This window comes from Pezoporus flaviventris, unplaced genomic scaffold (genome assembly GCF_033815535.1).
Source record: "Pezoporus flaviventris isolate CSIRO_AGI_PZ_B2104156 unplaced genomic scaffold, CSIRO_AGI_Pfla_v1 ptg000083l, whole genome shotgun sequence".
Classification (NCBI taxonomy): Eukaryota; Metazoa; Chordata; class Aves; order Psittaciformes; family Psittacidae; genus Pezoporus; species Pezoporus flaviventris.
Genome location: NW_026892631.1, coordinates 14,079,904 through 14,149,614, shown reverse-complemented (window position 1 = coordinate 14,149,614; position 69,711 = coordinate 14,079,904). Strand labels below are relative to the sequence as shown.

The 69,711-nt window shown below is 45.6% G+C and overlaps 3 protein-coding genes across 10 annotated transcripts; all 3 read left to right on the top strand.

The window, feature by feature from the left end:
• Positions 1-11,344: 11,344 nt before the first annotated feature.
• RCOR3 (REST corepressor 3) lies at positions 11,345-34,990 on the top strand. 8 transcript variants are annotated; one of them, XM_061475390.1, is made up of 12 exons: positions 11,347-11,628; positions 12,132-12,188; positions 17,521-17,598; positions 19,067-19,119; positions 20,953-21,114; positions 21,457-21,581; positions 22,955-23,051; positions 25,585-25,803; positions 27,427-27,504; positions 28,298-28,355; positions 33,672-33,913; positions 34,345-34,990. In XM_061475390.1, exons 1-12 carry the CDS (start codon positions 11,484-11,486, stop codon positions 34,687-34,689), a joined length of 1,659 nt encoding a protein of 552 aa, XP_061331374.1. In that variant the 5' UTR covers positions 11,347-11,483; the 3' UTR covers positions 34,690-34,990. The 8 variants fall into 8 exon arrangements, with proteins under 8 accessions (XP_061331381.1, XP_061331382.1, XP_061331374.1 ...); XM_061475391.1 differs by having other exon boundaries at positions 11,348-11,628; positions 22,955-23,033; XM_061475394.1 differs by lacking the exon at positions 11,347-11,628 and adding an exon at positions 11,763-11,789.
• Positions 34,991-39,996: 5,006 nt separating this feature from the next.
• Positions 39,997-59,469, top strand: TRAF5 (TNF receptor associated factor 5). The gene is made up of 13 exons (XM_061475595.1): positions 39,997-40,084; positions 49,694-50,093; positions 50,251-50,389; positions 50,730-51,077; positions 52,234-52,291; positions 53,524-53,625; positions 54,165-54,329; positions 54,849-54,926; positions 55,313-55,387; positions 55,553-55,645; positions 56,598-56,726; positions 57,244-57,412; positions 58,656-59,469. The coding sequence occupies exons 4-13, from the start codon at positions 50,863-50,865 to the stop codon at positions 59,231-59,233; spliced, it is 1,662 nt and encodes a 553-aa protein (XP_061331579.1). The 5' UTR covers positions 39,997-40,084; positions 49,694-50,093; positions 50,251-50,389; positions 50,730-50,862; the 3' UTR covers positions 59,234-59,469.
• A 3,389-nt stretch (positions 59,470-62,858) lies between these two features.
• On the top strand, positions 62,859-69,320 carry LOC133280425 (uncharacterized). Its single transcript, XM_061475125.1, has 7 exons — positions 62,859-63,010; positions 63,380-63,451; positions 63,685-63,816; positions 66,060-66,112; positions 66,693-66,776; positions 67,012-67,104; positions 68,761-69,320. Exons 2-7 carry the CDS (start codon positions 63,382-63,384, stop codon positions 68,809-68,811), a joined length of 483 nt encoding a protein of 160 aa, XP_061331109.1. The 5' UTR covers positions 62,859-63,010; positions 63,380-63,381; the 3' UTR covers positions 68,812-69,320.
• Positions 69,321-69,711: the final 391 nt, after the last annotated feature.

Sequence of the window (69,711 nt, the reverse complement as noted above, 5' to 3'; positions counted from 1 at the left end):
CAGGGCAGCTTCCAGTGTCTGAAGGGGGCTACAAGGATGCTGGAGAGGGACTCTTCATCAGGGACTGCAGTGACAGGACAAGGGGTAATGGGTTCAAACTGAAACAGGGGAAGTTTAGACTGGATCTAAGGAAGAAGTTCTTTACTGTAAGGGTGGCGAGGCACTGGAATGGGTTGCCCAAGGAAGTTGTGAATGCTCCATCCCTGGCAGTGTTCAGGGCCAGGTTGGACAGAGCCTTGGGTGGCATGGTTTAGTGTGAGGTGTCCCTGCCCATGGCAGGGGGGTTGGAACTTGGTGATCTTAAGGTCCTTTCCAACCCTAACGATTCTGTGATTCTATGAAATTAAAATACACTAGTTGGCAGGAGAACAAATTACAGACAGTAATGCACAAGTTACTCTGCCCATGCAGACAAAAGGCAAAATACAAGGAAACTCTGAATTCAAACTAAAATGAAAAACAATTTTGTATTTTTTACATTGGAATCAATACAGCAGTTACTATTCTACAAATTCTTACACCCCAAAGTCTGCAGACAAAAGCCCCCATTCTAAGCACACACACATGTGAATACTTAGTTGTTTGTTATTAACAGCATTTTTTCTCTTAGGGAGAAAGCAATGAGAAACAAAAGTCAGTCCTGAAATCTGATCTGAGACTTCACCAAGTGCACACACGTCCATCAAAAGGAATGGAAATATGGAAAAATAACTAAAAAATCCTATGCTCCTAAATGGAGAGGGGAGAGAAGATCTCAAAACTGATAGGAGAGTACACAGCCAGTCTTTTATTTATGCATCTAACATTTGGAGTGTGAGCTAACAGGGAAGAACTGTTTCTTCTTCCAGCAGCTCAAAAGGGCATGGAGAAACTCTCCCTCTTTGAACAGCACGTCCACCCTCACTCATTTCAACCTGAGGTAGCGTGCTGTCCTTCCAGGTTTAGAGACAACATAAAACACAACACATCCCCCCGGCCCCCCCCCCCCAGACTGTGATTAGGGCACCAGCTGCTACCACCATGCTCCTCACTGCAGGTGCCCCTACCTAAGCCTCTTGGCTCAACCCTGCCCTGCCCTGTCTGTGGTCTCTCCCAGTCTTGGAGCAGAGGCAGTGACCCACTACAGGGCTATTACTCAGAGGAGGAAACTATCCAGAACGTCTGGTTCCAGGTCTGGCAGGGGTTTTGTTAGCATTTTTATGGTGTCCTTCAGCTGGCTTCGGTCTGCCTCTGTCTGGGTCAGTGCAAACCAAGGCAAAATGAAACAACTCAGCACAACTTGCCTGAATTTTAGAACACAGGGGCCCCACTAAGAAATTGTAATGCCTATTTTTATTTGCATGCCCTGCCCACAGTAAGCCTGGAAACCCATTGTTCAGGGCGACAGCTTTCTGTTAAGCAGCAAGAAGCATGGCAGGCTGGGTTACTGCACTGTTAGTGACTGCAGACTGTGGTCCAGTAGTGCCCAATTTAACAATACCAAAAAGGCATTTTTAATCCTACATTTTCATAACATCCTATACAAAGAATAAACCCAAACCCTTGTTATTTTAGGCCCACTTCAGAAAAACAACAAACATGCCTTGTTAAGCTACGAGGTCTTCCATCTCTTTTTTCCCTTACTTTGACCCTAAAACATCCCTTTTCAACCACTGCCCTTGATCTAAACTATGCGATTAGCTTTCTCAGCAAACCTTGAGTTCCACTACCCAACAGCTTCCAAGAAGGTACTGATATAAAGAAGAATTCCTAAATAATAAGGAGCCAGACTCCCCAGATATAATATATAGCCTAAACTCTGTAGTTAAATTTTAAAAAGCAGAGCAATCTTCTAAACTTCATTGCTTGTTCCCTGGACAGCAGCCTCCTACCTGTCAGGCTGACAGTGGTAAAGGCACTGCTACTGCCTCCTTTACAGTAGCCTCCTTCAAGAAACACACCTCAGAAAGCAGTCAGTGTAAAACTACTTAACTCTGTAAGTAAGTTTCTTGCACAGGACTTGTATGTCAAAGCTTCTGGCTTACAAGCGCTCAGAATTCCTGTTTTGGAGTCATGTGTTTTATCAGGTTCTCTTACCCCTTAACTTTACTGACCGAATCTGTTCCTTGTAATATTTTGATTTTAGAAGGTTTGTCAACAGAGAGAAAACACACACCCCCCCCCCCAAAATAACCCCTACAACAGGAAGAGGAAAGAAAGAGAGAAAAAGGAAAAGAGAAAAAGAATGTAAAACCAAATTCTTCTCACTTCATTGCAAAGTTTCACCAAGCCTCACATCTGATCGCTTATTTCCCACTTACTGATCTTCCTGTTCCCCAGTTCACTTGCAGCATTTGCTTTCCATGCAGACAGAACTCCGAGTTCCTTGCCAGTGGGTGGGGCACACAGAAGTAGCCAAACAACTCAGAAGGCCAAGTCTGGAAAGAAACCTAAGCAACCAACCAAAAAGAGCCCTCTTTCTAACTAGCTTAGCAGCACCATTTTTATCAAATTTAAACGTAGTGATCCCCAGTTCTCCCATTCTAACTAATCTCTTGCTGTTATCTCCTGCAGCTGCACTAAGAAAAATTCCTAATTTTCTAAGCTTGATCATATCTTAATAGCATTTTTCCAGGGGCTTTATCAGCACTGGCCTCATATTTCTCCTGAAGTCTGACAGGCTATTGATTTCTGTATACCTGTTGTGGTTTGGGGTTTTTTAATACCTTTCCTAATTTTGGTTAAGTTTTTTACAATATATTCAGCTCAGGCACTGCCGGGTACAGTGTTCAGAAGGAGCTCACATTTTACAGATGTTCGGTCATGAATACAGATGCTCTACGAAATTCAAAGCGTTTAAACAAATAAAACAGGATTCCTTCCTGTGCTTCCATGGATGGTTAAGAAGCAAAGACTGCCACCACTTAATTGAACAAAACCTTCTTGTGTAAGGTGACACAGTGCAGTGAAATACCAGGTCATTCTTTAGAAAAGATGCAGTGCAATATTCAAACCTATCTCCAGCTACCTAAGCAAAACACAGTGCATGGCACAACGGAAGGTGAAGTTAGGGAATCTGGGGTAGGAGACACGCTTGTCAAGAGGTGAACGTTTGTACACGAGACACCCACAGAAGCACCATCTATCAAAGATAGCTTTAGCAGCTCTGCAGTGGCTGCAGGGCTCAGAGTGCAGCTCTGAAACCTGGGCCACCATCTCTTTGGCTTTTTAGAACAGCACATGTCTAACACAAACCGACCTCACACCAGGCTCCCAGGCTGTAACACACCTCAGGTTTTAATTGGGAAGACCCTTAAACCAGGGGTAAAAGCCCCCTTCAGTAAAAGGGATGTCATTTAGATGGAAGGTAGTGAACTGCATGAGCAAGTAAAAACTTCACCTCCAGCGTAAGTGTATTTAAAACGTTGGTTGAGAGTGAATCTGAAGTGGGTATTTTCTAAAAACCAATGATAGCGAGGTCCTAATGGTACCCGGCATTTTCACCCTGAAGTCGCGTAGGCATGACCTTTTATTTTTGCTCTTGGTTTAACAAACACTCAGGCAGAAGTGCTGTGAACTGCCAGATCTTCCCAAGGAGAATGTTCCTGGTGTAGCCTGACCCTTTAAGTACTCATCCATACCCTCAAATACAAGACTGGGGAATCCAGTTTTACGTTTACGTGGTTTTGTCTGCCTCAGACAGGAGAAGAGAGAATCATCATTCCCAAAAGCATTCTAAAATACAACCTGAAAAGCCAGACACAGCCATATTGATTTGCTTCTTGCAGAGTTGGGATGGGTTTCTTTTAACAGAATACACTTGAGAACCATGCGTACTCCTAGAAAAATCCAGTGAAATGGTTATTACAATCACAGTTTCCATGTGGGAAAATAAATCGGACACATTTCAGAAGAATTAATGAACAATTGTATCTTTATTGCTTGCAGAACCATCTTACAGGCATGCTCAAAATGGAACCTCCTGCTGATCCTTCCTAAACTGCATACTTCAACTGTGGATCATTACATCAGCCAAGCAAGGAAAAGACAGGGTACTTGAACAGCACAATAATATTTTGGTATGTACACAGTCCAGCCACACTGACCTCCAGAATCCAGCACAGCTCCAGAACACTGGGATTTCTAAGAAACACTATATACTTTTCTATAGATATTGTCAGATGGAATACAAAGTCTTTCAATACCTCAGGAAGCTTCCTTTAATCCTACACAGCCAGCGTTATTTTCCACTTCCTCCTGCCCCTTGCCCTTAAACCACAAGAAGCCAGGTAGAATAAGCTATGGAGAACAAAACGTAGCAGAAGGTGCCAGGATGCTGTAGCATAGAATGCTCTTACAGTCCAAGGCCCAAGACATGCAGCAAAACAAGCTGCCACGGCTGGTTACTACAGCACTCTTTATACTTCTTTCCCACATGCAAGGATGCGTTAAATGAGGTTCTGAACGCTAATACATTTGGTTCTTCCAAATCCCTCAAGACTACTCCTACGATGACAGTATGTCTTAATGCATAGGCAGTACAGAGTTACAGTAATTTTATGGACTTGGTTCACATTAACACATTACTGCTGTTTCCCTTATTCTCCCTTTTTTTTTTTCCCCCTACTGTTGGTTACATACGCTGACTGAATCCTCATTAAACAGTAAGCTGTTTGGGGCAAGGTTATCCCTTTTTCAGGATTAAGCACACCACATAGTAACATACAAGAGCGTATGGGGGTTTTATTATTTTTATTATTATTATTCTGGAACGTGTTACAGGACATTCTTCTCAAGGAGGTGAGTGGTATTAACTGCAAGGAGAAAATCTCGCACGGCATGTTCCTTTGGTAATGTTGTTTTACAGGAGGAAAAGGAGGAGTCAAAAAATAGGAGGGAGCAGAAACATCATTAACTCACAGCAAACGGTCACCTCTTCAGGGACAACAGCAACAGACAACCTGAGAGAAAGAATAAAGCTCAGGTTTAGCACATATTTCACTAAGTGTGTGAAATCAAAGCACTTGCTTTGCGTTTAAAAAACCAACAACAACCAAACCAACCCGCAAAAAAATCCAGATGCCACGCAGGAGAAGCAAAACTACATTTCCTGGGGGAGTCCACCAGCTTTAAGTATTCGTTAGGCGAGATCCAGTATCCACTGAGCAGTCCCATGGAAAGTAGTTTAGGTAAGCGTATGTGAAAGCGAGACAGGAGAAAGTCAAAGCACGCTAACTTACCAAAACTACAATGCCGTGTTTCTTTCTGTGGGAAACAACTGGCCTAGAAACCAAATTCTTTGTAAAGAGATGCTGCCATTTCAGCCACCTACATGAGCCATTCATGCACAGACTGAGACTCTTCACTGACAATACTGAATGCCATGTTCTGATTCACAAACTGAAAGCTGTTACCAACTTTTTCTTTGAAGAAGGTATGGAAAATAGGAGAAGTTCAGGTTAGTTACGAGGCAGAAGTTCTTCCCTGTGAGGGTGCTGAGGTGCTGGCACAGGGTGCCCAGAGAAGCTGTGGCTGTCCCATCCCCAACAGTGTTCAAGGCCAGGCTGGATGGGGCTTGGAGCAACCTTCTCTAGTCGAAGGTGTCCCTGCCCATGGCAGGGGGTTAGAACTGGATGATCTTAGGGGCCTTTCCAACCCAAGCCAGTCTGGGATCTTATGATTCTATGTTTGTAAAACTGGCTTTCTGAAATGATCTGTTGTCCTAAGTTGCCTCTGTAACATAAGGATAAACCAGCTAAACTCAGGCTTTTCCTACAGTGTGTCACCATAACCCTCTTTACCTTCTGGAAATGTTACTGCTCACCAGATGCTTAGGTTAACTCCAGAGAAATGAAATCATGAGACCGAAAGGGCTGTCCCTCCTGTCAACAAAAAGAGAATATATCTGGAAAAGCTGTCATTTTTCTTTTAAAATAAATAAATAAATAAATAAATATCATCATACAGCATCAGTGGAACTCTCTGCTATAGAAAGTCACTGAAACAAGAATCTACACATACGTAAAGGTGGAGCAGATGTTTTCATACCACATCTAGGGGGACAGAAATTGTATTTTTCTTTTCCAAAGATACCAGGCTTTACTCTTCGAAGTTTCAAATAAATCTTTAGCAGACTAAAACCAGGCTTCTTGCCAAGAGAGAATGGAGATTATGGCACCTGCCCCCAGATGAGTTCCTCTGGAGCCTTTGTTGCTCGTAACCGTCAGGATCAAAGTGCTGGCCAAGATGGATGTTAGTGCTAACCCATCATGCTAATTCCTGGATAAGCCTTCCTGCACTGCAACAAGCCATCTGAAAGTACTATTTTTAACAGATTGCCAAGTCCTCCCATTCCCAGCTTCACTCAACGTACTGACCACCAACGCTATACAACACAGCCTAAGGCGCAGATTGTGGTAGAGGTTTCAGAAGAGCATGATTTGATCAGGTGGTGGCAGGTATTTAGCTATAGAAAAGGGTTTACAACTGTTGAAGTCCTTTGACTTCTCAAAGAAACTGCTATGTGATCTTCTCCGTTTCCCAAGAATAAGTTACTGCCTCTGCTTACACAGTCTGTTCTCCATGATGCTAACTAAAGGGCAAAGAACTCTGTCCAGATGCCTCTCGAAGCCTGTAACTGCAAGACAGCACAACAAAAATAAAGCAAACCAATAAAAAAATCTCCGCTGGGGGATATGACCAGCAGCACCTCAGTGAATGTTTTACTGTTGCATTTAATTGACCAGTTATAGAACAAGTATTTACTGGTTTCTGCCTTAATAAAACAGTTAAGACCAGAGTTCAGAAACACTGAAGTAAGTGCCCAGCTTGAGACCGATTCTAGGTATGCTTTTCTTCATGTGTTTTTGAAAACAAAGAGCATGCTTTTCTTTAAGAAACATTCATACCAAGGGAGATTACAAGTCTTCACATTAAAGCGCAAGTTTCTAGGCTGGATATTTCCAAAAGGGTTCATGGTCATCCCATTTTCTCTGTGTTTCACACAACACATATTATAGATTTGCGATTTTCCTGAAGAAGCCTCACAAATTTGACCTGTTTCTAGGCAGATATAAAAAGACACAGATTTTAAATGGTATAAAGTGACTTTCCTAAGCCAGGGAATTGTCAAATGTCCTTTCCCAAAAAACTGAAAGCATAAAGCTGTCCGCATGAGCTTTGTGATGGCCACGCATGTGATCTGCTGTACTTCTCATCCCAGAAATTTCACAGGTGAGATGGACATAACATACAAGAGAGACACTGAAGTACTGGAGCATGTTCAGAGAAGGGCAACGGAGCTGGCGAAGGGCCTGGAGCACAAGTGTGATGGGGAACGGGTAAGGGACCTGGGGGGGGGGGGGGGGGGTGTCTGAAGAAAAGGCTCGGGGGACCTTACAGCTCTCTACAACTGCCTGACAGGAGGATGGAGTGAGGTGGGGCCGGTCTCTGCTTCCAAGTAACAAGGGATGGGACAAGAGGAAGCAGCCTCAAGCTGTGCCAGGGCAGGTTTAGACCGGAGAGGAGGACCAACTCCTTCCCCAGAGGGTGCTCAGGCATTGGAATAGGCTGTCCAGAGCAGTGCTGGAGTCACCATCTCCGGAGGTATTGAAAAGATGTGCAGTGTAGATGTGGCACTTTGGGATGTGGTTTAGTGGTGGACTTTGCAGTGTTAGGTTCACGGTTAGACTCAATGACCTTCAATGTCTTTTCCAGTCTAAATGATTCTAAAGTAATACAGGCATGCGACACCATCTAGTGTTTTAAGAAGTTATTTTGTTCTGAATAAACAGTCTTTGCTTTCCCATAGCTCACCACTCAACAGTGAAAGCTATCGTTACCCCTCACTGCAAGGTAATACTAATGAACTGCAGGAGTCCACAGTTTAAAAGCCTGATTTTAAGTAATGAATTCCAAGCACCCCAAACCTGCATGGAGCAACCTCAGAAACCACGTGGGTCTGAAGCTCAGTTAAGTCATGGATAGTGAGAGCTTCTATTTCTAATAAAGCCCGTTAAAATGAAGAAGCAACTGCTCCACCTCCTTCGTTTGCAACCTCTCCATTCCTAAATTCCCTTGCTCTCTGTTGCAATTCACTTTGTTCTCCAGCAGTCCCTCCCATTCTGCCCAAACACCACCTTTCCCCCTGAAACTATGACTTTGGGAAGTAAGTTTCAAGAAGAAACGTACAAGGTCCAAGAATGACAAACTGTCAGGCTCATCAAAAGAATCCCCAGGCTGGCCAGAGTCATAACTTCTAAATGCACTGGTTACATTAGTGTCCTCCACGGTTTATGTTTAGAAAGAAAAATTTAGAATAAGGACATACATGGTAGTGTTAGTCTAAGCTAATTCCTATATATAGTTTCTACAACAAATGTAGGACCAATCTCACAAACAGGTCTGCTCTAGCACCCAGATCATAGAATCGTAGAATAGTTAGGGTTGGAAAGGACCTTAAGATCATCAAGTTCCAACCCCATGCCATGGGCAGGGACACCTCACACTAAACCATTATCACCCAAGGCCTCGTCCTCGATACTGAATGTGACAGAGCAACTATGGAGAGGGGGGGAAAGGGAAGAAAAAAACTCTAATTAAAACAAAAAAAAAAAAAAGAAAAAGAAAGGAGGACTTCTGTACAAGAGAGGGCATGTTCAAAGCAACCCCCCTTTAATACCGCATGGGCAAAAAGCCTCACAACAGGCACTGAAGTTGCTTGACTTAGTGAACCTATGCTCTTTTAATGTAACCTCTGAAATGCAGTTTTAACAATATCCATGTGAATAATAGAAACAAAGAAGGGCGAGCTCTTGAGACAACTTCCCTCCCAACCATACTGACAAGGACTCTCTCTTCCCCTCAGGTGATTACCTTCACAATCTCTTGTAACAACCTGGCACTCCCGAAAGCTGTAATAGCTTATTAAAATGTTCAGTGGCTTTATCACTTAAGAACTGACAGATATACGCGGGCATAATGCTGCACCTATACCCAAACATCCTTAGAAAATAAAGCTAAAAAGCCTCAAAACCTCAGTTTTGAGGGGAACCAAAATAATGAAGGCCAGTTTCCCGCACAGTATTGATTTTGCATCTAAAAAAACACTGGCTGAAGATTTTCCTGTGGTTCTGGCATTTGTGAGCATTCTCTTATGTGAATTCTTCAGTGTACATTAAAACATGAGATCCTATTACAGCTTTTTTCCCCTCAGTTGTTGAGACATTTTCAGGTACTAAGCCACTTGAGCTGCTACCTTCTAACTCATCTTTCATTCCAACCCTTGGAGAGAATGGACAGCAAGCATACAGGCGCCAGAGCTTGTTTTCTCCCATTTCTGACAGCTGCCAGAAGCTGTCACAAAAACCAGTTCTTCAAAGACCACAGTATTCCCAGAGCAGGGAGAATCTTGGCAGTATTTTTCCACTGCATTCTAGGAAGCACACCTAAACCAGAGGTTTTTCAGAAGTATAGAATTTGACTGCATCCATGGCAGGGCGTTGGAACTGGATGATACTAAGGTCCTTTCCAACTGAAACCATTCTGTGATTTCAAGACAACTATCAAACAACAGCACCCTGCAAACATGGCAAAGTACAACACGTTACAATCCTACTGTAAAGCACTATGGACGCTTCGTAGCCAGCAGTAGTCACTTTTCCTTAATGTCACTGTACCAATGTAGTTAGCCCTCTTCAATCAACCAAACAACCTGGTGCAGGCAGCTGCCAGGCCAAAGTCTGGAAATAACGACTGAGATGTGACAAAGTATAATGGATTGTGCCAGACAGTCTTAGTTGGCACATGAGACTTCACAATATATAGTAACGGGAACTTTAATGGCTAACTTTGTACTTCTTTCATACATCAGGAAATAAGACTGCCAAGTTATCACTGCATCATGAAAAAAAAACCCTTCAACACATATTTAAAGTATAGCCATGACATTAAATGTACGTGCACAGAAACACGACAGATTATCGAGAGCGGTCCTGAGGAGGAGGACTTGATGGTGTTGGCTGATGAGAAGCTCCCCATGACCCAGCTTCAGCATGTGCTGGGTGCACCACCAGTGTGAGCAGCAGGTCAAAAGAGAGGATTTTCCCCTTGCACTGAGCTCTTGAATCAAGTCCAGAGGAGGCCATGGAGATGCTGCAAGGGCTGGAGCAGCTCTGCTCTGGAGCCAGGCTGAGAGAGCTGGGCTGGGTCAGCCTGGAGAAGAGAAGGCTCCTGAAGGGGAGACCTCAGAGCAGCTCCAGTGCCTAAAGCGGCTCCAGGAAACCTGGAGAAGGGCTGTGGATAAGGGCCTGTAGGGCCAGGCCAAGGGGAATGGCTTTAACCTGCCAGAGGGGAGACTGAGATGAGCTTTTAGGCAGAAGCTCTTCCCTGGGAGGGTGCTGAGGCGCTGGCACAGGGTGCCCAGAGAAGCTGTGGCTGCCCCATCCCTGGCAGTGCTCAAGGCCAGGTTGGACACAGGGGCTTGGAGTGAGCTGCTCCAGTGGAAGGTGTCCCTGCCTATAACAGGGGGATGATCTTAGGATCCTTTCCAACCCAAACCATCCCATGATTCTATGGTTAATGTATTTCCAGATTAAGTAACAAGGATATTTCCATAGTCTGGAGACAGTCCCAGCAGGTGTTTTTTTCTTTTTCCTCTTATACTCGAATATTGACATGAACCAGATGGTGACACCGAGCACTTGGTTACACACTGGAGTCACATTAAAGAAATAAAAAGTAAAAAAATTTTGCATATTTAGGGAGAAAAACCAGCACCGTTTCACACACGCACACACTTTACAGCACCTGGAACTACCTGCTCTGCGGCCTTCTTCTGGTGCCGGCCTCCCGGGCCCCTTAACCCCCTCAGCCTTACTTGACCCTGGCCTGAAGCGCTCCCAAAAGCCGTAGGGCCCAAGGTGGCAGCCGCGCTCTCTCGCATCACCTTTCACAGCCGGGGCCTCGCTCCGCCCCAAGGTGCCCGCTCCCCCCCGGCCACCCCAGCCCCTCTCGGACGCTGCCCCACAGCCGGGTGCCCCCCGCCGCTCCCTCACAACCACCTCGGTGCGGGCCCAGCACCTCCCGGCCGGACCACACCGCCCCTTCCCGCCGGAATCCCTGCGCCGCCCAGAGAATAGTCCCCGTCCTCCGCTGCCGCTCCCGTCCGCCGGGGAACCGGGCATCGCGGCGGTCAGGCCCCGGTGTCGGCGGGGAGAGAACGCCCTCCACCCGGCGAGCAGAATCCTTCCGCCGCGCCGCCAGGGCTCCGCCGGTATCCCCGCCTCCTCGGCTAGATCCGGCCGGGCCGGCGCGGAGGGATTCCCGGGGGCTGCGCAGCGTCGGGGGAGGGAGGGGGGAGGTGGGGGGGGGGGGTGCGAGGGGGGGAGGAGGCGCCGGCGCCGCGGTGGCCCGAGGGGGGGGCGGGGAGGGGGCAACATGGCGGCTCCGTATTAACTTCCCCCCCTCGGCAGCCCGCGCTGCCGCCGCTCTCCCCCGCCCCCCCCATGCCGGGCATGATGGAAAAGGGAGCGGAGCTCTTGGGGGGCAGGAGCCTGGCAGCCCCCAACGGCACCAAGAGCAGCAGCCCCTCCAACGGGCACTACTCGGAGCCGGAGAGCGGCGGCGGTGGTGACAGTGGCGACGAGCACGGTGCGAGCCTGGGGCCGCCCCGACAGCGGGGGAAGGAGGGGGGTGACGGGAGGGGCGCCGTGCCGCGCCGTGCCGTGCCGTGCCGCGCTGCCTCCCCCTGCCCGGTGCCGGCACTGCCGCCGCCGCGCGTCTGTGCTGCGGCGGGACGGGCCGCGGGGGAGGTGAGGGGAGGGGAGGGAAGGGGGGGAGCAAGAGGGGGGTGCGCGGGAGCGCGCAGCGCGGCCCCGCGGTGCTTAACGATGGGGAGTGTCTCCCGGGAGCCGCCGCCGTCTCCATTGTTCCGCTGAAATAACTCCCCCTTCCGCCTCCGGCCCCCTCCCCGCCGGTCGTCGGGGCTTCATCAGCGGCGGCGGCGGCGGGCGGGGCGGCGGCGGCGGCTGGGGGGAGGTGGCTTATTCCGCACGGCCGCGGCGGGGGCTCCCGGGCGGCGCGTCCCCAGCCTGCCCGGGCACAGGCACGGCGCTAATTTCTCTTCCCCCCCCTCCCCTTCCTTTGCGTTGCAGATGTAGGCATGAGGGTCGGAGCGGAATACCAGGCGCGCATTCCTGACTTCGAGCCCGGTAAATGGCTTCTCGGCTGTACCCTGACATCTTGCCGCCGCCGTTCCCGAGCCGGGAGGGATGGGGGTCGGTGCTGGGGAGGGCTCGGCTCGGCGCTCTCCCGGCGGCGGCCGCCGCGGGGCTGTGTTTATGCTGCTTTGCAGCCTTTGTGTTGGCGATCCGGTGCCGGCGGCGGGGCAGCGGCTGGCTCCCGGGAGCGAGGGCACCGCGGTGGGAGTATTCCCGCTCGGCTGATGGCGAATTCCCCTTCGCTGTCGGGCGCGTTGTGTTGTGTCCGGCGGGAGGCGGCGGAGCAGAAAAAGGTTGGATGCTTTTTATTCCCCCCCCCCCGCTTCTTAAGCCATAGGGCATGTCCTGTGTTAACCAGGTGACTTAAGGATATTCGCCGTGGGGAGATGGATGTTTTCGGGCAGGGGTGGGAAGTGATGCGCCTGCCGGAAGCGGAGCAGACCTGGCTGCGTGCTGGAGGCGCTGGGTGGAAGATGCGCTGGGTGGGAAACTCCTGCCCCTGGTCCTGCGTGCCGTAGTAGCCCCGCTCACCCCGCTGCTGCAGGCTGAGCCGCTCTCCTCCGCCTTCCTTCCCCCCCCTCCCCAGCCCCGCCCCGAGGAATACTGGGCACGTTCGCATTAGCCTAGTCCTCGGTCTTAAGCGAGTTGATGGCTAGAATGCTGCCTTGCGTTACTACCGCGAGCAGTGAGACCGTAGGAGCGTTGATCGGTTCTGCTGTAGTGGCCAGATGAAGCCTATCTACTTTCCTGTTCTCCAAACAGGCTCCATTGGTGTCAGATGATTTCCTACCGGAAGAGGATTGGGCCAGAGCTTCTCACATAGTGCCTCCTAAAGCTGGAGCGAGCCCCTCTTCATGGGCGCAAGTCCCCACAGGCCAAAGAAAAGGCCGGGGGAAAGAAAGGGGGAGGGTGGGATTAAATGGATGCGTGATCTTGGCATAAGGGAATGCCTCTTCCCCGAGAAAGGAGCGCGTAGTCGAGGTCTCTTTGTTAATAAGACTAACCGTTTGCACCCTTTATTTTTACGTTGCCTACATAAAAATAAACATAAATAAAAATTACCCTTTCTAATGCGTAACCCAGGCTTGTTTTTCCTACAGGCTGCTTAAATTCGAAAAACACAGTGTTTGTTTTTCTTTCGATTAAAAGAGCTCTTCACCCCTTTTAGGACAACTGAGGATCTGTGGTTTCAGTTTTGTGAACTGTATCTGCAATAGCATCATTGCATTTGTACCCACAGAAGTAATTTTATACTCTTTTATAACCAGATGGTTTAGCGCTCCTAAGTGCCCCGGGGGGGGGGTGAAATTCAACTGATGCTCCTTTCCCTAATAACTGCAATTAATACATACTGCTTTATCACTTTCCTTAAGGATGGAAATCTTTCTTTAAGAAGTCATGTGTAAGAAGCATAATGTACAGTAGTGTTGTTCTTAGTGTGCGTTTTGATTACTAGGGCAAGAAGGTGGTAACTTTTTTTTTTGGAACACCCAAGTATTATGGGGAAAAAAAGAACTAAGTCCATAAAGGGCAGAAGTACTGTACATATTTACTGTCTTAGCAGAGTGGTTATCTGAGAGCTCATGCTTTCCCCTTTTTTGTTATGAGTCTTGATGTGTCGTATCTTAGAGGTGGAAGTGATGCTGGGCTATAAGAGGTGTTCTCTTATCATAGGTATACTTGGATTACTTTTGTCCAGGGGGAGCAAATATTGTAACAAACACTCCGTTGTACTCCCAGGTTTGCATATATGGGCATAGGCACTATCTTTAACTAATTTAAGTGCTGTTTCTTCTCGCAGTTGCTTTAATGCCTGTTTTGAGAGAGTTTAACACAGGTTACAAAGTCAGCTGTGTATTACACACACAGAGTACTAAAACGGGTAGAATGACTACCCATCCTTTGGCCTCGCTTAGCCTGTGTTGAAAAATATTCATAAGCAGTGCATTGAGGAACAAAATGTTCGTGATTGAAGTTGTGATGGTAGTAGACTTTTTTTAACCTGAGTTCATGTATAAAATAAGATATATTTAACTTTTTAAAGAAAAAAGTGTGTCAGTTGTAAGGGAAGTAGCATTCTAACTGTCACCAGATACTACTGCAATGAGAGAAATTTTCTTACTGCAGAAAGCAGTTTTAATCAAAATCCGAAATTTCCTTGGTTTATTCACTCGGTAAATTAGGTATCGCCTGCACTCCAGGTTCCTATCTCCCTGCTCGTTTTCCTGTAGTACTTCATATTCTGGAGGTGAAACTGTTTCTGCCTGTACTTTCCGGCCCACCTATAGGTGCAGCAGGATGTTACAAAGCTGATATCTTTGTTATGGGCTGTTTGCGTTCTCTTGGGAAGCGTAGTGGAGAGTGCCATCACTGCAGAAGGACCATTCTGCGTGTGAAATAACTGCTGGAGAAGCTTTACTCTGCTCAGATTTGGACTTCCCGAAAGCTGTACTATGAATTTTGTTTGCTAAATACAGAAATACTTATTTCCCATCTGCCCCCTTCTCAGGGGTGAGCAGGGGCTGTCAAGAAGAACGCTCTGTAACTTTCAAGGTCACTTACGGAGTCCATTTCTGGGTACATCCTTGTAACTTTTCTCCCTCTAGTCTTCCTATATGAAAACAGGCTTCCTTAAATTGAAGTTATTAAATGGTGAGGTGAAGTACGTCATTTCTTCCACTTACTCCATGCAGTCTGACCTCACATTCCCTGATTATCTTTTTTATTTACTTATTTTTAAGATTTCCAGCCCTTTATTGTAGAAATTGAGTTCTTCCTTCCATTAGTTCCTGTGTTTGTGTTCATACTCGCAAAGCTTAGTCTTAAGCAGGGGATGATACTCTCTGTGCTGGCAAAGATGACGATACTTTCTACACCCGAGTCGTGTACAGAACAGCAGCATCCATGTGTACGTAACTTCTAAGGTTAAGCTGAAATTTAACAAGTGTCAGTTTCCTGCTACAGTTTCCCTATTCTGTACAGTTCATTCAAGTACAGAAACCTCTTCTGAGGTGGGTTGAATGTGGGGTTTGGGCCAAGGGAGGCTTGTCAGATTTGAGATGTAGCTTGCAGTCCTTCTCTTCCTTACTGGCTTACAATTCTACTCTTCTAACGTGCTTTGGTTAACATGTTGCCTGGTATTTTCAGCCGCTGTCCATAATAAGAATGGAATTTGCAGATGTAGATCATGCTGCCCTTGAGCTGAAACACAGCCTTTTTGCAGGGGGAGTACTGCTGACTTGAATACTTGGGGTACAAAGGACGAGAAGCAGTTCTTGTAAAGATAGATCATAGTCCTGCATGTGGAGATGGAGGGATCCCTGGGCTGTAGCTATGGACGTGCAGTGTTGACAGGATGCCTTCCTTTGAGCTCCCTGTGTGCAGCCCGTTGTCCTCTGTCATTCTTGCTTTCCTTTTGGCAGTGTGAAGATGCCCCCAGCATGGAAACAGTTGTCTGATCGTACTGGAGAAACAGCAATGCTTCAAAAAGGGGTGTCCTGGTGGGAGCTGTTTGTTAGTCATGTGAGACCGGCACCTGAGTAGGGGAGTCACATATGCCACTGCATATGTGATCTTCTGCAGGCACAAATGACAGGACCCTGAAACTCAAGGTTTTCATCTCATAATATCAGTGATATCTGCTTGTTCGCAGGTGTCTGTCCAGGATTTGGAAATAACTGAGGGTGTACTCAAGTTTAGCTGCTTCTTGCTCACAACCTGAAATTCTGATGCATTCTGTAGTGGTCCTGTGCTCATTTCTTAGTTAGAGTGGGGTACAGGGTAGCAGTCATTTACTTCTGATAAAAGCTGAATGATGAGAAATGTGAATGTGACATGTTTGCGTTATTCTTCATGAAGTATTACATTTCTAGTAAGTCCAGTTGGCATGCCTGTTTTGTTCTAAAGGAGAATGTTATAATAAGGAATTGGTTCTTACCCACCAAAACCCTTCGAGTTCAGTACTGCTTATGCCTTGACACTGGTGCTTTATGACTGTGTCCATTCTTAACTTACTACGGAGTTTAAGGTGCATTTAGATTATTTGTTGTAAGTGTCTCCTTTTGGAAGACACGACTTCTTTGAGTTTAATTACCTGGTTTTCAAGTTCACGGTCATAATGGATCTAAAGATTGCAAGGATGATAGCAAATACAGAAGAAGGCTGCCAGACTAAAGAGGGAAGAACAACAAAACACAGTACCTGATTAGGAAGCACTAAGTTCTCTTTTCCAAGGCACTGATTTGTTTTGTTCTGTTTCCTTCAACAAGATATAGAACCTAAATATAAAGTGTGGCAGCATAAAATGGCATGAAAAGTTATTTGTTTCACCAAGGAAAAAAACAAACCTGTCCTTCTCCAAGAAGGATACAAGAAAAAATTCCTCTGAGGGCGACTCCTCAAGGAATTCATATTGACACGAGCGTAAATGGTCCAATTGTTGAGCAATATCTTAGCAAGATAAACCGTTAAACAAATAGATTGTAAGCAGCTTGATGCAGTAGCATATGTTTGTGAAGCAGTAACAAAAATTACTTGGTGCTGGTCCCATATTGGGGAGTTTCCTTTTTTTTTCAGTATGTGTGGGTTTTTTTTAAATCAAAGGCAATGATGTAGTGCTTTGTATGAGGTTGCATCAGTATTGCTCCCTTCTCCTGATAGGTTAGGTAACTTGGACTGCTTTGCTTGCTACATTCAGGTGGAGGTGGAGAGCAAACAAAACAAGGTGACCACCCAGCCACCCACTTTGGTTGGCTGTGAATGTAAGAAGTGCATAGCTATGAAAATCAAAACTAGGGACAGATTCGCAGTTACTTTGTGCGTAGTTGTTAGGATCTTTCCTTGTTGAAAGATCGGGGATGGTGACTGTATTCTACCCTCTTACCTTTTTTGTCATCATTGAGCTTTCATTGTTGGGGGGTATTTGTTTTAAGGCAGCCTAACTTGACACAGTAGATCTTGATGCTCTATGATAGCGACAGATGTGCTGATAAAAATCTTCACTTCTGGAGGACTATTCCAGCACAAGTACCTGCACATTTTGCAGCCAGCCAGCTTTAGCAATGCACTATAATGCTCCCGTTGTGGTAAGCGTGATCCTGTCTAATAACCAGTTATAACTGAACCTTGTAAGAGTAGTGTTCAAATTCAGCTATTCACGAAATTCAGTGTCTTGAGGAAATAATGCGGCATTTTTAATGCCCTCTCTCCTCCCCCAGTAGCTAGGCTGGACTTCTTAATGTGGTTGACTTGTATTTACTGTCCTGTGAATAGTTGCTCTCAAGATCATATTTATAAATACTGAGACTTCCTTGTTTTCTTACAGGTGCCACAAAATATACTGATAAAGATAATGGAGGGATGCTTGTATGGTCTCCGTATCATAATATTCCAGATGCCAAGTGTAAGTCCTTCCCTGCTTAGGAGTTTGGATGCTCAGTTGTGACTAAATAATTGTTTCTGGTGTGCCTGTTCATTCTGGATTTTTACACACAGTGAAACTGCAAATAGTAAATTAAGCACAAAGCTTCTCTTCTATTTTTTGTTTAGAGAACTCCACGGAAAGGAAAGATCACCTTCTCTTGTTTTATAGTTAAGTCTTTGTTTCAAATCAAAGCCTGTGTTGATCTATCATCAGTGCCTGTAAAACCTTTAGTTATTAGTAAAAGAATAAAACATCTAAACATGCTCTAAATTGCCAGAAGAATTTGCAGTGGAAAAATCCAGAAAAGATGTGTTGAGGCCTCATTTAGGGGGGAGCTGTTATTGCTGTCTTATCAGGAAAAACTGAGCATTTTCTCCCTTCTGAAGTGATGGGACTCATCTGACTAAATGTGAACACTTACCTGTTTAATCTAGTTTAAACCTGCCTCCTGTGCTAGAATTTCCCATATGTAATATAGGGGAATAAACCTTGAGGATGCAGTCGTGCAAACCTGATCCTCAAGGACAGTTTCTGTCTGTTACCAGTAGTTGGTAGTTGAAGGAACGTACCTTCTACTGAAGAACAATTGGGAATAAAATACTCTACACCTCTGGTCAGTAAACACTTTAAACTGCAAAAGGAGTTGTGGCAAGGACGTCTCTGATCTGTTTGAATATTGAGGATATCATTATTTCCCTTTCTCAGTCGTGCTTCCTTTCAGCTACGTTCAGTTGCCCCTTAACTGGGAACTGTAGAAGGTGGAGAGTGTTTCTTTACAAATACAAGTTACCCACTGAAGATCAAAACTAGCAGGACTTGACTGCAAAGTGAGGGCAGGAGCCCGACACAAAGCTGGCTTTACTGTGGCCAAAGATCACTTTAAAAAATGGTACTGATGAATTTTGATGACCTGATTATTCAGTCTTAGTAGTCTCTATTGAAAACTGACTTTGTCCCATGGTTAAAATGAATGTTGCTCAGTGAAATCTATGAAATACCAAGGATATGCATGATCATTGATCTCAGATCTCTTTACATTAATTTTTAACGTGTTTGGGAATACGAACAGTAGAAGTAGTTCAATTTAAAACTCAGCCAGGTGTCTGTGTTCTTTGGAGTGAGTTCCAGGAAGACATAGCCTTTCAATAACTAGCTGGTCTCGGATTTAAATACATGATGAGCCTGTGTGGCTTTGTTGTGATAAAAATGTGAAAGAAAGTAGCTTTTTCACTGAGAATTGGCCTGTGTAAAAAGTCGGTATTAAATTAAAAGCGGTGGGTTTATTATTTTAAAGCTGTGAATATATGTAAGGGTTTGGGGGATCTGGGCCTATACAGTGTATTAAAGCATGGGAAGACCATTTTCCCGTGATAGATGGCTAATTCTGTGTCACCTTATAGCAGAACTGAAAGTACTAAAGAATAATTCTGACATTGCTTTGTTACAGTGGATGAATATATAGCAATAGCAAAGGAGAAACATGGATACAATGTGGAACAGGTAAGTGCCATGAAATGAGAGTGCTCTTTTAAAGGGTTCTTTTTAATGTAAAAGAATAACACAACTCTTTTCTTTTTACTCTTTTCCCCTTGGTTACCATTAATTAACGCTGTTTCTCTTCAGGCACGGCAGCAAACACTGCAGTTAAATGGATCTGCATACAGTTGGGGTCTGGAGTCTCTGCAAAAGATTGAGCTCTTTGTTTTCATGACATGCTCAGCTTGTAGTGTGCACTTTTGAAAAGGTTTGGTATGTTTCTTGATACACTGGGCATGTCATGCAATTGTGTGTGTATATTTAGTTAAAGAATTCCCTAGGAAAGCAGCTTACGAATTTCATGTTTAATATTAGAATTCAAATACGGTGCCGTTTTTAACCATTAAGTGTGGTAAGGACACCATTGGGAAGGTTTCTTGAGAGAGAGACAAAGCAACTTGGAGTGTTTTTTCAGAGGCAGGAAAAGAGAAATTCCAAGGATTGAGAAGAAGAAACAAGTTCACTTTGGGTTTTTTTTTCTAATAACCTTTAGTCACCATCCTGTCAAAAGTACAGGATAAAACTTTGCTGCTCTGCACTTAGTGCTCTTGTCAGTTTCTTCATAAGCTAACCAGTTTATGTAAAGGTGATACTACATATAATAAAGAAAATATTTGGTGTACCAATGGAAATAAGTGGTACAGTGAAGTTTTGGATGATGGAGGCTCATAATAGCAATGACTTGCTAGCCAACTGCTATCTGAAGGAGAAGCTGCCAGTATTGCCGTGTCCAGAATGCCTGCAGTTTGGTGATGTTTGTTTCTGGTCTGGCTTTTATTAGAGGAGAGAGGGAACTGAGGGATCTCAAACGAAGTCTGTGAAAAGGACCAATTTCCAAAATAACCTGCGGTACAGAATCTTTGAAACTGTTCACAGTGGAATAAAAGTTATCTTTGCAAGAGGTTGGCTGTCACTTGCCATTGTCACAGGAAAAGAGGTTTGCCATGTCCAGGTTATTAGGAGACGTGAAGCCAGGGGTTTAGAGAGCTGATGAACAAGTGGTCATCACGTCTGCGCTGTATCATAGATAGAACCATAGGCTGGTTTGGCTTGGAAGGGACCTTAAAGCTCAACCAGTTCCGACCCCCTGCCGTGGGCAGGGGCACCTTCCACTAGAGCAGGTTGAAACTGAAGTGTGGTTGAAACCTGAATGGATTACATTTCCAGGTGTGAGGCTTGGCTTCCAATCTGTCATTGATTCTCTGGCAGAAAGTCTAATCAGCTGTAAGGATATAAAGAAATTAAATTACATGAGAAAGTGCATTTAGATTTCCATTCCTTACTAGGTGCACGTGACATGGGAATGGCCGTGCTGTTGTTTGTGCATCGGAGAGCTGTAGAAAGAGCACTCTCACTTTGACCTTTCAGACTTGCATTTTGGATGATCCTCTGGCTGCTGCAAAGTATTTTTGTTTTCTCTTTCGAATGGGCTGGTAATAAAGGCCTGAAGACCTGTAAGGAGCTGTGTAGGTGATACCTACTTGTAAAGGAAGAAAGCAGGTCAGATTTGAGCCTGTCAGCCTAGTTCGTGCTGGCTCAGAATTACTGCTGCCATGCCAACCTTAAATTGCCTGGCTTTCGTACCTTTAATGAAGTACAGATGTGCCCACTCTTCATATTGTCTCCAAAGAGAGTTCTGTAACCTATAGCGCATAGTCAGATGAAGTTGTAAATACGTTTTGAGAAGGGGTTCCGGCAGTCAGGTTTTGCTTTAAATAAATAAATTGCCTTTTTTCAACTTGTCTCAGCATTTGAGAAAGTTGACTAAATCCAAAAAGGGGCTGTTTCTTTTCAAAGGCTCTCGGCATGCTGTTCTGGCATAAACACAATATTGAGAAGTCCCTTGCGGATCTGCCCAACTTCACTCCTTTCCCCGATGAATGGACAGTTGAAGATAAAGTCCTGTTTGAGCAAGCATTTAGCTTCCATGGAAAGAGCTTTCACAGGATCCAGCAAATGGTAAAGTAATACTTTAATCGGAAGCATTAAACAGTTCAGAAGGCCTAAGAACTGAGGCTCCTGTTGGGTTAAGTCTCATGATTTCTGTGTGAAAGCTTCAGGAACAACGGTGAATGTAAGATTTAAGTTAATTTCATCGTGTCCCTTGGACCTATAGTTTTTTCCCTCTAATACAACCTCTTCTTCCTTTCTCCGTTACAAATATACCAAATACATCCCTCCTTTCCATCTCATCCGTGCATTTAAGATATTTGGGTAAAGGTGGTTATAAAGAGAGCAGAATTACAATCTTGGGGTGTGATTTCATTGTAACACATATTAATGTATAATGAATTCTTCTAGCTTCCAGACAAGACTATTGCAAGCCTTGTAAAATACTACTATTCTTGGAAAAAAACGCGCTCTAGGACAAGTTTGATGGATCGACAGGCTCGGAAATTGGCTAATAGGAATAATCAAGGTGACAGGTAAGTTTTAGGCTCTTAAGTAGCTAACTAGAGTAGGGACATCAGGGTAATTTCCATCCACTGTGTTTCAGCGTGAACCATATTTTCAGGTCTGAGCATCAGTTAGCACGGGGTTTGGTACCCGTGCTTTACGAGCTATATCACTCCAGTTGTTGGAGTTGGTTGTAACAGACTGAAGGGCTTTAATGGATAACAGTAAAAAAACAAGGGTTTAAAAAAAGTCTGGGAATGTGGTTTACAAATAATGCTTCATTCGAGAAGTCTAACCCTCTGTTTTGGGGGGGGGGGGGGGGATTTTCTGTGTTCTTTTTGCACTAGAATGGAGTTAAAACTGAAAGATCAACCACTATAAAGAGCTGTAGCAATTAGAATGCCCAAATACTGATTTCTAACAAAGCTTTACATAAAGTCTTATTTTAGGAGGCGTAGAACCACCATCAGTCAAAGGGAATTAGAGCTGAAAATGGTTTTAAATTGTCTTGAATAGAAGGAAATGACGTTTCCCCTAGTTACTATGAAATTGAAATTATACTGCACTTATAATACTGGAGTATTAGCTTACTTTTCTCTTTTTAAAGAGATTTTATAGGTTGAATGTGTAAGTAACATGATCAAGTTCACGTTGGAAAGTATGCTTTTACATCTTCAGAAAACTGTCTACCTAGAGCAAAAGTGCCTTATTCACTTATGTTATTAGAAAGAACTCCTGAAATCTAAAATCAGTATGCTTACTTGTGACCCTGCAGCTGAACAATCACAGAAGAAAATCAGTTTGCTTCTGATAGAGCATTTTTTGATCTATTTTTCAATAACTGGCCAATTTTCTGGTGTTCTTACATTCATTTATTCAGAAATCGTATTGTGTGAATCACCTGATTGGACTTGACTAAACTAACTGTTATCTTTTCAACCTTTCTGATTTAATTCAATAGATTTCATTCCCAGTTACTAGATCTTGAGCACTTTGGTGACAAGCAGTCCTGTGTTTTCCCATCTTACGTTGTCCCCTTTTGCTCTGCACAGGCTAATGTGGCAAATGAAAGGTTATCTGCAGCCTTGGTATAGTTGACCACGTAAGCGTTTGTGCTGGCGCAAGTGGTTGTATTGAAAAAAGGTGACACCAAAATATTCTGGCAGAGCAGTACCACCTCTGTTTAAAGTCATTTTGAAACTAGAGTTTGGGATTGCTTGTTCAGCATCGTAATTACTAGAATTTAATAGAGGAAATATGTTTGTAACAGTTCTCTCTTGAAAACTACAAGTAACTTTGGGGTGCGGTATACTTGGAGACTTCTGGCTTACTCTGATACATGTTTATATTTGGCCTTAAAAAACAGATAAAATGACCAGCTTCTTATAATATCTCTCCTCAGTGATGATGATGTAGAAGAAGCTCATCCAATGGATGGAAACGATAGTGATTATGATCCCAAAAAAGAAGCCAAAAAGGAGGTAACAGATAGCTTAACGGTGAATGTCAGTTTGTTTGTTTTCTGTCAATGTGATACCACGGAGAGCCTGACTTGTAGTGAAGAGGTTTAGCTTGTAGCCTGCTGGAATCACAGGGGTTTTAGGGGATCAGCATCTTGACAACTTCTGATAGGTGAAACAACATTCCCCCTCCCTCTGTCCTGTTAATGTGCTGACAGTTTTACTAGTTAGGAATTATTGAAATCTAAATGGGGGGTTTTTGCCTTTCAAAATTAAATGATGTTTTTCCAAGAATAACCTTTTCTGTTCCTTCAAAGCCACAGTGAGGTGGTGCTTTTCAACTAATATGTGCCTTCACTGGAATGCTTTCTACTAAGAAATTTAGAGACAACCATTAACGAGCACTTACTGTTAGCTTTACGGCCAAGTGCTACGTTTGGGGTATGTTCAGGTTTTGTTCTGGGGGGGGGGGTGTCTTTTGTTAAATCCTCTTTATGAATAAGACTGTAAAACATCTGAGTGTGTAAATGGTCATTTCCTTTATTAACTTAATGAGCTTGTGATTTTCCTGCAATGGAACAGTTCATGCCTCTTGAGAATGTGGGAGGAGAGTAGTAGTGCAAACCCTCAACATTCCCATGAAGTGGTACCTATGATTATTAATAAAACTTTGCAGTTCTATCAGAAATGATGCTGAGTAAGAGACTGAGAGGTTTAGATTCAGTTCTCAGCTTTGCAGTGACCTTCAGTGTATTGCTTTATCTCATGCCTCAAGAAAGGCCAATTACAGTTACTCCTTTCTGTAAGCAGAGCTTTTTAAGTTTTTTAGCATGCCAGGATATTGCTTTGAAATGGCACAAGGCCTAATAATGAACCTTTTTACATTTCAGTCCACTGTTGTAACAATGTGCTTGCAATCTGTTGATCTGAGTTGCTGCGTAAGCCGCTTCTAAATAAGGGCTGTTTTGTTCCATTTACTTTCCTTGCTTATCGTTAGAATTGCTACGTGCGGTCCAGAATGAAAGTAGTTTCTTGATAGATTTCTAGGAACAGAACTGCACTTTCTGATGAGCTGTTTGGATCTGTGTAAGATAATTCTGTGATCTAATATTTGCGGTAGGATCTGTGTGCTTTCAGTTTCTTAGCGCTGTATAAACTAGGTGGGTTACTTGAATGTGCAGAGCGATGGGAACTTTGCTGCCAGAAAAGACTAAACCAAGCCAAACGCTCTAGTGTGGCAAGACAAAAGCTTGGGAGAACATTGTCATCTTAAATCCAGATTGAGCAGACAGGATCTGCAGTTTCATACTGAAAGAGCAACCCTGACCCAAAACCCAAATGGCATAAATGGTCCAGAAGCGAACTTAACCTTGGGATTTTTAGATGTCAGAGGTGTAATGCTCTGTGTCAACTTGACAAAGAAGAGCAAGTATCTTAAGTGCAAATATCTTAAATGGCCTCTACGAAGTCCCTGGACTGGATTAAGATGTTACATTAGCTGGGAAGAGAATGTGGCAGAAGGTCAAGCATAGTAGAGCAAAAATTACTGTTTGCTGATCCATACTAATAGTAGAGAACATTAATAGTGGCTGCTGCAATTTGTTTTCTCTTCGTGGTGATCAGATAACCACCTCCTCTTAACTTGCATGGATGCCAGCGAGGAGGAGCAGTAGGGAGCTGCTTGAAGTAGCAAAAAGCCTGAATCCCATCTCTGTTCTGGTACTGAGCATTACTTTTCCTGCAAGGGTTTTCCAATTCAAAGCAATTTTTGCTTCTGTAGACCTGCTTTCTAGGAATCTTAAATGGTTGCTCTATGGGAGTCACATACATGCAGACTAGCTGTTGTGCAGCAATGCCTATTGAAAACAAAGCTGAACTTTTTAGGCGTCCAAACGTGTCAAACCAGCAGTTACAAAGCCTTCGTCTCCTCTTTGCTATCCCTTTCCACTTCAGAAAGCAAACAAGAAACGCTTAAGTTTGCTAAGTTGCATAGATTTTTATAATAACTGCCAAAGTACATCCATCCTTTCTGTGCCAGACCTCCAATCCCCTCCCAAAGCAAACAGCACTATCACTTACCATAGAGTGCTTACAGCAGGGAAAAGTGTCATCTTGCATTCTTGCCCTTCGTGGTTGACTCCGAGTCTTCTTTCTTCTCCCTTGATCTTCCCCTGAACTCTTCATATCTGATCAGAAATAAATGTGTAAATTCACTGATTAGTTTGTTTGAACATGTAATATATATGTATGTATTCTTCTGCTTCTATAAGGAGGTTCTCAATTTTTGCCCTCTTCACAGTATTCAGGCTGTGTTTTCTATGCCATTTATTGTGTTATCAGCCATGTTTAGAAAGCTTTGAAAACCGGCCTTTCTAAGACTTAATGCAGGCTTATCCAGCAAATGCTCCATCAGCTCATCTGCAAGTCTTAGCATGGATACTACGTACAGAGGAGGATGTTAGCTTAGGTTATCTTTGTCATAAATACGACATTAAAATGCTGTGTGATACTTTATTGAAGTTGTTTACAAGATACTGTTATTCTTTAATGATTTATTTCTTGTAAATTAAAGGGCAATAATGAGCAGCCTGTTCAGACCAGCAAAATAGGTCTGGGTAGAAGAGAGTATCAGAGCTTGCAGCATCGCCACCATTCTCAGCGTTCCAAATGCCGTCCACCAAAAGGCATGTACCTGACCCAGGAAGATGTGATAGCTGTTTCCTGTAGCCCCAATGCAGCCAACACAATTCTTAGACAGCTGGATATGGAACTAATCTCATTAAAGCGACAGGTACCATGGGTTATTGGTCTTGTTTTGTTTTCATCTCAGATTGTTCTGATTGTAATGATTTTGAAGATTATCTGTGAAGATTCTGAAACTTCTTTAATGTGAGTCTTCCCAACTTTGTTATCACCAGAAATGCTGGACGCTACCCGACTAGCTGTTTGTTGGTTATGGTTTTTATGTTACTAACATGGAAAAGGACGACTTCCTTTTCAAAAGAAGGAAAAAGAGGGGGGGTACGGCATGAAAACAATATTACAGGGTTGGGGACAGGAGAAAACTAAAGTCGCGTTTGATGTGATTTATGTTAACTTTGTTAAAAGGATTTGTGTAACAAGGGAGAATAAGACCAAGGTATCAGAGGAAGTTACATTTATTATGCTTAAAATTGTAGCTGTTTCTCTGGATGGCCTTCCCCACATACCATGGGGAGGGTGGGAGCGGGGAGGAGATCATGGACGTAGTTATTTCTTTTGTTTGAGCTTTCTAACTCTTAACCAAATTCAGAACAGCTTTGCAGTCCTCACCTTTTAAGAGGACAACTGCCTGCCTCCTTTGCACGAAGAAATGAACTTTGGCACTTTAAGTTGAAACGCAGAATGTGTTCAGCTTCTCAGGGTACTGCAGTATGTGCACGCTTGCTTTCTAGGAGTGATGGGGCTACAAAGTCAAGGCTTATCTCCTGGAATTTCTGCCTCCTTATAGATCGCTAAGAGCTGCCATGTTGCAAAACCATGGAGTGAATAAAGGCTTTCCTGGGGTTTTTTGCTCCCTTGTACTCTTTTACAGGAGAAATATGCTTCTTTCTGTCACAGCAGGACTCGGGGGCTCAATAGCATAGGTGGGTTTCGCTTTTTAGCCTAAGTGTAGGTGAGTTAGAGCCTTGAGGTTCTGTTTCTCTTTTTTTTTTCCTTGCAGTGATCTCAGAGGTGCAGCCTTTGGAATCTCCCACTGAGTTGCCTGCTTTTGTGTCCATACTTAAGAACACTTGTAATAGCTGTGCACCATAGTATGCAAACTTATTTTCTTACCTATGTTACTTGATACGTATCATATACCTATATGAATGATTTGGAAACTCTCTCCTTTTTATAGCCCAAGTTATTTTATGTCAGTACTTCAGATCATTTCACCCTGAAAGGAAATCGTGTTGATCTAGGGTCAATAAAAAGCAGTCTTGTGAGAAGGAACCAACTGGAAACATCTTGTAAACCTTTCTTCCCCTCCCCTTAAGTGCTTTTTTGGAGAAGGAAGAAGTTCCTGTATGCAGGACATCTCACTTGGGTTCCCAAGAAGCACATTTTGTGTCTCGAATACTCTGCATTCTTCTTCAAGAACACACACGCATGGTTATCAAAACTTGCTTGTTCTGTCCTCCTTGGAGTACTCCTGCAGACAAACTGTTCTTTTGAAAGACTGCCTTAAATATTTTTCTCTCCATAGTAAACTGTGCTGTATTTTTTGAAGTTGATTTTTTTTTTTTAACCACTTAAAAGTAGTGAAGCCTTAAACCATAATATTTCTCTTTCTAACTTAGGAGGTACACTTGTGGCAATCCTAGTGAAGATATATGTGTAAAGTGACCAACTTTCTTTGTGGAGCTGATTAACTTTGTTGTTTTTGACCAAGGTTCAAAATGCTAAGCAAGTAAACAGTGCACTTAAACAGAAAATGGAAGGCGGGATTGAAGAATTCAAACCTCCTGAGGTAAATCACAATAAACCCTAGACCTTGTGGCCTTGCACTTGCATTGCTAGGAAGCTGCAGGAATGTGTTTTGCTGCAGCACAGCGTTTGCATTTCAGCAGCAGCTTAAACAGGATCTATTGAATTACATGCAGGGGTGAGTCTGGCTTCTTTACAAGGAATTAGTGGTAGGCTTTTCTTATGCAACTGGCTGAATAAAGAACCAGAAGAAAATGGAATGCCATGTGTATTCAGGAGAACAGGGAGCTAACATTGAGCCCTGATGTATGGGTTGCGTTGGGTTTTTTTCCTGATTAAAAGTAGATTATGTAGATTGCTAGCAGTAAATTCTATGTTCTGTGTGACTGTACATATATTTGGGCATCTGAAGTGAATGACTTACTACTACTGAACTTCTCTTTTTGCTTGTTTTAAAGGCTTGGCTATGAACCATAACATGAATGCAAAACGCTCCAGACACCAAGTCCTAATAGTTTAGAGAAATGCAACTATAAATTCGGATTCTGTCTGCATAAAGATCATTAGCTTGTGCATTAAGTTATGATGTAGCTGATACTAGGAACTGCAGTAAAACAGAGGAAGGACTCTTGGTGTAGTTCTAAGCTTAAATCATTAAATGCTCCTTCCTCTCTCTTCGCGAAAGCAGTCTTAAACCATAAATTTATGGTTTCAACCACGAGATTTTTACCTATGTTGCAAAGTGTAGTGCAAGCAAAACACATTCTGATGCTCAGATGTTATGCAGCTGTTGAAACGTTTTAATGACCTTTCTGCCATTTTTCTAATTTCAATAGTCTAATCAGAAAATCAATGCCCGTTGGACCACAGAAGAGCAGCTTCTTGCAGTACAAGGTATGTTAACAGCAGTAGTGGTTTGAAATCTGATGCAAAGGATTTGAAGAGGTACTCGGGCTTACGCTGGTATTTCCCTCTAATGAAAAGCTGAACTTTATCTGGTCTTACACGTCAGTCACTGGGAGAACAGCAACATTAGGGAGAATACTTAGGGCATTCATTCAAGCAACACGACGCGAGTCTTTCAGTTACCCATATGAAATCTTGAATAGAAAAGCTAAGCTGAGTTTAACAACTGTGGTAATACCAAAAACGTCCCTTCAATCATCTTCTAAATCACCTTACATTAATTGCTCTAAAGCGGAAGGCTGAAGTAATAGTTCAAGTAATAGAACTTGAAGCAGACACTTAAGACATCTCTCTGTATTCTTAAAGCAGAAAAAAAGCAAACGTAAAACTGCTTTACAGCTTAATTTTCTCTGTTCATGAGGGAATAAAGAAGCACATAACGTACCCAGTGGAGGCCTTTTAAGAGTCTGGAGCTGGATATGGATACTTGGCTAACAGTTGTACTGGAGAAAAAAATGTTTCCTAGTAGGCTACTGAAACCACTAATTTGCAGTTATTTCATTTGTGTGAAGGAAAACTGACTCTTGCCTTGCTTTAACATGCTCTGCCTAACATGCAAGGGGGATATCTGGAGAGCTTAACGCTGTCTTCCAAGGCACTACACATTGACTCCTATGGATCATCTTTTTTAAGATCATATAATGAGCTCAGTTATACACATCTGCTTGCTTTCTCTGTATTTTATGCCTTTCAAATGGAAAGGCTGAATTTTAGTATAAAACCTTTGGCTGGATCAGGATATCAGTGTAAAGTTGTCAGGTGTACCGTAACTGGTAGTTATTAGCTGGATGACCGAACCTCAAGTTAGGTTAGTTTTGAGCTGCAAATGGAAATGCTGTGTCTGAAGCCAGTGTGCTTCAGACACAGCATGTTGGAGGCAATGCTCTCAACATGCATGCCTCAAACTGGGATTTGCATCTCCAAACCGTTTTCTGTCCTAAGTTCATCCTCTCAGTACTGCCAAAAAGCTGTTGGTTGTTTTTCCTTTTGTCCCCCAGTGCAGCTGAAGGAGATGCCTGGTTTTAATGTGATAGTCTAGGAAGTAGAATGTTTGCTGGAGAAGTGGGAAAAGTCCAGGTTCATTGTGCCTGCCTTAGCATGGAAGGATTGAAACCATCTTGCATTTTCGTAGTTTAGTTATTGGAGCTCTCACTAAACGTCCCTTTGAGAAGTGATAAGAGCGCATTTAGCCTTTGTTAAGCTACAGCACTACGCGACCCACAAGGCAGATTATAAAGCTGGCGCATGGACAGAAGAGAATGAGGGTTGGTGAGGACTACTTGGAGAGGAGTTTTAGTGGTCTGGTCTCTTTAGGGAGTGTTTTGTGTTCTATAGAGGTAGTCAGCCTCAGTCCTTAAGGCTGGGGTGATCAGGCCTTCAGGAGAAACCTGCTTTCATTGAATTTACGTGTGCTTGTGTGTATTGCTTTCTTTTTAGTCCCCTTCCTTTGCCAGTGTATAAAATGGAGATGGGCAAGAACCTTAACACCAGGAGCAAAGTATTCAAAGTATTCCCACCCTTACCTACTGCCTGGTAATAGTCTCCTTCCTGGAGTGGCAGTGCTGTAGGTATTAACCTCCTGTCCCTTGGGCTAAGGACTCTGATCTCTTACTTCAGAATAGATGCTTGAGCTAGCAGACTCTTCTGCATGAAGGAGCCACATTGCCTTTTGCCCTGCCTGTTTTCAGGAGCAAGTAGCCATGGGTGCTGTACTAAAAGCTACAGTGATGCGCGTTAGGCTTGAACTTGGAGGTTTACTTGAGCATTGGGACATTCAGTTTGTACATTCAAAACAGATTTATTTCATCAAAGTATTGATACATTTTGGCGTGTGCTTTTAATAATTGTACAGAAATCATAAGTATTAAGCAGGTAGGTGGCATTTCTGTGATTTGTTCACTTGAAGCCAAGCGTGGAAATCATAGCAATGATTTGCAGTAATACAGTTTTGGTACTGTTTTTCCTGAATGTGAAATAACTCCTGTCATCTATGGGCTGATCTCAGGAGATTGGCAGTAACCAAAGAGGAGGGAATGGAAAAACCCCCCTTAAAATAGAGCTGAGTGTCTAATCTTAAAAGCAGTGTGGCTGCCTGCAGTTGGGTTGTGGACTCAGACTTACGATGTCTGAGCTGATCTCCTGCAGTATAATTTATCAGTCCCTGGTCAACTTTGCCCTAATAGTTATTGAATGTAACGGGCCAGTTCATCACTTGAGGTTTTCTTCAGTTACAAACTTAATTCACATACAGAAATGTGTAAGCACAGTCTTTTCAAAGTAAGACCTCAGCCATATGAAAATTGCAATTGGAAAAATGTTTTAAGACTCAATGAAAACAACTGAATTTAAACTGAAGAGCATTGCAGAGGAAAACAGTTGGGACAACCAGGATCTAATTCTAACTGGTACAGGAGTTGCCAGGAGCACAGTAATCCCATCACAGTGAAACTGCATCTCTCGTAACCCAGAGGCTGCCTGTTTCTGCCTTGTTGCAGTGCAGTATTGTATTGCTTTGGACCCAGGCTGAGGCTTTCTGTGCCTCTCAGTGTTTGCTGTGCTGCACAACATTAAGAAGCGTAGACAGCTTGGATATGTGAGTTTCTCCAAGGTAGGCACACAAGATGAAGCACTGGAATAGCGAGCGTGCACGTGATCAGCTACACCTTATGCACCTGGGTGAAGCTCTGAAGAGCTTGAATTATTCCCATGGTTAGGGCTACTTTCCAGTGAGCTGGGAGAAAGACATTCATACATGTGAAGCAAGGCTATACAGTTGTCTTGTTTTGAGCTTCACTTTCAGCAACCTAATAAAATTATTCTTGTGGATAACAGATTAAGCACCTTAGAAGTACCTCTGCATGGTGCTTAGCACACAATTTATATAAGGATATTTAAGTAACGTGCACCCGTTTGAAAGGGATGATGGCTTGGCATCAACTCTTACACATATGCCAGCACCTTATGCATCAGACTTTCATAAACATGTATGGAACTTTCTCTGTTCCTGATGCAGCTTAAAAGGATTTTGCTCCATCATTGTGGTGGTGTAGTCACTGATGATGCTAGAGCAGTACTAAATAGTGCTTGAAAAAGAATCCAAAGTGAGCAGTGCTGTGTGTAGCTAAACCAAGGAAATGTTATTTTCTTTAGCTATTTCTCATAGTTGGGCTCTCAGTGAAGGCAGTGAAGACAGGATACACTGTTGGGAATAGGCTTCGAGACCTTGTTTTTGACAACTTTAGTTGAAGTTAGCAAACAGGCTCAGTCGTTTTACAGTTTAGGGGGAAGGAAGAAGTATAGACAGCATAGTAACAAAGTGCTGAAAACACCTAAAATCTGAAGGAGGTTTCAAACAAAACTATTTTGTTTTGCTGGGTGCTTTGTTCACTTGGTAACTTGTACAGGATGTTAGATACCTCGCAGTGGCAATTTACTGAGCAAGTTAGTAAGGGTGGTAATGGTATGAAGAATATTCAAACACTGGAGGGAGTGCTCTGTGGGCGCTCACAGCTTTTGAGGAGTATAGCTCATACCTTGTACAACTGATAAAGCACAGAGCCAAATCCCTGTCTGCTTTGTCCAGATGCGTGCCCTCCCACATGGCTCTGCTAGGTCCCTTTGTTTTCTTTCCAAGGTTCTTGCAGTCAGGATGGTTGGATTCTTTTGTATGCCCCAGAAAAGATCTTACATGTAGCTGGGCTCTGGGCAGCTGAAACAGCAGCTTCAGCTACAGGAATTGTTCCCATCCTGGAGCTCAACTTTTCCCTTAAATTGCAGTGAGTGTACATTACCACATGAGAAGTGCCCGTTAATGAAGAAAGTAGCAAAGAGCAGAAGCAGCACAATGAAGTTGGAAAGGAACATGGCTTTCAGATTCCACGCAACTCTCACTTTCTGAATCCTTTGCTTCACTTTCTGAAGTGAGGCATGAAATCAGGCATGAATTTCTTTTCCTGTAATGAGGCAGAGTGCCCATCCTCTGGGCGCTGTAATATGAATGAGCTTAGTTATCAAGAGCTTTCACAGAACAAGTCAAGTTGTCACTCATGCATAGCTGAGAGCAGAAAATGAGGCTTCTGTTTACTCAATCTGGGATTTCCTTTATTGGTCCCCAAATTTCTGGATGCTTGTGATTAAAATTATACTTTGTGCAGCTAAAAGCTGTGTTCTGGGATGGTGCAGAGTTTGAGGGCTTTTTTCTTAAGCAGGAAGAGGAGGATCTAGATACATACCCTAAATACAACTGAGTAAATCAGTAAACTTTGTCACAATTCCAACTTTAGGGTAAAAACAGTGGAATATGGTACTTGAGGGGGGGTTGTGTGTTACGGGCAAATGTAGTTTTAGAACTTTGTATGTTGTGATTTTTTTTCTTGTGAACAAAAGTGACCTACTGATGTCAATATGGAAATGAAGTAAGAATGATGTAAAGATCTTTGTCCTGGAGGCTTGTGCTGGGCTGTCTTATAAATACACATCAATAGCTTATATATTTACTTATATTCCCCAAGGTGGTTGTCCCAAAACCCCCGGGTCTTCTCCCAGCTCAGATGGTGAATGAAAGCTTTACAGAGCCTTTGCCAGGTGAATGCTTGCCAGTTGCTCTTCGTAGCCTCAGCAGAGCATGTCACAAGTTGGGGAATGAGCAGTATATCGTGACTTACGGAACTGTGCCCCCTGTGCTTGCTCCAGTAGCTGCTGCCCTCTAGCACTCCTGCTGCACAGACTGTGGGCAAAGAAACATCTGTGTGCAGCTGGCATTGAGGGAACCTGTAAAAGCTGTTGGTATTTGTCCCTTGACGTTTCTAGTGTTACACCCCGTACACAGCAATGCTGCTGTGTTACAACCCCGTACACAGACTGTACGTGCTCAGTCACCCTCCCTCTCCATCTTGAACTTGCCTTGGGCTTCTGCCCTCACTGCAAGCATACCGAAGGATATACTTTGTTTGTCAGAGGCCAGATCTCTGTGGTTTCAGGTTGGGAGGCTTGGTGAGTAAGCCAGGATCCTTGAGTAGAGTGGGTAATAATGTTTTAATAAAGCTCTTGATTTATATGTTCATAGCTGTGTGCAATTAAAACTTACTTTGTTTTTATGGAAATTGAGGCCTTCTCCTAATTGAGAAGTCCTCCTAATTAGCGAGTCCTTGGTTTGCAGGTCCCATAGGTTCTCTCTATAAATACATCACACGTAGCTGTGTCTGACTGATCCTTCACAGCTATGTTATTTACTTTGCCTTCCAGGTGTCCGAAAATATGGTAAAGATTTTCAAGCTATTGCAGATGTAATTGGCAACAAGACTGTTGGCCAAGTGAAGAACTTCTTTGTAAACTACAGGCGTCGGTTTAACTTAGAGGAGGTATTGCAGGAATGGGAAGCGGAACAAGGAACCCTGGCTTCTAATGGTGATGCTTCTGCTTTAGGGGAGGACACAAAAAATACTTCTAATGTGCCATCAGGAAAGAGCACTGATGAAGAAGATGAGGTGTGTTTTGTGTACCAGAAATAAGTAAGCATGGGTTGAGGAACAGCATTTATTTTAGTGATATAATGTAAGGTTAACTGGTGTGGAGTGGCAAACCGCATTCTAAAGAATGATGATGAGCTTGCATAGAACTTCAGCCAATGTCGTTAACCAGCTGGGAGCAGGACTGCACCTTGCATAGTGACGATCACGTTACTGTTTTACTGTTAAAATACACTTCTTGTTCTAGAAGAAGACTCTTGCTTCGTAAATATTTTTAGTTCTGCTGTCTATAATGTTTTGGTTGGTGATTTCTTTTCAGTAACTTCTCAGTTTTTTGGTTTTGTTTCTTTTAAATGCTGTTTCCTGTGTAGTGGACAGTGGCAGCCCAACTGCATCGCGTTCTGGCCGGGATGGCAGTTCACGTAGTCTTGTCTTTGTCCTTTGTGCAGGCACAAAGCACTCCGGCCACTCAGTGTTTAGGCCCTTCACCTCCAGCGCAGGCATCTGCTCCAGCACCTACCGCTCCCATGGCAACTTTAAATCAGCCTCCCCCGTTACTTCGTCCGGCGCTTCCTGCTGCTCCTGCCCTCCACCGGCAGCCTCCGCCGCTCCAACAGCAGGCACGGTTCATCCAGCCCAGGCCGACCCTAAACCAGCCTCCCCCTCCGCTCATCCGCCCAGCTAACTCCATGCCTCCTCGTCTAAACCCACGGCCCGTGTTAAGCACGGTTAGCGGCCAGCAGCCACCCTCGCTTATTGGAATTCAGACAGAATCTCAGTCCACTCTGCACTGAAGAAATAAAGCAGAATTCTGCTAACTCCTACATTTGGAAAATCGGATCAGTGTACTTTTTCTTTTCTTTGGTTTTTTCCTGTTTCCAAACAATGAAGGGGAGAAAAGAGCAAGCCTTCACAGCTACCTGACCAGTCCTACAGAGGAGCAAGCTAATACCTACACGGGAATGAGCACCCGTATAAAAGTATTTTTATGTCAGACTTGTACAGCAGAACAATGCCTCCAATACAGCCCTCCTCTCTATGAATACCTGTTGAAGGAAGCTGACTTCTTCAGTGAATAAATGTTCAACACACCAAGATTTTGTTTAACTGATTTTTACGCTATTTATTTTATTACAGGTCTTTGTAGTCGAGCATCTAACTACAGGAAAGTAGCCTGGCAAATCTAGGGATAGATAATCTTGTAGGAGACTTAAATGTAGCTTTGGGGGGTTTGTTTGTGTGTGTGTGTGTGTGTGTGTGTGTGTGTGTGAATTTCTTGGTTTCGTTTTTTTTTACCTTTTAGTGCAAAAACAAGAACGGCCTTAGGTTCTGAAGTTTTGGCCCTGTTTAGATAACAGTAGAAGCATTTTGCGCACCTGGATAACGTAGATGTTTCTTCTCTTTGTGCTTTTCCCAGAACACTTTTCCTTGTTTAAAAAAGGTACTGTCTTGTTAAACACTCCTCTGAAAGAGTATTCTGAAGCCTCAGTGAGCTATTGTACCAAACTTGCTAAACCTCACACGTGTTCTACTCATGGAAGTTAACCGAAAGCAGGAATCCAGGTTCCTGCTGCAGCATCTCCTGTGGGCTGGGGTGGAGAGAGAGGCAGCAGCTTCCACCACCCAGGGGGGTGACAGGAGAGGAGCCATATAACAAGAACCATTAATTTAATTTATTCCACTAATTCTGCTAATTTAAGTACAGTAGAGTTTAACTCATCCGAGAATGGCTGCCTGTGGTTCGTGTATGCTAGATCATTGCTGCCTGCCGAAGCATTCATGAGGGAAGCAGGGAGGCTGGTGGTGGTAGCTGAATATTGCGGCGGCAGCTACCTGCTGCCAGCCCACTCTCGCTGTTAAATCATGCTCTGATTTCTGCTGCTTCTGGCAGAGCTGATTAGTCAGGTTGAAATTAGTGTGGGGTTCTTTGCTTTGTGTTACTGACCAAGTAAAACCTGCATTTGGGTATTAGTGCTTCCAAATTTTAGGAGATTGAAAGGTTTTCTTCCCACCGCATTCTTGTCTGAAACCTTGAGTTATGCCCAGCGGTGTTTTGGGAGTGGGGTTTTTCAGTTCTTTGTTCAGTCTGTTTTTTCTTGTAAGTAGATGCCTCTGCCCTCCAAGTAAACCAGGCTGCAGATCTTGAGTTTGTAAACTGTGTGATCTGAACCAAGCTACTGAAAAGCATCTCATTCTGGAGTATGTAATAACATTCATGTTGACCGCCCTACTGTTTGCAAAATTAGTTCTGCTTATAGCTGAAATGGTGTTTGAAAATCCTTTTAAATCCATTCTGTTATTAACTAGATTTGCCTTGACTGAAATGAGACTTTATTTGAAAGTGGAATGTGCTCTCCCTAGGCTTTTTCACAGATAAATTGGATCGTTTAATGATGAGTTTAGTGGCCGGCTGAGGTCTTTTTTTATGTGCGAAGGGAAGTTCTTACAGCGTCAGATGCTATTCCATTTGTAAATCGAGTATTAAGGTTTGATAGCTGTCCCTGAATTGCAGTGAAGGTATTGACCTTTATAGTTCAGCTCTTCATTTGAAAATGTTTTCAGATGAAACTGGAGAGATTTTTCTTTCTGAACAGCTTTCCCTGCTGTGCTGAGGTCTCGTACAAAAGGTCCTTAGACGTTTTCTTTTGCATCAGAGTAGAAGCTTAGCCACTACGTGAGCATCAGATGGCCAAGAGAAGCAGCACTGTACACCAAGCACTGAGGAATTCAGGGTCACTGCAGCTTGTGTTCTGGGAGTCATAAGTGTCTCCTTGTTAGCTACACAAAGCTGGCTGCTCTTCACAACCAGTCTGCTTCGTTTCGCCATCCTTAGTATCTCAGTTTAACTGTTAAGAGTGATAAGATACATCGTCAAGTTTTCTTCTCTTATTTTGTCTGCCTTTCTTTTTAGCATTGAGTCTCCCAGGTGTGTGTCTTGTACCTTTGCTAATTTTTGTCTCGTCTCGTCGATAGACTTCAGTATGCAGAACGTTGGGTGTTGCAGGAGCAGTTGGCCACCACCAGCTGCTCCAGAACTGTTCAGTACCTTGTGATTCCGTTTAATCTTGTTTAACTATTCGATGACTGGGCAAAGGTGCTGTATTTGACGGGGGGAGGGAGGGTCAGAGATAGGTAGTATTTCTTAATTTCCATACACTGTAGCACACAGTAGGCAACTCCTAGCATTTGTAGTACCAAGTAAGTATGTACATAGCAAAATGTCTTTATTGTGTGCTTTGCAGAATATGTGCATACAGTTTGCACGTCCTGTTCTTGGGGGGGGGGGGTAGGTTTGTTTTAAGCAGTGTCTGCCTGGAGAGTGATATGCTTGCTGCTTAATCAAAGGATTAAAGTTTCAAAGAAATCTGTGTCTTCTATTTTTATGTACCTTGTAATGGTCTAATATGTTAGGGCCCTTATACTGTGATTCTCTTCTAAATTCATTTCTATTTTTTTAAGAATTAGAAATAAAATTATACAATGGTGTTGATTTCAGTGGGGCATTTCTTTTGCCATCTCCAGTCGCCTGTTTTGTAATGTAGTAATGAACTCTTGACTTCAAGGTTGGCTTAATTTTGTCACTTTAAAAGAAAAATAATGTACAATGTTTGCACACTAAAGTTTGGCCGAGAACGTGTACCCTACATTGTTCAAAGCTAATGTAACTCTACAGCTTTTTGTACAGTTTATTTTAGTTAATAAAGCAAAACGGTACTAAAGAAAATGCCAGATTTTACAAACGCCAAGGCATAATCTGAATGATGTCTTCTAGGACCAACACTTGCACCAGATGGATGTACAAGAGCTATCAGCTTGAAAAGTTGCCCTTTAAATCAGAATGGGTATGAAGTTTAAGCAAGTATTTCTGCGTTAATAAAACATCACACGTTGTAGTAAAGCAGCTTAACTTAGTTTACCGTTGATGTGAGCAGAAAGAACTACAGTTCCCTCTGTCCTTAGTTCATCTTTTATACTGTTGGGATTTATTCTGGAAGCTGCACAGAAAAGAGAACCCAAACCAGCAGCTTACAGACGTGGGAGTTTGTGTATGAATAGGACAGAGCTGCAGCCGTGAGGATGAAGGTTCAAACAGCTATGCTGTGCCTCTTACTAGCACCAGGAAGGAGGAGGCTGCAAGTTGCAGCTGATGCTAGGCAGAAGCATGGAGAAAAGCAAAGCCAGGGTGTCAGGGCAAGGACAAACAGCTTGGAGGTGTTGGTTCGGAGGTGTGTTTCCAAATGCAAAGGAAACTCTAGAGGAGTGAGCTCTGTCGCAGCTCCAGTGCAAACCATCCACTGGGACCTGCACCGAGTACAGCTTGCTGGTGTTAATGCGAGTGGTGAACCTCCAGCTTTTTCCTGAGCTGGAAATAGCTGAACCTCACTCAGCGCCTGCCTTTCTCTGAGCAAGCTGAAAGCAGGCACCCTTGCGATAGGCATCTGCTTTAAGGTCACAGGAAGTTGTGTGTGAGACGCACAAGGCAAATACGAACTCTAACACCACTTGCAGTCTGTTACTGACAAATTTGGCACCAAAAAGCTATAGGCAGGGAGGGAGGAGAGGCAAAACACATAGGCAACAGCATCTGCACTGTAAGCACATTGCTAAATTTTGTGACAGACATGCTTAAAACTGACACTGAAGCACAGACACACACACACACTGCTTCATTTTCAGCACTAGTGAAGGCTGCTGCTTTGCAATTCCCAGTTATTCTTTAAAGTGTTCTCCGCATAGTTTTGTACACTGAAATAATCGTATAAATCCACATTGTTATTGACTTGGAAGCTTGCCCTTGGACTGGCACAAAAGGGAGCACAGGGGTTCAGGGATGGTGATCCCTGCTGCTGCTTCCCCAGGGGCGGGACTTTGTCAGGATGCAAACCAGGGCTCCTGTTGTGCTCACTGGATCTTAATAAAACGGTGATTTTTAAAGGTCATGCCTGCACCCCAATATGCGATGATCCTTTTGGCAGCTCTTTGTCACCACTAAGCTCCATCCTGGGGAATGGTGATGTTCTGCAGGAGGATCATGAGTGCAGCAACTTGGGAACCAGATCCCATCTCCAAACTATTCATTTACACTTATAAATATTTACTTAGGGAAACCATGCTGTCCTGATGGATGCTCTTGCGAGCTTCCTGACCAGGTAGTAGTACCCAGGCTAGCCAGGAGATTCCTAAAAGCTTTGCAGGAGGGAGTGTTCTGAAAGCTCTTTGTTGCTGGAGCAGCCTTTACACCTTTGCTGGCCTCCCTGAATCAACGGAGGGTATGGTCTGACACCCTTGGCAGTGGCAGGTCTGAGTCGGTTTAGCAAAAGCATCATCTTTCTGAAACCGTTCTATTACTCTTAGTACTTAAGACAGCCCAGGTAACGCAGCCCCATTGTTTCTTTTTCATCTGCCTCAGGGCTTTTCGTGCAGGCTGTTTTCCTTACAGCCTGGTTTTCCTAGAAGGAGTTTAATGTGGAAGACGCGACAAAGCGCAGCGGCAGCTGATGGGCAGCTGATGAGCAGCGAAAACCGCATCGTGCAGTTTGTTGGCTGCAGGATGGCTGCGTTGGCAAACACCCCTTCGGTACGCCTTTGGTTAGCGGTAACACCGCTGTGTTTAGCAGGGGTCCGTTCGCTGTTTCAGTGCCGTCGGTGTGAACGGCAATAGGACAGTGCCTGCACCGGCCGGGCGCGGGGAGCCCCTCGCCACGGACCCCTCCCGGCTCCCCAACTTCCCAGCCGCGGGCGGGGGGGGGCTTTCACCCTCCTGCAGCGCCCTGCGGTGAAACCGCCGCTTCCCCCGGGCTGCCGTGAGACCGAGCGCGGCTCCCGGCGGCGGCACCAGCGGGGGGCGGCGGCACCAGCGGGGGCGGCGGCTCCAGCGCTGCCTCCGCCGCGTCCCCTCCCCTCCGCTGCCGCCGCGCACGGAGCCGCGCCCCGCGCAGCCAGGGCCGGCCCCGCACCGCCCGCGGGCAGCGAGCGCCGGTGCAGGTGCGGCGGGGAGCGGCGCGGCCGCGGTGCGCGGGGTCCCTGCTGCCCGCTCCGCAAGCGCGGGTAAAGGAGGAGCCTGAACTTGGTGCCCGCCGGAGCTCAGCGCGGTCCGGAGCGGTGCCCGTGCCCCGCGTGCTCCGGTGCGGGCTGGCCGCGGAAGCCCCTCTCCCCTCGCAGGACCCCGCACCGAAGCCGCGGGGAAAGGTAGGCCCGGAGCGCGCCTCGGAGGCGGCCGGGGCTGGGGTTTTGGGGGCTGAGAAGGAAACAAAGAAGCGGGGAGTGCTCGGGTGAACGCCTCTGCAGCGGCTCGGATCGCTTTAAATGGCAGGGAACCGGGACAAGTACCCCGACGGTGCCAGCCGGATTCTGCTGCCTGGGGGCGAGGGAATTTCCCCTCTGTGCGTGTGTGCGTGCAGGGAGACCCAGCCAGCCCCTGGCTTTCCCGGATTAGCAGCGCTCCGGGCGCACGCTGAGGCTTTGACCACTTTCTACACCCTTCAGGTTTAGAAGGGAAAATGTGGAGCTCCCGTTGTTGCACTTCTTGAGCCCCTTCACCTTTTGCTCGCTTGGCTGCACCTTCCCAGTGCCAGCCAAGAACAACTTTCCTTGTAACTTCCGTTTTCTAGCTATGGGATGGCTGAAAGGAGTGCGATACAGTGCTAAACCAGACGGGTGTATTCAGGTCAGGCGCGGCTCAGGCTGGCAGCGGTAACACGGTTGTATTTTTAAACCAGCCGATTCTATCCAGAGCACGTAGGCTGCGGGACTGAGGAGCTCTGGGATGCTCTGGTGCAGGAGCACTGGCCTGGCCATGCTGCGCTTCATCTTGTTTCATCTGCGCTGTTGGTTTTGATCCTAGGGTGAGCCGTGGTGGTCGTGGGCTCCGCTTGGCTTAAAACCACCCAGGGGCATTTCCTTTGCTGGATGAGCAGTTTACGGTTCATGCTGGGAGGGAGGGATGCGCCGGTGTGCAAGAGCCAATCGCGACCCTGTGCATCAATCAGTGTGATGGGCAGAAGCCAGCTGTTTCCAGCTGCGTGGCAAAGGAGGTTTACAGGACCTGAAGCAGAAGCTAAAACCCTTCAACACACTGTCCTCGCAGTAAGCACGTGCTCAAATACGTAACAAGGAGGTGGTGGAGCCTGGTGTCACCGTGTGGCCAGAGGTGAAACCAGGGATGAAGCCCTTCTACATCGTTGCAGGGAATCCGGGGCAAGAGAAGGGAGCCTAGAATAGGCTTTGAAAGTCAGAGGCTTTGGTGCAGTGGGGAAGTGGAGGGATGGCCAGAAAGGTGATGTGGCTTAGAAATCGATCCCTGTAGCAGCACCCTGGGTAGATAAACTGGCAAAAGATTCCAAGAGAAATGAGTGTTTGGAAAACCCGAGGAGGATGATGGTGGACAAGAGGTTTATTTGTGTAAGCAGACAAGCAATACCGTATCATATAGGGATGCGAAGCAGGAGAACTTGGTGAGACATACTGATGATTAATGCTTCAAGCCCAAGAGAGAAACAAAGGTCACAGACCTAAGTAGAATACAGGCTGGCTGTGTGGGGTTTGGAAGCTGCAGGGCTGTGCAGAAGAAGGCCTGTTGGGCAGTGGGCTGCTTCTGAGCTGGTTATCAACCACAGCCAGGATATGGGAGGAGAGGCTGAGTTCGGCCTCTGCATGCTCTGCAGCAACACAGCACACCTACGGGCAGGAAACTTGGGCTGAAGAGGTGTAAAGCTGCTGAAAGACATGATTCAGAGTGAGAAAGGAAGGAAGGAAAGCTTGTGGTGCTCATAGAACCTGTGGACGGCACAGGAGTCACTGCGGAGTGTAGAGGATAAGGAATGACATGCAGGAGGGGAGATGTTGAAGCCAGAAAGCTGCTGTTGGAGACTTTGACAAAAGGAATTCCAAATCAGTGCAAAGAGCAGAAGACAAGCAGCTCTTTATTTCACCCCACAGGCTCCTCATCAGTCTTTATGCAGTTTTATGCAGCTGTCAAAGCTCTGCAGGAGCTCTTCTTTCCGTGCCACACGTTGCTTGGATCACTTTGCCAAACCCCTTCTGTGGGCAGCTGCAGACCTGTAGGGTGCTTGATCCCTGGGCTTTATCTGTGTCTCATCTCTAAGCTAAGCTATAGCTGTCTCTCTTCTTCAACTCCTTGTCCGACCCTTTGATTTTAGATAAGGAGATGTTATTTATCACCAATATATAGCTGCCTATGGAGAGGCATTCCTCTCTCTGGCCCTGGAAGGGGTCTGCATGAGGCTCCCTGAGGCAGTTGGTGGTGGCTGCCGTGGTGCAGGCAGGTTCCTTCCCCTTGCAGATGTGTGTTCTCAGCAGCAGTCAGTGGCCTGCCCAGAGCAGCACCCCTCTGGACCGGGCCCTGAGTTGTGGTGAGGATTTCAGCATCTCTTCTTTTGCTTTCTGGTCCTTTTCTGTGCGAGTCCCTTGGTGAATGACTGGACTGTGAAGAGTCAATATTCACACTCTTGGCTGTCAGTCCCTTCTCTGTACCACTTTGGGCTGCAGTGTGTGGTTGCTCCATCCTCTTTCCTCAGCCAAGGACAGAAGCGCTTCCCCGCTGTGGATGACTGGGCTCGGGAAGGTGGGGAAACCTGAGTCATGTGTGTTGGTAATAAAAGTGTTAATGAAATGTCTATGGCTTCCTCAGCTCCGCCATGCAACAAACAAACAAGTGTGTGAGAAACTGCACACCCTAAGCCGCTGTGGGTTTGCTATGGGACTGCTCAGAGTGCTCTGTAGTCAAGCATGATTGTCTCTGTTGGGGGGAGTGATAAAGCAAGGTTTTGTGTGTAATACACTGACATTTGCATACAGGGATGCTCTAAGGGTAAGTACATTGCTGTGTGCTTATTTTGCAGAGGATAATATTGAAATCTTAAAGTTGTTTGTTAGTAGTAGCATTATTACTCAGAGGCACCCAGGGACTGACCAAAGCTCAAGGAAAGGAACAATTTGCAAAGCAGTTTTTCCCTAAGTAGTCACTGAGAGATGCAATGATCAGAGCTGTGTGAAGTCATGTGGTTTTCAGTCTTGTCTGCTACATGCATGTGCTTGAAACTGGAATGTGGCCCTTGCTATGAAAGAAACAGAAGTCAAGGACTTCTTAATATTGTCCTAGAAACAGCAGGTATAACAGCTGCCAGATCATATATTTGATGAAAGATAGACTCATCGTGGAATCATGGAATGGTTTGGGATGGAAAGGACCTTAAAGCTCACCCAGTTCCAGCCTCCTGCCATGGGCAGGGACACCTTCCACTAGAGCAGCTTGCTCCAAGCCCCTGTGTCCAACCTGGCCTTGAACACTGCCAGGGATGGGGCAGCCACAGCTTCTCTGGGCACCCTGTGCCAGCACCTCAGCACCTTCATAATAAAGGATTATCTTCCCAATACATAACCTGAATCTCCCCTCTGTCAGGTTAAAGCCATTCCTCCCTGTCCTGTCCCTACAGGCCTTTGTAAAAGTCCCTCTCCAGGTTTCCTGCAGGCCCCTTTTAGGTATTGGAAGGCTACTGGGCACTATACAAAGAAAAAACCCCTTGTCCATTGGACTGTCTCACTGTCGTTGACATTAAACCTCGTGTCATGGCAGTTTTTCACTGAGGAATTATGAATATGCACCTTGGTGAGATGCACCTTGAGGTTACTAAAACCAGTGACGTTGTTCACTGATGGGAGCAATAAAGCTCAAACTGGTGCCAAAAGCAAGAGCAGGGTTGGATGCTTAAGGTTGACATGAGTAATCACCTTCCCAGTGAGTACCATGAGTAGGAAAATGTGTGTCTGTATGTCATCAAATGCATGTGTGCATTAGAGCAAAACCCACTGCACTCATGAATTCCTGCGGCTGCAATGGGGGGGAATGGTTTACCCCTGGAACAAGGGAACACATCAGAAGAAGAGGGTGGCCAGCCTTAGCAAGATTTGAGTTCATCTTAGTAATCAGGATGAATAACCACTGAGTCGAGTCATAGGCTCTATACATGCAGATTAAGTTCTTCATTAAGACTAAGTCAAAGGGCCAGGGGTGGAAAATTAAAACCAAGACTCTGTTATGCCTTGAGTGTTCATGGCCAAACCAACTTGAATGGTCAAAGCAACTGCGGTCCTGGATAGCGTATCCCCTTGGGACAGGGAAGGAGATTTGAACTGAAGAGCCCCAAAGACCTCATTCTGCAAAATATGCAATAGACCATTACTTGTTAGGACAAGAGAGGGCTTCACTTTGGCTCCAAGACACTAGAAGGAAACCCCATTAGTTCTCTTGCTATCTGTCCCTTAATGTTTCCTCCTTTCAGTAACTTCTTTATGTTGCACTTGTGTCTCTCCCTTCATCCTGTTTCCTAAACGCTGCTGCTCTCTTTTCACTCATCTTCATTCCTTGAGCCTGCTCGAAACTTGCTCGAGGTTTCAGCACTGCAGCTGGCGCTGGAGGAGATCGAGGGCTGCCCACGAACAACGACACCAGCCTATTGCTCTCCGCTCACCTTCCGAGTGAGATCGTTGAACGTTCAGATCCTGCTCAACTTCTCCATTTGGGGTTTTCCCCAACGCTTCCCAGAAGCAGACGGTGCTTCCTGGAGCTGTGCTCACAGAGCACGATGCTTTCGGCAGCGCTGCCTCCTCCCAACAAAACCACTCGGATCCATCCTTCCTCCTGAGCTGCCAGGGTCAAGGAGAACCCACGTACAAGCTGGTGCGCTGTGGTGATGTCAGCCTGGGCAGGGGTTGTGCACAGTCACCAGCTTGAGCAGGATGCACCCTGAGGATGTGCATGGAAGATTATCTTCTGGTTTAAAACACCTGAGTATAGAAGTGAGCTTGGGTTGCATTTAGGAACACAAACTGGATCCATTTCATTGACACCATAAAGAAGGAGGATGCCTTTCCCTTTGCCACTGGCTTCAGCAATGACTTCTCTGTGCCAGAGCTTTAGGGAAGGTTTGGGAAAACACACAGTAGGTTGGGATGCCTCCTGGGAGGGGAGGTGGGAATTGAAATAGGTTAGAAATGCACTGGGAGCAAGCTCAGTTAGAGGGCAAGGCGCCAGAAAGGGTATGTGTTACCTTTACTACAAGGCAGAATAGAAGCTTTCTGTGGAAAAGTAATATTATAAATAAGAGGAGATTTAGAAATCGCTGCTTTTATAGAAAATCAGATCCCATACTTTAGGGGAGGGGAGTCACAAATAAGTGGGGATGGAGCCCATGACACTGCAGTGAGGGCAGCACACTTTGGTCTGGGGAAGGAAGCTGGCACACAGTCAGTCAGTGCAGATGAAGGCTGCCAGGGATCCTGTGTGCACAGTGAAGTTCAGGCTCCACAACCACCAGGGTTTGTGGCCACTGAAATTATTACAAACCTAAAGAGAAACATCGTTTTCTTTAGGTGTGTTTTCTGTCAGTCAGAGAGTTCTGGTTTAGATGTGAAATGTCCCTGCAGCCCCATAGCACGAGGCACCCTTTGCCGGTGCCCTTTCCCCTGTGAGCTGTCCCTTTGCTTCCTGCAACCAAGGGGTCCACCACGGGCTCACAGTGGAGGGTTTCACAGGGCCGGGCCTGGGTTTTCCTTACATCCTCATGTGTTTCCTGCTCCCTGTGGCTTCTTTCCTTTGGGCACATTCCTCACCTCTTTTGTGAAAGGTGAAAACTCTTTTGTATCCCAGATAAAAGACGGTGAGAGAAGTTCTTGGTTCTCTTGTGTTGCTCCGGATGGCAAAATCTGTAGCCCCTGCATCAATGCAGTGGGGAAAAATACTTTCCAATGGCTTTCCTTCTATCCTAACGCTTTTCAAACACTTTCAGACGTGATCTTTTCAAAGCTATGCTGGGGATTTCCACTCCCTCGCTGGTTTCAAGTGCTCGTGCTGTTGTTTTAACCACAGAGCTCATGCAGGCGCCGCTCTCTCAGCTCGCTCTCACACTGTCTCCCCATTGAGCACCAGCGACAGTTCTCAGGTACGGCTTTACCAAAACCTCTCTTGTTAAGGCTGGCAGGAGCCTGACGTTGCTGGGATGGTTCCTTCTCTCTGCAGGGCTCTTCAGGGGTGAGCTGCGGCACAAGGGGCTGCACGGGGGAAGCTGCAGACCCTGGAACATCGCAGGGACAGAGTTCACCCCCTGAAGCAGCAAAGCAGTGCCGGCGTGTCACAGGGATGAGTGGTGGTGCCAGAATCCCTATCGGTGCTTGGGAATGTGGTGAAACACCCAGGTATCGCTAGAGAAGTTACGGGAACAAAGTTACCCTCAAGCTGTGAAGGAGATCATTTTAGGGCAGGAGTTGTCCATGTTCCCATAACAATATTGGGTTGATTTGGTGTAGAGAGATTTCTTGATACTGAAAAACTCATTAATTCATGATCAGGACGTGCAGGGGAAAGAGCACATATAGAAGATACGCCTGTAAAATCAAAGGTACCTCAGGACCAGGCACACTTCATCAGTTGTTAAAGTGTGTTTTTAAAACTGCTGTAAGATGCTATCTGTGTTATAATCTATGCCTTGAAAAACCAATGCATCTCAAAGGGGATTTATTGCAATGCTTGACTGGAACTCTACGCAACGAAACCCCACTGTCTTACTCTGCTTACTGAAAATTTGCCTATGGAGATTAGCAAACTGATGCTTGCTTAGCAAGGTTTTACTGTGCTTTGAGAATAAGGTAATACCAGAGTTTGAATTTGATAATATTTTCTATATGCAAAAGAAAACACATTTGTTCTGCTGCCCTTTGCAGCAACATCCCCTGTGGGGCACCAGGAACGTATCCAAGAGGAAATTATTGCTGTTAGAAATGTTCTCTCCTGGGTATCAGCTGGTCACTGCACCGTGGTTTATAAGTGAGGTTTATAAGGGACAAAAATGATTCCTTTCCGATATCGTTTGTCATCACCTGCTGTTTTCCATGTAGGCTGCTCTGTTTTAAATAGGTATTTCTAAGCATACAGATGTTTTTAGACATTCCTTAGCAGGCTTTGTTACCTGTTCTGCTCCGTATGTTAGGAGCTGGGGCATATCTTTCTTATTCCCAAAACACGAGTGTGTTTGTGCAGATCCTTATGTTAGTAGTAAACCATAGAACTTTGTTGTTTTGAGTTAGAAATACCAGAGGCAGCTAATCTCCCCCATTTATAAGGCAGCTTGGAGAGGGTCATTTTAATGCAAGGCATGTTCCCCTCCACCCTGTCTCTGCCTCTCACCTCCCAGTGAAGTGACTTGATCTCAGCCCTTTCAAATTCACAGAACCTTCCCTGCCATGGCAGTTCTGATGTACTCTAAAAGGCAGATTATTTCCAGAGGGAAGTACAGGGCATCTTCAAAGTCTTGTCCCTAACAAGTGCCTTAGGGCACAGCAATAGAGCAGAACTAGAGCTAGGAGAATAGGGACATAGGTGTGTCAAGGTGCCATGGAAGATGCTAAGTAAGGAAGGGATCATGGTGCTTGTTACTGAGCAACACCCAATCCTGGACGGTAGCTGAGCTTTACCCTCCCCTCACACAGTGAACCTGGCAGAGCTGTGTTCCCTGCGTGTTTGCTGGGCAGCAAGACCAAGGACCCTGTCTTTTTGTCCATATGTGACAACCAAACCTGTGATAACAACTCATATTTGCCCTTCTCAGTCTGAAAGATGGGGTAGCACTCAGTGCCTCGGGTCTGCTGTCCTGGAGGTGCTGCAGCCTCCTGTAGTGGTGCCCTCATAGCTCAGGGGTAATGTGTGGACCTTTCCAGGGGCCTGGCTGCACGTGAGAGAAAACAGGAAAAACATACTCTCTTTAAAGAGAGCGATTACATTATCACATTACACTACACACACAGGGATGGTTTTCCCTGTGTGCAGCCTGTTTCCGTGGCTAAAAGAATGTAATCTGTCCACCATACTTGAACGGGGTGTCAGCACTGCACACCACTCTCGCCTTTCTGACTGCTGGTGGCATGGACAGGCAGCAGCACTGCTGGAGGGGACCTCTCTGAACACAGCTTTTAAAATACTAATGTGATTTTATCTTATAAAAGTTTATAATATGAATATATAAATATATTTTTATATTACATTATTATAGCAAGCCGTGCCCATGCTGATTTTTCTCCTTATTATCCTGTTCTGCTAGTGCCTTGCTCAGTTCCTGAGCAGTGAGATGTGCTAAGTGTGGAGCATGTTCTTGGTGTGTTGTTTGGTGTGGGGGCAGTTAAAGCAGCACAGCCAACATAGAAGCATAGACTCATAGAATAGTTAGGGTTGGAAAGGACCTTAAGATCATCCAACCCCCCTACCGTGGGCAGGGACACCTCACACTAAACCATGTCCCCCAAGGTTCTGTCCAACCTGGACTTGAACAATGCCAGAGATGGAGCATTCGCAACCTCCCTGGGCAATCTATTCCAGTGCCTCAACACCCTCACAGGAAAGAACTTCCTCCTTATATCCAATCTAAACTTCCCCTCTTTCAGTTTGAACCTGTTACCCTCTGTCCTATCGCTGCAGTCCCTGATGAAGAGTCCCTCTCCAGCATCCTTATAGCCCCCTTCAGACACTGGAAGCTGCCCTGCGGTCTCTACGCAGCTTCTCTTCTCCAGGCTGAACAGCCCCAATGTTCTCAGCCCATCTTCATACAGGAGGTGCTCCAGCCCCTGATCATCCTCGTGGCCTCCTCTGGACTTGTTCCAACAGTTCCGTGTCCTTCTTATGTTGAGGACACCAGAACCGTACACAATATTTCTTGTTATGACAATTCGCCCCCTTGGATTATCCCCAGGGAGGTTGAAGCATCCGTGTACAACACCATAATGTGAAGAGCTGTTCCAGAGGCATGGAAATGGGAGAAAGCTGCAGCTGGGAGCAATTTGTACTTCGCTGCCACTGACCTCCCACTCTTTGGTAGCTGTCCATAGGACTTGGGCCTAGCTTCTAGTGATTCATGCTGCTCTTCTATGGGTGGTCAGAGTTAATTCTGTTTATTTCAGTAAGTGGAAGTCCATGGGTTTTTACATGTAGATTTTCAGTGCCCACAGATCAGTTTCTCTGTGTGTGCTGTTGCAGTGGAGTTGCAATGAAAATCCCTTTCCTGCATGTGTTGTGTATCTGCCACGAGAGGATCTTTATGCAGCAGGAGCCTGCCTCTCTCTAATGCATTAAAAGCATCATTACAGCTCACACACGTGCTGAAGAGTTGCAGTGTATGCAAAGAAAGAGCCTTCTCATTGCTCTTAGCTGTGAAGAGGCAGAAGTGAAAGCAGATTGTCTCCTATGTGGGCCAGGCATTAGCGTAAGCAGGAAACTGATTCAGTTAACCATCGGTGTGCTCTTGCTGTCACCAAAAAGCACTTTTTCCCCTGACGGTTTCCCTTTGGTTTCAGTTAAGAGAGCACTGGAAGCTGAGTCACAGAATCTCAGACTGGTCTGGGTTGGAAAGGACCTTAATGCTCATCCAGTTCCAACCCCTGCCATGGCTCTTCCATTGGAGGAGAGGTTTCTGTTCTTGCCTTTGGCCCGAAATGCTCTTTGTGGTGCCCTGAGGTGCCCACTGCTGTGCAGCGTGGTCCTGAGCAAGGCTGAGGGGGGAGAAGGTGCTTTCATGGACAAGACTTGTCAGTGTGTTCCTGTTGGTTACTGATGTTAGATGATCAGTTGTGCTGGAGCAAGTCTGACATTCAGCCTAGTGGAGGGCGGGGAGGCTCTCATAAGCTGGGCAGGTAGATGCTGTGTACAACCATGCACATGGGTGCTCAGTTTGCTGTGAATGAGGTTGGTTAAGTGCTTTGGCTTGTTTTTGAATGGGGTGTTTTATCTGTCCACAGGATTTCCTCGCCCAGTACGGTATATTAAAGTAGGAAGGAAAATGGATGCTGCTTTCGGAAGCCTAAGGTGCTCTGTGGCAGTGCTGGAGCTGCGTGCAACACAGTGACCTTACAGGAGCTAAATCGGAGCTCTTGGGGGGGGTGCTGATGCCAGTAAGAGCAATTCAAGTGACTGACAGGGCAGGTGATGCACACAGAGGAGAAAGAGCATCCCACAGCACAGCTACAGAACCAAGCACTTCCCCCGTGAAACCACCTGAGAGCTTGGGTGCTTTCGTACACATCCTGTGAAGAACAAATGTCTTCGGAAGGCAAAGCTGCAACAAACAGAAAGCAGAGGGGCTCTGGGTCTTGAGCCCCAAACTACTGCGGGATTGAGGGACCGGGGGCAGATCTCAAGGTTTGTGACTCTGGGCTGGAAAAATCTGTTGCTGCTTCTTTTCTTATGAGAACATAGATGCTGCGTTGCTGTGCTGTGTGTGAGCTTCGGTAGCTTGAGAGGAACACTTCTGATTGCAATCTTGCTTTTCTCCTTTGTTTTCCACCCCTTCCTTCAGGCAGGATTAACAGAGCTGAGAACGTGCACAGAGCCAAGTAAAACTTCAAACAAAATAGGATTAGAGTTTGCTGCCATAAATGAGGAAAAGGAAGATGTCAGCTTAAGAGACTTGGACTCCTGTAACACCTAAACCAAAGGTAAAATCCTCTTGCTGCCTTTTGTAAGCTCCTTGTTGTGAACCACAAAGCTGTCCCCTGCTTGAGCCACTGCAATGAACTCCTGAGATTCACTGAAGTTCCTGTGGATGGGCTCTATGTTAAGTGTAGGCTTTCCTGGTGCATTAGGGCCAAGACTTGGCCTCCGCTTTCCCAACCATGCCCGTGACTCTTGGAAGTGTTTTGAGACTACGAGCTGCTGCAGGAGAGTGTGAGCCCATGAAAATCTCTGTTCTGCAGAGCAACAGTCACACTGTGAGACTGCCACAGAAGTGTGCTGTGACGCTTGTCGTGTCACCACCGCTTTGTTGTCCTTCCATAGCCGGCGCTTCATCGCCCTCTGAAACCTGTCGCATCCCGCTGCAGATGACACCCCCCTGCCGCAACCGGTAGCTGCAGCACGTGGTGAATGCCTGAAGGGACTCCTCCTGTGCCTGGCTCCCAGTGCAGCTCTCATGGCCTGCGATGAACCCGCTGCTCTCTCGGGCATCCTCACGCGCCAGAACTCCTCCAGCGCCGCCTCCCTGGACTCCCAGCCCGATGCTGACTACACGTTTGTGGAAGCCTTGGAGGAGCGGTACAAGTGCGCCTACTGCCACCTCGTCCTTCGCAACCCGCACCAGACGGGCTGCGGGCACCGCTTCTGCCAGCAGTGCATCCTGGCTTTGAGGTCAGTGCAAACTCCTCCCGCAGCCACAAGCTCCCCCTCCCCTAAAGAAGTCAATTCCTTCTGCACTTCAGCAGGGATGGATAACAGAGAGATAACTGCCATAGGTAACAGTATTGATCTGATCAACGCTGAGGGAGTCGGGGGAGAGACTCTGTTGAACTCAACTGCGTGCTCAGTGTTTGAAAGGCGTCTTTAAGGACCTTACCCGCATACTTTGGTAACCACAGGGAAGGCAGAGTAAAGCAGTTGTTGCTGTAAGCTTAAGCTGTACGCCGTGAGGTGCTATTTCAACCTGTCTGTCTGGCATCGTGCCATTCAGACGAACTTGTGGCATTAATGTCTCATAGTGTCAGCACCGGTGGTTAGATTAAGCTATTTTCATCTGCTTCTCTAGAATTGATTTTAGAGGAGATCTTAAACTGATGACTGTTGCCTGATACCAAAGTCAGGTCACAGGGCTGGTGGCATCCACCTGCTTGGGACTGAGCTGCAGGTACAAATGAGACAGCCTGTCTGGGAATGCATTATGGACTGCTTGGTGTAGGATCCGAGGGCAGGATTTGGCCATGAAGGCTGCAGAGGAGACAGTTTATGTAGATGGGTGTCACCATTTACCTTTACATGCTTTGTGTTTGCTGCTTTCTCTCCCTGCCTCCTGTTTGCACTGCCTCAGGAAGTGCTTTCCCATCTCTTACTGTAGGACTTCTGGAAGCCTTTTGAGACAGGAGCCATAAGATCTCCTGTCAGTGGTGTAGCAAGGCTTGCACCAGGCAAAGACCAGGTTTAACACACACGATGGGACTTTTTCCAGATGTGACATGATGGCCAGAGAGTGACAAAGTCCTCTTAACTAAAACCCATCTTATTAGCACTCATAGGACAAACTTTGCTTTCTGTTATATATCCACTGGTTGGAACTTGATGATCTTAAGGTCCTTTCCAGCCCTGCCTATTCACTGTTGCAGCTTAATGCCCTCTCAGTGCTATGGGCAGAATTTGGCTGCGGAGTTGCCAGACTAAAGTGATTTTGAAGGCCTTTTTTGGGGTTTTATGGTATCGAGTACTGACTTCTGCCAGAGTCAGATTCCAGCACGGCCCAATGTGGGTAAAGAAATCAGTTTTTCTGTGGGATAACACAACTCTTCTGTTGATCTAGAGAACTGAGCGCAGTACCCACCTGTCCTGTCGACAAAGAGACAATAAAAATGCATGAGGTAAGTGGCTGTAGTTTTACTTCAGCAGCCAACATCCGCATGGAAAAGGCAAGGCAGCTGAGAACAAGGTGGCTTTTAGTGTGTTAGACCTCGGGGCAGAGCAGCTTTGCTCTCTGAACTGATGCTAAGGGATTCAATCTATTCAGTGATGCTCTCCCAGAAAGGAAGTGTGGGTATGAAGCTAAAGCTTCATTTTATACCTCATGCTCTGAAGCTATTTCATTTTAATCTTCTGTAGTTCCAGGGGAGTGCTGAAGAGTTTCACAAAGCTTTAAATCCTCCCTAGTCATCAGAGGTCTTGTTTAGTGGAGAGTTTAGTGACTTGCCTTTTCAATGCCCCAACTTACTGTGTCATCTTTGTTTTAATTTGGTTATAATTTGCTGCCTTAACTATTGCCATTACAGCTGTTTAACCCTGCAGACTTAATTTACTTGTGGGTAACTTTTTAGAGGAAAAGGTAAGTTCATGCTTCTAATTTTGCAAGCTATTGAGTCTTTATTATTATTATTATTATTAATAAATAATAGATTCATTTGTCCCTATTTCTATGCCAAGGCTTGAAAGTGTGCTACATCCTTGGTCCTGCCAGAATGAATTTTCCAGTGAAACCATATGTCTCCTTCTTCTCTGTCCTCCTCCTGACAGGAAGCTGCAATCACAGCATCCACATGAGTTTTGGTTTTCATTCGCTAGCTTCCACTTGGTGCAAACTCTGACAGCAGCAGCGCACCAGTGAGCAGCTTTAGAATGCTCTCCAAATAAGACTGAGACTTTTCTCTGGGGGCTTAATTTGCTTCTGCACACACAGCAGGGAACAGAGCTGTTTCCCAGAGCCTGCAGAAGGGATAGCTCGGCAGCACTGCCATCCCAAAGGCACGCTGCACTGCGTGCGTGTCGGAGGAGCGTGCACAGAGCTGGTCTGGCCTTTGGGGCCCATTAGCTCCAGCTGCTTTCTTCTCGATACAGGCAGTGGTTTTATAGCTCCTGAGCTCCTAATCCTGCTGGCTGTGGGATGGATCAGCAGTTGTGGATAATTATATGGTGAAAACCCCCTATGCTTATTAGAAAACCCATACATGTGTTAATTTCTATTTTCAGTACCCATTTCCAATATGAATCATCAAGAATCATACAGTTACAAAGACTACACTTGTGTCCTTAAAAGACTGATCGTGATGTCTTGCTTTTTCACATGTGACCGCATGTGAGGGCTGGTTTGTTTCCTTTACAGGTATTCAAAGACAACTGCTGTAAAAGAGAAGTTCTCAACTTGCACGTCTTCTGCAAAAACACTCCTAACTGCAACTCGAAAATCATGCTGGGACGGTACCAGGTTAGTTTGAGCCAAGCTGGAAACCTTTGATTTTCAGGCAAACTCTGAGTATTTATGAAAATCTAAATTCCAGGGATTGTCTTCAGAGCTACTGTAGCAATGTGGTTTAAGTACAAAGGTTATAACTCAGCCACAGTGTAAGTAACAAATGCTAAGCTCAGAATACTATGGCTTGTTCCAGCTTTGCCTTAGGTTATTAAATAAGAACCATTTGCTTTATGTAGCTTTAGTTTATCTACAGCACCTCTATGTACCTGCTGTATGCCTAGGCACCATGCAATGGCTGGTTCAAGAGAACTTGCCAAGACTGCCTGTGCATTTGGGCCTTTTTCAGCATTTCAATTGGATGAAAAGTGGAAGTTAAACAAAGGAGTCTCCAAATGTTCATATCTGCTTTAGTTTTGAGGTTGGAAGAGAAGAAAGCTTATGGAGGAAAGAGTATTTGGAGTTTTGTATGTGCCCAACCTGCCGACTTTCTGTGGGGCTGTTGGAGGGGTGATGAAATCCTTTGGGGTTTAATTTGCTGTTGCACGTTGCAGGAGCATCTTCAGCGGTGTTTGTTTGAAAGCGTGCCGTGCACTAATGATGGATGCTGTGACCAAGTTCTTCGGAAAGACTTGGAAGAGCACTTGAGCCAGCACTGCAAATTCCGAGAAGAGATGTGTCAGTACTGTAACAAATGTGTGCTGTTGGTTAACATCAAGGTAAGAATGGAAAACATTCCCTGGGAAACCACAGCAGGTGTTTCCTCTTCATGTTGTTGAGTGAAAAGTTGCCAGCATCGCAATGGGGCCTAACTCCTGAAGCAAAATTTGGCTGAGTAGCTGAAGCAAAAGTATAATACATGTGCTTTAAGTAATACCAGTTACTGTTACTCTCTTATGAAGGACGATATCAAATCATCAAATGGTATGGGTTGGAAAGGACCTTAAGATCATTTAGTTCCAACCCCCTGCCGTGGGCAGGGACATCTCACACTAGACCATGTCATCCAAGGCTCTGTCCAGTCTGACCTTGAACACTGCCAGGGATGGGGCATTTACCACTTTGGGCAGCCTGTTCCAGTGCCTCACCAGCCTCACAGTGGTGCCTGCACCTTGTATATGCTTGCATATGAGGCTTGCACCTGTATTGTCTGGGATTACCTTTCAATAGTTTACTCTTGTGTAGATTACTTTACAGAAATGCAACCCATTGCCTTGTTTTGTTTCTTTTCCCCCCAGAATCATGAGAAAAATGACTGTCCTGATTATCCTGTGCCTTGTCTCCACAACTGTTCCCAAATCATTCTGAAAAAAGAGGTACTATTGTTATTTCCTATACTGTGATTCAGCACAGCACACACACATTTATGAAAGCTGAAACGTTGCAGACCCCATTGGTGGTTCCAACAACCAATGTTCCAATTAAACTTCACTGCTCGAAGCATTTGCTTTGTTTAGATCTGAAAGGGATATATGGCTCACCTTAGAAGTGAGCTATTTGGTTACTGCAAGCTATTGGCATTCTGCAGCGTGGAATAATATCTGGCTTGCTTATTGATTCAGAACATTCCGTTTCCTCTTCCAATGATCAGTGTCATGACACTGGCTTTTGTTCACCCTGTCTGCAGGCATTCAGGCTTTAGCAGTGCAGCAAATTACTTCATGTTTCTTTCCTAACCAGTTTCTTTGCTCATTACCTGCAGACTGAAAAGCACCACGCTGTGTGTCCCGAGGTGGAAGTGGACTGCCCCTATAGGCAGTACGGCTGTCTTGTAAAGGTACCAGTTTATACATCTTTATCCTGAGAATCAGGTCTGCCATTCCCTCACTGTCAAAGCACAGAGGCATTTTAAAGGCTTGATCAGTAGATATTTTACTAACAGCTTCACCAATCTGCATATCTTATTATCTTGTTCTTTGACTCCCACCTCTGCCTCACTAAGGTTAAAAGAGGGAAACTTGCTGAACATGAGAACGGTGCCCTGAGGGAGCACATCCTGCAGATCTTAGACAAGAACTCCCAGTTGGAAGAGCAGGTAAGTCGGATTTAATGAGCACTTCTCGGAGGTGCCTGGCTGGTTGGAGGATGATTCTGCATTTGTTGCCTGGTTTAGCTCAGCTACATTTTAAAAGACTGTTTTTATCATCTTTGTACACCTCAGCAGTCAGAATAAGCTCTTCTAGTCAAGCCAGCCAATTAGATGGAAACCTCTCTGTGCTCAGGCACGTATATTCTCCACCAAGCACAGTGGGAGGCTCATTGTCATTGCTCACTTCATTTCATTTCAGTCTTTGCTTACAGTGGATACAAGGTTTAGAGAGGAAGCATTTTAAAGTTGCAGTGGTCAGACTGCTCCAAAAGGGAGCATTTAGATGCCCAAGTCACCCACCCTACAGCAGCAGCACAAAGTAGTGCAGAGCCAGTTACAAGGACCTTCCACTCAAGATCATTTCTGAGGCTCCCAGCAGGTGACAGTGAGTGAACACTCAATCCTACTAAGGTGGATGCATCCAAACTGATGGCTGACTTACTATTTTGCTTGTTCATGCTAAAAATAAGTGCCCAAAAGTGCTAAAACTTGATTTTGGAGTTAGTATCCTTCACTGACTCCTCTCTTGTACTAGTTGGACCTCAGTAGAGAAAAAAAACAATAATAAATATATACATGCATAGAAACACACATGCACATGTGTGCATGTATTATTCTACTACAGAGCCAAATGGCTCATCGTGATGGGGATGAGGGGTATGAGTCTGTCTGTGCCTGCTGCCACACAGATCTATTAAAGAGTGTCATCTCCTCATGTTCAGTTCTTGCCAGTGCTTATCCATGACTGTGAATTAGGGTAGTGCTTTATGTAGCTACCTTAGAGGCTTCGCACTGTAAACTCGTCCACTTTCTCCCATATAGTCACATATGTCTTAATTTGATTGTTGTACGTTTTGGTGTGCCTTCACATTTTCACTCTGTTCTTTCCATCCAATAGATAACTGACCTGTATAAGAGCCTGGAATGCAAAGAGATTAAAATCCAGCAGCTAGCAGAGGCCATTAAAAAGTGTGAGAAAGAACTGAGACAGTTTACACAACTGCTTGGTAAAAATAGCAACTTGATGGTAAGCACACAGGTGAGACGTTGGTTTTATCTGGTTTGCAGTTGCTTTCTTGCATCCTGAACTATGTTTCTCCAGTAATAGCTGTCATTAACAGCAGGGCAGTAACAGATCTCCCAGATACTTCCCAAGCCCTTCTTGTTGTCGTGTTGTGTTTTCATGTTAACCAATAAAGAAGTTTAAGAGATCTGCTCTGGGCTAAAAAGACACTACGAATCCTCCTGGTCAGATCTCTGTGTCAAAGATGCCGGGTGTAAATGTGAATAATCAGTTGGGTGAAGTGATGCATTGTGAATGGGTCTGAATGAGGGATGGCTTCTCCGCCAGTAAATGTGCTGAATTAATCATGAAGGAGCACTGGGATATGTTCCTAAGCCAGCAGAGCACTTGGAACACGTTGTATAGATGATACTGCTGACATGCTAAAGACTTCTTTACCTTGTTTTAAATGAAATGGCTGATCTCATGGATGCCTCTTGTCTTCGCTTCCCACCCTCTTCCAATGGCATGAACTGGGAAGGCTTTGGCCAGTCACCTGGATAAATCTGCACGCCTGGAGTCGCAAGTGAAACAGCTAATACAGACGGCAAACCAGCAGCAAAGCAAATTAGACTTGCAGCCTCTGTTCGACATGATTGAGAATGTAAAACAGAAGATTGCCCTGATGGAGACATACGATCAGCGCTTGGGTACGTTGGGACTTCCCATCCTGTTCTGCACAGGTATGGGGGTTTTGCTGATTTACTGGCTAAGTAGAGGCTCTGGTGCTACTGTCACTCAGTTGCAGCTCTTCACTAGAAAGAGCTTTCTTCTTCTTGCTTTCTAAGACCAACCCATGGTGGTGTGTGCTGTGTGCTCGCAAGTTCCTATGGCACTGTAGGGGCAGAGAGCTGGCCTTGGTGAGGCTGGTGCCCTGTGATGGAGGCAGCATATTGTCCACATTCAGGCATTAAATCTGGTTTGTAGTCACCCGTCTTCCTTGTTCAATTACCAGCTGCAAGTACATTTTCAAGACGTTTATAGCTGTAGTAACATGAGCTCACAGCCTCTACTCAGGCTTGAGTAGCTCAGTTTCATGGAATCATAGAAGCACAGAATAGTTTGGGTTGGAAGCAATGAGCAGGGGAGTCTTCAGCTAGATCAGGTTGCCCAGAACCACATCCAGCCTGGCCTGCGATGTCTCCAGGGATGGGGCATCCAGCACCTCTCTGGGCAGCCTGTGCCAGTGTTTCACCATCCTCGTTGTAAAGAATTTTTTCCTCACATCCAGCCTGAATCTCCCTCTTTACATTTAAGCCCATCACCCCTTGTCCTGTCACAACAGGCCCTGCTCAAAAGTCTCTCCACATATTTCTTATAGGCCCCTTTTAAGAACTGAAAGGCTGTAGTAAGTTCTCAGATTCTTCTCTTCTCCAGGCTGAACAACCCCAGCTCTCTCAGCCGTTCCTCACAGGAGAGGTGCTCCATCCCTCTGATCATTGCTGTGTCCCTCCTCTGGACCCTCTTCAACAGGTCCATGTCTTTCCTGCAATGAGGACTTCAGATCTGGATGCAGTACTCCAGAGTCGAGGGGCAGAATCACCTCTCTTGACCTGCTGGCCATGCTCCTTTGGACGCAGCCCAAGATACAACTGGCCTCTGGGCTGCAAGCACACACTTCCGGGTCATGTTCAACCTTTCATCCACCAAAACCCCCAAGTCCTTCTCCTCAGGGCTACTCTCAATCCCTCCATCTCCCAGCCTGTATTGATATGCCCCGAGCTGGGTGGAAGACCCCGCACTTGGCCCTGTTGAACCTCATGAGGTTCACATGGACCCCCTCTTGAGCCTGTCTGAGTCCCGCTGGATAGCAATAGCTTGGGTCCAGTTGCTCTTTGTATCCGGTGCTCAGCCAGTTTTAGTTTACTAACCATTTCTCTCTTCCTCCCCTAGTTGTTTTGGAAGGCCAGTCCAGCAAACACGATCTCCAGATCAACATTCACAAAGCACAGCTCAATAAAAACGAAGAACGCTTTAAGCTTTTGGAAGGCACGTGCTACAATGGGAAATTAATCTGGAAAATCACAGACTACAAGACGAAGAAGAAGGAAGCAGTGGAAGGCCGCGTCCTCTCCATATTCAGCCAGCCCTTCTACACCAGCCGCTGCGGGTACCGGCTGTGTGCGAGAGCCTACCTGAACGGGGATGGCTCAGGGAAGGGAACGCACGTCTCCTTCTACTTTGTAGTGATGAGAGGGGAGTTCGATTCGCTGCTACTGTGGCCTTTCAAGCAAAAAGTCACACTTATGCTTTTGGACCAAAGTGGGAAAAAAAATCACATTGTGGAAGTCTTTCGAGCCGACCCCAACAGCAGCAGCTTCAAAAGGCCGGATGGAGAGATGAATATTGCCTCCGGGTGCCCACGCTTCGTGCCACACGCGGTCCTGGAGAACACAAAGAACACCTACATCAGAGATGACACTCTCTTTCTGAAAGTGGTTGTGGATTTAACTGATCTGGAGGAACTGTGAAAAACGCTCCTGGTCAGTGTGACTGCTTTAACCAACAAGGAATGTTTTCTTGGTGACCACCAGCCATGCGATACTGAATTGCCACTAGTCAAGACACTGATACTGTTTTGAGGCTTTTGGATTGCGTAACAGACAATAAATTGCCAAAGCATCAGACTTCCTTCCCTTTTATAACCCTTTTTTCCAGACCGTGTTTTCCAGGCAGCTGGAAGTCCGGTTTGATGCAACATGCATTCGATCCATGCATTCTCGGCTCAGTCCAAGCTAGGGGCAATCCTTGGCTCCCATCACCAGACTGGCATTTGGAGATGAAACTCCTCCAGCAAGCTCCGTGGAACCCAAGCAGGCCTGTGGGCTCCCGTCCCTCACACAGAACTGAAGCCATACCCATGCATGCAACTGCATTTCACCTGTCTGAAACGGAAGCATTTCAACATCAGCACATTTGAATCAAAGTACCTTGATCCCTCCATCTCCTGGATTTTTGCACCTTTTCTTGTTGTAACTGTGTTTTCCAGAAAGCCCAGAGGAAGATGCCAATGCCTCTTACTTTTCTAGCCTGGTATCTCGGCTGTATAGAGTACTCCCAGCTCACAATAGCTTTGTTATGTCCTTTCCATTCCTGCCTAGTGCCTTGGGACTGATTTCCACTGGTGTTAAATATCTACAGTCCCCACTGAAGTCAAAAGAAGCTGCAGGTGCTTCTCACCTCTCAGGACATGACCAGAAGCAGGGTCCTTGGCCAGCTGGGCAAAGAGGAGCAAAACTACTGTACTTTTGCTCCCCCATCTGCACAAACGAGATGTTTTCTGGCTTACCATCTCTTCAAAAGACAGGAAAAGCTTTGGGTATCTGCTTAGAAAAAGCCCATGTAACATGCACTGTTTCCCTCTGCTAGGAATTCAGATGTTTGGGAAAGAAGGGAGAACATGGTTTATAAGTGAGGCTGCTGTAAGAACCCCATTCTCACAGGCTGGGCAGCTCTAGCGTTAGTTAAAGGGCGAGACAGCCACTGAGTAACAACTGATGACTATGAAGCATGTCTGAAGGTGTTCATTTTCATTCCAGGTTCCTTCCATACTACAAGGGAATGCTCGCATTGCATGGGGTTTATTAGAGACGCACTAAACCCACCACCATCAGGCACCGAGGAATGAGTGATAACCAATACACGTGCCTTTGTAAAGCCTTTTGGGTGCCTGCAAGAGGGACGTAATTTTGCACACTCGCTCATTTTGTTGTTACAAGTGACAGAATGTTGTGCCTCTCACCTCTCACAGACCAGGTAGTGAAACACCACAGCGTTATCCATTGCTCCTGCACTCCACTGCCAGAGCAAACGCAGAGCTTGTCAAGAGACAGCAAGAAATCAAGCTGGGCTTTAGAGTACCAGTAAAGTAGGCAGGATAAACACCAACACAGGGCACAGACTGCAAGCTATGAGGAAGGGAGGTCAAGAGAGCAAATGTGGCGGAACCAAAAACGCCCCTTCTCTGAGGGATGCTGATAACTGAAATAACATGATCTGGGGATTGATAGCAAAAGGAAGGCAAAACACCACGTATTTTGTACCTGCGATCTTACTGCTAGATATTGACTTTCCCACAGGGTTTCTAAGATGTAATTCAGGCACGGATGTGTTTGAATTCAGGGGCAGGTTGGTTATCTGTACCTCACAGTGGGTTAGCACATCTGGAATCTCTGGTTGAGCTACATGTTCTTTATGTTGTACGGTGTTGTATGGGTCACCATAGAGTTTTCCATGTTCCTACAGACAGAGGATAAGGAATGGATTTTATTCCCCTTGTACCACTGTGACTGACTTTGAGTCACTTGGGCCCTACAACAGAGACAATCAGGCCTTGTGTCCCTAATGCTTCATTACAGAAAGAGCAAGCTTGGTTTGAAAATGGTGTGGCATTCGAGGCCATCAATCCCAAGCCTCGGACATGGACTTCATCTCGATTACTACTTGACTATTCTTTCAAAGTGGCCCAATTTGCAGGATAACCACTAATAACGAACATATCGCCCCTTTTTCCTGGCATCCTCCAGTACGTTGAGTGTTAAAATCAGAAAGCGATAAAGAACTTGGACAGTTGAGGGAGGCAAGACGGAAAGGATTTGGTTTGTATCCTGGCAAATTCCCAGCCCTCTCTGCCTCCCCCCCCCCAAGTATCAAATGGGGATGATACCACCTGCAGAAGCGTTAGAGCTATTTAAATGTTTATGAAGAGTTTGGAGCATGAAAAGAGCTATGTAGTATTATAGCTCTTTATTATAGAGTAGGGGATGGCATAGTGATGTGGGTAAGTGTTAAGTGTGTTCGTGGATAGGTTTTGGAAGCATGTTTAGTTTTAGCCGGTCCGTACCGCAATCCCTCCTCTACCCACTGCTGGGTTTAGAGGTTTTTGCCACGGATATTCCTTTTCCAGTTCTGAAGCACAAACTCTTCATCCCGGGTGATGGCAACAGCCCGGAACACTGCCTGTTTTATACAGAGTTAGCTGAGGAAACAGGCTTTTTTAAAGCCAGCCTTCTTCAAATTTGTTCTTTGTACTACAGCAATTGAGAGATTTATGTTAAAATTTTCAGTGGTTTTGGGTTTTTTTTTTACTACTTGTAAACCAAAGTTTAAGTTTCATCCCATTGCTAACAAGGAAACCAGTGTTGTGTGGCATGGATTGTCGGGAAAGGTTTTGATGTCGCATGAAAAACACCAACAAACTTCCCAATCCTATTGTACTGGGTGAGTGCCCAAGAGAGCGGCGGGTATTTCTGCATCACACACAGCATGTTTCTAATGTATTTATGGACACTTTGTGGTTGTTTGGTTCTCTTGCTACAATCCAGGCGTTTTTCTACCAAATGTCATCACTGTGAACATAAACTACCATGAGAATAAAGGATTTTATCATCCTGCTGGAGTGCTTGTGGCATATATTCCTTCTCATAGGAGAGAATCACAGGGTTGGCCTTTATCAAGTCCAACCTTTACCCCAGGACTCAACACAAACCTCATAAATGAAAAGCACCAAACAGATGAAGAATGCTATTGCTTAACTCAAACCAGACAACAGAAGGCGGTTAGTATGGACCAATATCACACTCTTGCCATCTCATGTCCCTTTTCCCCATGCTTTTGGAGGGATTTAAGCAGGCTTTTTAGAGGGATGTGGAATACTGGATATTTGTTTACAGTCAATGGACGCTGCTTTAGATTAGGAACCCATGCACTTCACAGAGATTTTCGTTTACACTTGAAAACACCATAAAGCAGCACGCAGACGTTCAGTGCATTCTAAGCTAAGCTAAGCTAGATCAGATCCATGAGGTCCGAGATTCCCCGGGATCAAAAGGAGATGTTATCTCCGTTGGGAGCAGGTCTGGGTTTGTGCCAGCGGCGGGGCGGGCCGGGCCGGGCAGGGCGGGCCCGCGTCAACCCCAACGCCCGCTCGGGCGCACTGCGCTCGGCCTCACACCCCGGGAGGAGGCCGGGCCGGCAGCGCTGTGCCGTAGCCCCCGGGGACCGGCCAGCGGGGCAAGGCCGCGGGCAGAGCCGCCGGGGAGCGCTGAGCCCGGGGCAGGAACCGGCCCGCAGGCCCCGGCCCACCGCCCGCACGGGCAGGAAGCGGCGCCGGGCCGCCACAGCGCTTCCGGGGCGGCAGGGGGGCCTGGGCCGGTCCTCGGTACGGGCGGCGAGAGCCGGCTCCGTCCCGGGGTGAATCGGGCACGGAGGCCCCGTGAGGCCCCGCTGGGCTCGGCCGCGGGGAGCAGGTGGGAGCCGGTGCGGCCCGGGTGCGGTGCGGCCCGGCCGGCGGGGCTGGCGTGGGGCGGGCGGGACGCGGGCCCCGGGCCCTCGGGCTTCCTCCTCCCTCGGTGGGACCCTGCGAGGCACCGGTAACGGCAAGCGCGGGTGCTGCGGTGTTGTACCTGCACCTGGGGCACGGTCACTGATGGCACTAACCTGGCGTGGCCGCCGGTCCCCGGGGGACAGGGCGAGAGCTCGGACGTGGCGCGGCCGCGGTGGGCGGTGGTGGTGGTGGGGCTGCCCTGAAGGGGCGCGCGGGTTTCCAGTGCGTGCCCCCTGCGCCGCCGCTCATACGGCGATGGCGATGGTGTTCGCTGTGCTGATGTCCGTCATAGGTATGGGTGACAGCGAGGATGAAAAGAGTAGAGCGCGCTGTGCAACGTCAGAAGAAGGGCTGAAAGGCCGAGGTAGGCACTGCTGATCTGTTTCCGTGCTCTGCTGTTACGTGTGTTAGCCCGTGTATCAGTCACTCTGCTTGACCCCATACTGAACACTGTCACTTGCTGATAAGGGAATAGACCATGGCACGCTGGAAGAGGGGAACAAAACCCCCTGAAATAGGGGCTCATCCTGTTTAAGTTCTGTGAAGAGTCACATAGTTCCTGGGATGCTTGTCACTGTTGCCTTCTGTTATCCTAAGGAAAAGAAAAAAGGAAACGAAAGCGCAGTAGAAGCAGATCATCGTCCATTTCATCCACATCGGCTTCTAGCACTACATCCGCTTCTTCCTCCTCATCACGCTCATCATCGAGGTCATCTTCAAGTAGCAGAGGTAAGCTACCTCCCTGCGTACACACCGTGTTCACCAGCGTTGACAGCGCTCCTGGAAACGTTTAAAAGCTTATTTCAAGTGTGGCTAAAGCACCACAAAACAACAATGTGGAATACCAGTGCTGCGTGTCCAGGGGGCTTCTCTCATAACCCTTTCCTATTGCTGTGTCCTAGGTCCTTCTTCACACACCCTCTGCCATGTTCCCGTGTTAACTTCAGAGTAGAAACTGTCATTCAGAGAACTGTTCCCTTGTAGCAGTGTGCCGTATAGGTTTAAAACGGTGTTTGTTACGCTTTCAAAACACGGATCTCTTTCTGCTTCACCCATGTTTCTGGGCCAGAGTTGGGGTTTTTGCTGCAGTCTTACTGTGGTCTTAACATTCCAAGTGTTTCACTTTGAGGACTCGTGTGAGCTTTGTTAATACCAGTGACCAAGTTCAGTGGGAACACACATGCAGGATTAAGATTTTCCATGGTAAGCTGCTGCTTGCATAGAGAACCTGGGGTAAATACTATCTGGGAGTAAGTGCAGGTTTTTTCTATGCCTATAACTTGGGACACGTTACTGACTGTATCAGGCCTGTGTTGCTTTGATGTTCTGTCTCAAGATACTTGGTATCACTGGAGGTAAAGTGTCCAAATTGCCATTTTTTAGTAAAATTTGTCAGGTTAAACACTGAAAAGTATTTTATCCTTTTTCCTGTGAGCAGGAAGAGCTCTGTATGAGCTAGAGTTCTCCTGATGGACAGGCTAACATCAAGTTGGCAGGACCTCATATTTGTGATGTATGTGTTTAACAAAGACTTAGTTCTGCTTCTCTTGAAGCAGATTTACATCTGCATGGAAATAGTACTTGTTCTCCTACTTCAGGGGCTTGGTTCAGTGTGTCTGACATAAAGAAATCCTGAAAATATTCAAATCTATGAGCTTGCACATTGGAGGGAGGTGTTCTCTTCTGGAATGATTTTTATCCCATGTGATACCCTCTAAAACTTGTAAACATGATGACAGTGTCCTATCAGCCGCTGGCTGAACGTGCTTGCCGTGCTCCCTGCTTCAGTTTGTGGAGAGATGTCAAGGCACGTGTATCTAAGGCGAAAAAGTCAGTCAGAATTAGGCTCCAGTTGTCAGTGCACGTGCTCAGAGGTTTGCTAAAACTGCAGCTAAAAATTGCCTCTGTGTTGCCATTCACAGGGGAGAGCAGATGATCTAGGAAAAAAAGGCCCTACAAGGGCGTGTTTAAACAATTCTGTTTACTCCATCTAGACAGAAAAAGACGTGAGGTAACTGAGCTAAGACAGGTGGGTGGAGGTAGTTGCCACTACCCCTCAGACAGGAGACATGCAGGTAAATCACTGCTAAAACTGGGGAGGTAGGGTGGACCCAGTATGGAAGAAGATGGAGCTGTTGGAGAGGCTGGATGGGGAGGGATGGCAACTGAAAATGAGTGAACAGGGGGAAGAGACGGCTTTGCTTAGCCTAAGAAGTCAACAGGTCAGTGCAGAAGTCTAGTGTTTGTGGTCATGAGAACCGTGGCCAGGATGGTGGGTGATAAAAACTGACTCTGGAGGAGATGTGGGCAAAGGGGTAAAACTTGGGCAAGTGTCTGTTCACTACAGTGCACTGATTTTCGGAGCCTGGAAGGAAACCCAGTGTTCTTGAGCCCCTTTCTTGATGTTGGCAAACATCTGTAAAAGCCCTCTGGCCAGGTATACCATCCATCCCATGGAGGCACGTTGTCCAGTCCGTTGTTACCAAGAGACTGAACATGGAGATAGAATTACTTTAATAATTGTTTCTTCTGATATACTTGTGCTGCATTTATTATTAGAAGGCCAGAAGAAGATTGCTTGGGCAGCCTTACGTGATTTTTGAGTCTGGCTGTGCTCTGGGGTATTCCTATAACGTTCTCTTCTGTTTGGTATTCGTTGTAAAGAAGCTGCAGAGCTGACAGCACGGAGGCAGTCTGTTGGGAGACTAGGAAGCTGTTTCACACTCTCTGTAGATCAAGTAATCACAGAGTAGATCAGGTGTTTTCAGTTTCCATGTTAGACCAGTAAGTGGCAGTAAGTTGATGTCTTGCTTTTCCCAGGGTTAGTTTCAGGCAGTGTTAATATATATATGTATATAGCTGAATCAGAGCATTTCCTTCTCGGCTTTTGCATTTCTGTATGCTTTAGCTGTAAAACCAAATGTCTTTTTCAGAATGCTAAACTTACAGGGGTTTCTTTTGTTTAATTTTAGATTCTCCTAAGTCTAAATCAAAGAAAAAGAAAAAAGAAAAACACAACAAAAAGGTAAATGCTGTCAGAGAGAAGTAAGTCATTAACCAACAGAAAATAGTTCATTTTTTGATAACCGGTGGCTATGGAAATCTGAGTCATCCTTTTAGGGTTACAGGAGGTAAACTGATAGGTTCACATGTAGTTGGCTGTGTACTAAGGGAGATATAATATAAAGGTTCTTTTGCCAATCATTGCTGGTCCAGCTAGAGTTTAGAGAGTCTCTGAAGAAAAGAGGAGTGGGGAATCTTAATGACATTACAGAATTTGTCAGAAGAAACAAGTTATAGTCAGTGAGAGAGTAGTAGATTCTTGCTGATGTAGTTTTTCATTTTATTAGGGCCTTCTGTTCAGTGATTTTGTGTATTTGGGTTAAATTGAAGGAGACAGAACATGGGATCAGACTCTCAAGATCCTGATGGCTGCTAACACTGCTGCATTACTTTCTGTGTACTTCAGCTAGTAGCTGTTTAGCAGTGGAAAGGGCAAGCAGTAGTGGCTGTCTTGCTGGGGTGTTGAGAGCTACTTGTGGATATCCTTTCTTTATTGCCCTTCTAAGTCTGTCAGCGTAAGAGTATATGTCTCATACTTGTAGAAAAGGAAAAAAGATAGCAAAATGAAGAAAAAGAAAGAAAAGAAGAAGAAGAAAGAGAAAACAGGACCTGTCCAGCTTTCCAAGGTATGCTCCTATGAGTCTGAAGTCCCATTATATTTCTCATCTAAACACTTAATCTGTCCTGTCATAAAAATCTTTATAACACCACCAGTCTTGCCACTGACAGATAGAAACCTCCCTCTATTGTCTGGGACAGTGAGGAAGTATAAAAGAATCTTGTCCGTAATTTTGTTTGAGATTTGCAACATTACAGAATAAAGCAAAGCTGAGGTCTTTTTGATGTGTGATCTCATTGTAGTTCTTTAAAAACAAAAAGAAGAATGAAAACTACAGCATGATAACTGGAAAGAAAATTAAGATGAGAATAAAGAAGACTAAGAAGGATCTAGAGGTAAGAGCTAAAATAGTCTATAAATCCCTAAGGGAAAATACTGTATCTTTTAATACTAGCTTTCTAATACTAGTCTTTTGTTGAAGCGTCGCTCTTAGCTAGGAGTTGTAAATTGTGTGTAACTCTTAATGTGGCTACGATGCCATCTGAGGAATTCTAATTGTTCTTTTGGCAGGTTTTGTGTTATGAGTGGGCTTGGAATACTGAGGCATGAGTAGATAAACCGAAGGATGCTTGTGCAGGTTCTCAGAATTGCAGTCTGTAATGGTTAGCTGATTCGTGGCTCTCTCTGTTGATTTAATTTACTCCAGTTTTCATTTTCCTCATCTTCATCCAGTCCTTTGTGGTGGTAATTGCTGCTTTACTGTTTTTTTCTAATATATGGGAGATTAGCCATTATTCAGAGAAGAATTGGACAACAGTAGTGTTAGGACCACGTGCTCCTGTGTTGTCTCGGAGCAATCAGATGATTTTGCTGAAGTACTCTGGAAAATAGATATCATGAATATAATTCTGTGCTGTTGAGGTGTTTGGACTCAGCACTTACATAATGTGCTTGCTCTTTTCATCAGTTTCCACACCTTAGTGCGATCTGCAGTGAGGTTCAGGTACTAGTCAGTATGTGTGAAAAGTGATATTTTGCTGAGATACCTGTTTTGGCAGGTTCTGATTCATAGTATCCCAAACTGGTTTGGGTTGGAAAGGCCCTTGAGATCACCCAGTTCCAAACCCCTGCCACGGGCAGGGACCCCTTCCACTAGAGCAGCTTGCTCCAAGCCCCTGTGTCCAACCTGGCCTTGAACACTGCCAGGGATGGAGCATTTTCTATAGCTGTCAAAGCAGACCTGAGTATTCCCAGTTAAATTTGATCAAAAAGACACTCTCTTCCTTCTGTGGCACTGAAGTTTGTGTTAAATGATGCTGAGTGCTTGCCAGCTTTATCCTAGTAACCTGCTTCTTATGGTATTTGATATCAAATATTTGTTGTTGGTCCTTTTTTGTTTGGTGCCCGTGGCCATGAACATGCTGAAGTGAATGACATCCATTCTTCACTGTGTTTTGAGATTCAATAGTTGTTTTGTAAATTGTGCCTAAATCCGCTGGAAACAAGTGTTTTCACTGTTTGGGCCATCTGTTATATAAAGAAAGATCCTAAATTCGTGGTTCCATTTCTGTTATGCTGCAAGCTGCTGTTTATGCATAGGAAACAAGAAGTACTTCCCAAAGCACAAGACCTGCTGTGTGTACAGTGAACATTGCCGCAGACACCAGAGAATTGCATCGGTTCTGCTGGCAAGCTCCCTCCTGAGCAAGCTCTGAGCTACATGATGACAACCCAGTGAGGCCTCCAGAGGGAGACAGTTAGAAAATGTATCATGAAATAGTGGCAGTGACAGCTTGTCTCCTGTAGCATCTCTCTTGAGCACCCACTGCTTTGCACTTCTCCAGGCACACGCAGCAATGTGGTAGCTACTCATCCCCAGCTCTATGAATGTGGTAGTGTCTGCTGTGCAGTATGCTGAGAGGTGAAAGCCCCATAGAAAGCAGGGTTGAGCTGCCTGAGACGTGAAAGCCCCACAGCAAGCAGCATTATGCTGCCTTGCTCCACTGGGTACAGGTCTGTTAAACCACTGCCTCTGCCTTTCTGCTCTACAGAGGGACCGGAACCGTGCACAGCTCCTTGAATTCCTGAACTCTGCCTTGTAATGGGAAGAGTGCTGAGCCAGGACTTGTAACTATACCAAGCCAACGATCTTCATGCCTAGCGAAACACTAAAGGGAAACTCAGGGAAAAGGACATCAAGTTTGACAAGAGTGGACTCTCCTGCTGAGAAGACAATCGGGATGTCCTTTGTTTAGTGGTGAAAAGTAACTGATGACTTGCTAATGAAGATCGATGTCCTCCTTTTGAGATCCTAAGGTAATAGCTAGGCTGTGGTGTTTTAGAAGAGCCTAAGAGTGCGGCGTTGATGATAGATGACACACTGATATCTAGTGATGTAATTTCTATCCAAAGTGCATGCAGAACATACTCTTAATTTCAAGTATCTTCATGTTTCTAGTAGTTTAAGCAAAGCAGTGTATTAGCAAGTGTCTGAAAGCCGAGGCATTTCTGTATGTTTGTGTTTTCCAGTGGTGCTTTTACTTGTCCTGAAGAGCAAACTGACCTTTGTAAATAGAACATGTTTCTACATAAATGAGTTTTTGGCAGTTCATTCACTGATAGATTATTTTCTTTCAGAATCTGAGCTAGGATCTTTCTCTGGACGGGTTCTTGCTCTCTCTCACTAGAAAGTGTAACGGTAAAATAGAGCAATAATGATAGCTGAATGATTTTTACTGTGAAATAGAAGCAGGAAAGGCCTCTGATTTTGTCTTATCTGGATCAGCTCCTCAAAGGCAGCTCGCAGTAGTTAGTTTACCCCCCACATCTGGAGCTGCATTTCCTAGACTTAAAACCTCTGGAATTCCGGCCTTCTTTTCTGATCCCAGGGGCTGTGTATCACATCTTCCTCCGTGTGAAGTGCAGCAGGACACACATCCACATGTCTTAGCCTAATGGGAAGAGAAAGAGCTGTAGGAATGATGCCAAGGCAGGCGGTGACA

Excerpts from the sequence above, each read along its gene's own strand:
- RCOR3 (XM_061475390.1), top strand. The coding sequence starts at position 11,484 with ATGCCGGGCATGATGGAAAAGGGAGCGGAGCTCTTGGGGGGCAGGAGC. Across the intron at positions 17,599-19,066 it reads TAATATTCCAGATGCCAAGT|TGGATGAATATATAGCAATA; the intron begins GTAAGTCCTTCC and ends GCTTTGTTACAG. Across the intron at positions 27,505-28,297 it reads AAGAATTCAAACCTCCTGAG|TCTAATCAGAAAATCAATGC; the intron begins GTAAATCACAAT and ends TAATTTCAATAG.
- LOC133280425 (XM_061475125.1), top strand. The coding sequence starts at position 63,382 with ATGGGTGACAGCGAGGATGAAAAGAGTAGAGCGCGCTGTGCAACGTCA. Across the intron at positions 63,817-66,059 it reads GTCATCTTCAAGTAGCAGAG|ATTCTCCTAAGTCTAAATCA; the intron begins GTAAGCTACCTC and ends GTTTAATTTTAG. Across the intron at positions 67,105-68,760 it reads AGACTAAGAAGGATCTAGAG|AGGGACCGGAACCGTGCACA; the intron begins GTAAGAGCTAAA and ends TCTGCTCTACAG.
- TRAF5 (XM_061475595.1), top strand. The coding sequence starts at position 50,863 with ATGGCCTGCGATGAACCCGCTGCTCTCTCGGGCATCCTCACGCGCCAG. Across the intron at positions 51,078-52,233 it reads CAGTGCATCCTGGCTTTGAG|AGAACTGAGCGCAGTACCCA; the intron begins GTCAGTGCAAAC and ends CTGTTGATCTAG. Across the intron at positions 57,413-58,655 it reads GACATACGATCAGCGCTTGG|TTGTTTTGGAAGGCCAGTCC; the intron begins GTACGTTGGGAC and ends TTCCTCCCCTAG.